Below are 60,948 nucleotides of genomic sequence, written 5' to 3'. Positions count from 1 at the left end.
TGCATTGGAATCCTTTTCTTGGGGTCTGATTCTGAGGGAACCCAAAAGAAGACACTCCCTGCCACGGTGTGCAATACATACTGAGCCTAACGTGGACGCCCATTCCGCTCCAACCTAGATCTGCCACGCTCATCAATCATCCCCGACACATCAAAACCAGCTGCTATCATTAAAAAACAGATAATAACAAGTGTTGGTGAAGATGCAGGGAAATAGGAACCCTCATAGCCCATCAGTGGGATTGTAAAGTGGTGCAGCTGGTATGGAAACCAACCTGGCGGGTCCTGAGAAGGTTAACACAGAGTCATCACGTGACTCCACCACTCTACTGCATGGTAGATACCCAAGAGAACATATGTTCACACAAAAACTTCCAGACATCTCTTCCTAGCAGCATTATTCATAACGGCCCCAAAGTGAAAACAACTAAAAGTCCATCAACAGATAAACAGATAAAACAGAGAGGACTTCCTTATTTTGCTGACTCAGGTTGACCCCAATCTGATGTTTTTTGGAACTCTGCTCCATCTCAAAGTTTGGTTTGATTAGGTGGAACTTAGCACAAGTGACTCTATCCTGGTTTGGTCTGGTCTACTGGGGGCTACCTAGTGTAGGAGGCAAGTCCAAAACAGTGGACTCCCATAAACTTTTTTTTTTTTTTTTGAGACAGAGTCTCACTTTGTTGATCAGGCTGGAGGGCAGTGGCATGATCTTGGTTCACTGCAACTTTAACCTCTTGGGGCTCAAGCAATCCTCCCACCTCAGCCTCCGGAGTAGCTGGGACTACAAGCACATGCCACCATGCCCAGCTAATTCTTGTATTTTTTATAGCAATGGGGTTTTACCATGTTGCCCAGGCTGGTCTTGAACTCCTGGCCTCAAGCGATCCTCCTGCCTTGGCCTGCCGAAGTACAGGGATTATAGGCGTGAGCCACTGCCCCCAGCCTTTATATACCATTTTAACGAAGGGAAATAGACTGTGGAGAGGCGACTCAACAAAGGAGAAAGGGAGGCAGGGTTTGGGCTTCTAGGGGTGGAAAATTGTGGAAAGGTGACTAGGAAACATATGGTGAATAAGGTTTGTTTTGCAGATAAAAACCATTTGGAGTTAGTCTCCTCATGGTATGAGAGACATCAGAAGAGGGGGATACTTTACAAATGGAATTTTATGTCACCTTTACAAAGGGAAATTTATGGCCTACTTGGAAACAGCAGAAGGAAAGAGAGTTCCTTTGGTGTCTGCTGTTTCTTAATTGCCCTCAACTCGAAATAATCTTATGCCACAGTGGCATATTTTGGAGGTGGCATATTCTGATCCCCTCCAAAAGACTGGAATGGAGCAACAAGAGGAGCTGAATCCACTTGCCAATCCACTTGCTAATCCATAGAAGCCAGGTAGTTCAATCAATTGAAAAAAAAACACACGATTCCAGATCGCTTTCTTTGTGCACTTAATTAGTAACCCTGCATGGTAAGCAAGGCACTGTCTGGCAAGGACAGTCACAGGCAAGATGCCCATCCACTGTCAACATGATGATGCCATGTTAGGACTAATATTTTCATGAGCTCAGAAATGGGTGAGGGTGAGGGGTCCCAAATTAGAGTGCATGGCCTTCTGGTGAGTCTCAAGAATTGGAGGTGTGAAAAGAATGTGTTTTTTTATTATTGAGCAGAGCGCTAGGGCTTGAAACTGGGAGCCAGTGGTGTGGCTCTGCTGGTCAGAGAGTTTTCCCTGAGCAGCCTGCTGGGAGTGAAATTGAGTAGGAGCCGCTGCACTGGTCAATTTGCCTCCCAGCAGGCCCAGGGCTGCAGACCTAAAGCCAGCCTGAGCCAGGGAGACTGAACCTGGACCAGGGCAGGAGGAGGAGCGTGGGCTGCGCTGCACGGCTGGGGCTTTCTTTGTTGCAAGATGCATTGATTCTTAGCAAACTGCTTCGCTTGTCTCTGGAGTCTGAAGCTTTTTTTCCAGAACCCAGAACCTTGATTTTTAGTGATCTCACAACAGGCCTGGGCCACAGCAGGATGGTTTCTGTATGATCTAAGTCTTGGAAGCAGGAAATAAAAAGGGAGAAAAATATTGCAGCACACACCTTCAGTGGTAGAAAAAAAAATGTGTATTCCGATGAAAAACTATGCATCATCTCTAACCCACTCTTATGCCTTGTCAGAGTAGGATTTTTTTCCTTCTGATTCTGAGTCATATTCTGAGCTATTTTACAACTCTGCAAACTACAGATAACAGAAAACAGCCATGTGAATTCTGTCCTGTCTGATAGAGGTCTGGCTGACTCCCCTCTCCAACCTGTTAAAAAGAAACAGTTTTTAGGCCGGGCGCAGTGGCTCACGCCTGTAATCCCAGCATTTTGGGAGGCGGAGACAGGCAGATCATGAGGTCAGGAGATCGAGACCATCCTGGCTAACAGGGTGAAACCCCTCTCTACTAAACATACAAAAAATTAGCCAGGCGTGGTGGCGGGTGCCTGTAGTCCCAGCTATTTGGGAGGCTGAGACAGGAGAACGGCGTGAACTTGGGAGGCAGAGCTTGCAGTGAGCCGAGATTGCACCACTGCACTCCAGCCTGGGCGACAGAGCGAGACTCCATCTCAAAAAAAAAACAAAACAAAAACAACAACAACAAAAAAACAGTTTTGCCTCGCTCACAATTCAACAGTTCCTTTACACCCATATTAACTTGTGCTTCTTGACTTCTTTTTTGAGCCCATTGTAAAATCTGCCTGAATTCCTCATCAAAGGAGCAAATAAAACACTTAACATGTGTGTGTTGTAATATATGAATGAGACTCTTGATTTTATCTTTTCCTGAAAATTATCTTTAAACAGCCCCACTCTGCTTCTTTCTATGTCTTTCTAAGATCATGAGGTCACATAGTCTGGGTAGGTCTCCAAAGGGGAAAGTGTGTATTTTGGGGGAGCAGGAATGAATGGGGACTCACATTGACTAGATACTTAACTGTCTACTGATGACTTTATAAACACAATTTAATTTTCTCTTTTCTTTCTTCTTTCTTTCTCTTCTTTTCTTTCTTTCCTTTCTTTCTGTATTAGTCCATTTTCATGCTGCTGATAAAGACATACCTGAGGCTGGGAAGAAAAAGAGGTTTAATTGGACTCACAGTTCCACATGGCTGGGGAGGCCTCACAATCACGGCAGGAGGCGAAAGGCACTTCTTACATGGCGGCAGCAAGAGAAAAATGAGAAAGATGCAAAAGTGGAAACCCCTGATAAACCCATCAGATCTCATGAGACTTATTCACTACCATGAGAACAGTATGGGGGAAACCACCCCCATGATTCAATTATCTCCCACCGGGAGATCCTTCTCACAATACGTGGGAATTAGGGAGTACAATTCAAGATGAGATTTGGATGGGTACATACAGCCAAGCCATATCACTTCCTCCCTTCCTCCCTTCCTCCCTCCCTCCCTCCCTCCCTGCCTCCTTCCCTCTCTCTCTCCCTCTCTTTCTTTCTTTTTCTTTTTTTTTTTTTTTTTAGAGATGAGGTCTTGCTTTGTCACCTAGGCTGAAGTACAACGGCACGATCATTGCTCACTGCAGCCTCGACCTCCTGGGCTCAAGCAATCCTCCCACCTCAGTCTCTCAAATAGCTGGGACTACAGGTGCATGCCACTATGCCCAGCTTGAATTTGATTTTTAAAACAACCACATGCAACAGCAATTGCTACACCATTTTATCGAGTAGGAAACTGATGTTCAGAGTTAATTTCAGAGACAAGTATTTTGTGGGGTAAGTATTATTTCAGTGACAAGCATTACGCAGAGATAATGTTCAGAAAGAAGTAATTTGCCCAATGCAGAGGCAGAAAAGGTATGATATCTTTCCTCAGCTATCATAAGGGCCATAGTTGAAACTCCTATAATGAAAGAGGGAGTTAACAAGGGAAAAGCTTAACAGATTAATTTAATCAAAATTTTATGTGATACAGGAGCTTTCAGAAACGAAGACCCAAAGACCCAAGGAAAACTGTTTTTATGCCTCTGTTCAATGAAGAATGGACAGCCATGTAAAAATGCGATTGGACAGAAGAGTGATCGAATTGTAATAGACTGACAGCAGAAACCCAGCAAGGCTTGTCTGTTCAGATGCTTCTTGGCCTCTCTGTAGCAGTCCTTCCTCCTGGGTATGGGGCAGCACCTCTGGAATGAGGGTCCTCCAGGGAGGAGGGAAGAGAGAGAAGGGAAAGCGTGGCCTCCTAGGCTTTATGGCTCGCTCTAGGAGAGAGGAGTTTGAATTTCTATGATCTGCCTTAGGGAAGAGGAATTCTGGTTTCCATGACTTGTTTCAGGGGAGAATGAGGGATAGGAGACAGGAAGATGGAAGAAGGTCTTAGAGCAACTTTGCTTCTGAGGCTTTCACAATCTCCTTTAGTTCAAGGTACTCAGCATGCCAAGGCACCAGATTTAGAAGCATCATTTTCTGAGCCCCAGTATTCCCCTGTCTGAAACTTCTTGGGAAAAGTCCAGAAATGGGGTTGGTGGATTGTCCCACAGGCCACTGAACCAGTCTCTCAGTTCCACAAATAGTTCAGTTCAGTTAAACACTTAACAGCTGTGTCTCATTTTAGGAGGTGGTTTTGCAGATGGGCTTCCACCTCTATGTGGTTACAGCAATCAAGCATTTAAGAAGAGGCATTTCTATGAAAACAAAGAAAAACAAAGATTTGTGATTAGAACAAACTATAAACTCAGTTTTTGAGTCCAGAGGGCAGCCAGTTAAGGGGATTTTTAGATGTTAGGCTCAAAGCATCTTCAGCTGGAGTAAGACCAGTCAGTGGGAATCTGACAGATTTTCCTGGTCTGCAGTTGGCATCAGGTGTCTTAGTGAACTTTCCGAGTAGTTCATACAGTAACACCGTGAGGCTGTCCATAAATAAGCTATTGAGGCGCTTTCCCTGAAGTTTACAACAAGTGGCCCAACTTCAGCTCACAGGGATCCAGAAACAGAGTGGTCTTAATTTCAGTAATTCCAAGCCAGGGGATGGGAGGAAAATTGGAACATTTGTTTGGAGAGTTGTAGTCAGATATTGGAGGAAACTAAAAAATTTAGGATTCAGTCTAGATTTTAGGTAGATGATGAACCCACAAAAACAATGAGGTAGAGTCTAATAATGAGTGCAGTATAGTCTCTTCCACAACAATTTTTCTCTCTAGAGTCACTCCCATTTCTACCAAAGATAATCAAAGGAAGACTGATTTGTTTGTAAAATAGGTTTAGTCTCATGAAAGTTGGCCTGATTATTTACATAGGTGCAGTGAGAATAGTGATGGGCCACGTAAAATTTGCTTTGCTGGAACTTTTCATAAGAAATCTAAAGCTGGACCTCCCAAGGTTAGGAAGCCAAAGTAAGGACTTACCAACAGACTATGTCTATAACACTTATAGATTTGGGTGAATTCTTCTCTTCTCGATGGCCCCAAAATATCGTGAGGTTCCTGAGCCATCCAAGAAGTGACAATCCTTACTCACCTGTAAGGCTGGGAACCCTCAGGCCATTTTTACCAAGGGCATCTTTATTAGCTCCGTAAAGTCAACCTTAGTTCCTTAAAGCTACCTGGTCATATCTGAAAATATGACATTCCAGTCAAAGCCTTGGTAATATAACCAGGGTTTCCAATTGTATCCTGTTACAAGGAGAACACAGTCTAATTGAAGTTAGGCAAATAACTATATTACCATACAAATAAGAATACTCACAAATAGCTACTACATTCTGGAGGGATGAGGTAGGGAGAAAAAGTAAATGCCTCCATTTTTGTTCATAAAAATATACTTCACCAAATTGATGTAAGCTATAGGTAGCTTAAAAGAAAAAAGTTTTTTTGGCCAGGAGTGGTGGCTCACACCTGTAATCCCAGCACTTTGAGAGGCCAAGGCGGGTGGATCACTTGAGGTCAGGAGTTCAAGACCAACCTGGACAACATGGGGAAAACCCGTCTCTACTAAAAATACAAAAATTATTTAGGCATGGTGGCGCTCGCCTGTAGTCCCAGCTACTTGGGAGGCTGAGGCAGGAGAATCATTTGAACCCGGGAGGCGGAGGTTGCAGCGAGCCGAGATCACGCCACTGCACTCCAGCCTGGATGACAGAGTGACTCCATCTCAAAAAAAAAAAAAAAAAAAAAAGAATCAGCAATGTTCCAAATAAAAAGTCATTAAAAAATTATCCTCATAGGTTCATTTAGTCTCACATAATTAATTCTTGTTCTGGTTGATGTTAGGATAGCAGTTTCATAAAGCTATCAGTTTCTTCATTAGAGTTCTAGAAATTCTTATCCAATCTCATGGTGTGATCTTAAAGAGATTCGAAACTTGTATTCAAGAGTACTCATTAGTCTTTTCTATGAATCTCCATGAAGAGACGCAATTTGACATGGTAGCTGATTGTAAATGCTTTTAGAGAAGAATCAAAACAATAACTAGATGACAAAGACTTGAAATAGCGATGGTTAGAATTCTGATGAAAGTTCTGATGAAGTTTCTGATGAAAGTTCAGAAATTAGCAAGGAAATGTGGTTATTTTTGTGGCATATAGCATTTAACATAGTAACTAAAATTATGACCGATAGCATTAGATTTCTAGGACTCGCATACAATTTTTGGAACACTCATGTGAATAACATACCCATACATATAACTTGAAGTTTTAGCAACACCTATTCTTTGACAATATTTCCCATATAATTCAACTCATCAAAAAAGCCTAGTCATTTCAGTATTTCTCTTTTACAAAGTAAGAGACCCCTTTGAACTTTTCAAGGACCCAGTTGGAAAATCCCAGAGTTAATTAGCGGTCATAAAGACTTAATTTAGACTTTGATTTTGGGAAATCTGCCAAAAATGCCAGAAGGTTTAAAACACTTGATTAAATGTGATCTTGGTTATCTATTTAATTAAAGTGACAATAAAAGATTTTAAAGACATACAGAAAGTTCCATAGTTGTGAACAAAAATTTAGCTCTTTTAATTGAGAAGACTAACTTAAAAATTTTTTTTAATTTTATTTTAATTAATTTATTTATTTTGAGACCAGGTTATGAGACTGACTAATTTTTGTATTTTTGGTAGAGATGGGATTTTGCCATATTGCCCAGGCTGGTCTCGAACTTCTGGCCTCAAGTGATCCACCCACCTTGGCCTCCCAAAATGCTGGGAATACAAGCATGAGCCACTGTGCCTGGCCTCACTTTTTTAAGTAATCAAAGACCTAATAAAAGACAGCATAAGCACAAGAAATTATCTTTATAAAGCACAAAATCTGTTTCCTAGGCCAATTACTTTAAAAGGAAAAAAAAACCCCTTCATACATTCTCAGATCAATACCTCAAAAAAACTTTATCATGTCAACAGAGAAGAGTAAATTCCACTTTCTTTTCTTTTTTTTTTTTTTGAGATGGAGTCTTGCACTGTTGCCCAGGCTGGAGTGCAGTGGTGAGATCTCTGCTCACTGCAACCTCCACCTCCCAGGTTCAAGCGATTCTCCTGCCTCAGCCTCCCAAGTAGCTGGGATTACAGGCACCTGCCACCAGTCCTGGCTAATTTTTTGTAATTTTAGTAGAGACGGGTTTTCACTATGTTGGCCAGGCTGGTCTTGAACTCCTGACCTCGTGATCCTACCGCCTAGGCCTCCCAAAGTGCTGGGATTACAGGCGTGAGCCACCGCGCCCGGCCTTTTGAAACTATTTTGAAGTAGACATATATTATTATGAGACATATATTATAGGCTGGGCATGGTGGCTTATGCCTATAATCCCAGCACTCTGGGGAGCTGAGACAGGAGGATTGCTTGAGCCCAGGTTTGAGACTAGCTTGGGCAACATAGTGAGACCCTGTCTCTACAAAAAACTTAAAAATTAGCCAGGCATGGTGGTGCCTGCCTTTAGTCCCAGCTACTCAGGAGGCTGACGCAGGAGGATTACTTGAGCCCAGGAGCTCAAAGCTTGCAGTGAGCTATAGCTATGATCAGGCTACTGCCCTCCAGCCTGAGTGACAGTGTGAGAACCCTGTCTCAAAAAAAAAAAAAAAAAAAAAAAGAAGACGTATATTATAATTATTATTGAAAAATTCTTGTACAAACTTTTATCTCACATCTTATTCAATTCACTTATTAACAATTATTCTTGAACAGTTCATGAATATTTTAGGAGATATTAAACAAAGCTAGTCACTATCTTAAGTATTTTTCTTGTTGACATATCAGGCAAGCATCCAAAATATCACAAAAGCAAAAAAACTAAAAACTAAACATGGTTCTTCCCTCTCCTTTTTTTTTCCTGATGACAACCATCTCCCTGAAGTTTGTATTTTCAAAAGATAACTACTAAATTCTAGAGAAGACGGGTGGGAAATTTATGTCTCAAGGGCACAGGGAAAGCCTCTTAACCAGAGGTCAATCTCACGGAGGCTGTGGACCAGATTTTAGGCTGGTGACTGAGCAGACATCTAAGGGCTGTCTGAATGTTTCCAAAGACCCATGTGAATGAACAAGACATTCATTTCTGAGAAAACTTACATTTCCCTCTAATTTGGTCTTAAGGCTCTCTGGAGAGTGGCTATAAACTCGACTTCACTACAGAATTTTGCAAGGAAGTCCGCAAAGAAGCCCGGGAGAAGGTTCTGAATCTTAACTAAAGTTTAGCCGTAGAGACCAGAATCCTTCTTACCTTTTTACCTCCGATGTTTCCTTTCAGCAATTTTCTATCCACTGACCACCAGGTGGAGGTGGGGGCTCAAAGTGGAACGTATTTAAAGGTACAAGGGAGCTGCATAGAAGCTCAAAGTGGACAAAGGGAGGAAGAGCGGAAGCAAAGGAAAGAAGAGGTCTTCCAGGAGCCAATTTGGGGCGATCTCACATTTCCCGAAAAGACTAATGAAGTTCTATATTATCCTTAGGAAAAATCACACCAAGAAGAAAGGAAGCGGCTGAGGGCCCGAGATGTAATTATCAGTGGTTCGAAAAGAGATTCTCAGTCAACTGAGAAGTTCCCATGGGAGAAGCAGGATCCCAAAGAGAGAACAAGAGCAGAGAGGCCTGAAAAAAAGCACAGCGTCAATATCATCTTCCAGTCAAGCCGACTTCTGACCATAGAGCACTTAAAAAAAACAAACAAAAAAAAAAAACAAAAAAAACCTAGCCGGGTGCAGTGGCTGACTCCTATAATCCCAGCACTTTGGGAGGCTGAGGTGGGTGGATCACTTGAGGTCAGGAGTTCGAGACCAGCCTGGCCAACATGGTGAAACCCTGTCTGTACTAAAAATAGCCAGGTGTGGTGGCGCACACCTGTAATCCATCCTACTAGGGAGACTGAGGCAGGAGAATTGCTTGAACCTGGGAGGCAGAGGTTGCAGTGAGCTGCAATCTCACCATTGCACTCCAGCCTGGGCAAAAAGAGTGAAACTCCGTCTCCAAAAAAAAAAAAAAAAAATCCTTTGAAATATTGCACTATCAGATTTTAGCCAGGACAAACAGCAAATATTCCTGGCAGTATTGTACTTTTCCGCCTTTTTAAAAAAGAAAGAAAACCAAAGGTATCTACCAAGTGACTTGGAATCGAAACCAATAAGCCTTTTATGACTTAACCAAGGATGCGTGGAGTCTCTCTAAAGAAGCGCAAAGACACAGCCCTCCCAAAGACAGCCAGAAGAAGAGGGACAGGTAACTCCCAGAGCCGGCAGCAGCTGGCACGCTAGCTGCATACGGGGTCCCACCCGCGTTTCTGTTAGGCTCTCTTCTTGGTGTTTCTGTAAAACAAAGACCATCTCTGAGAGGGAAGGGATCATAAAACAAGAGTTCTCATGCCAAGAAAAAATCACCAGAGTCACAATCCCCAAAAACTAGTTCATACAAATAATTTTCTCCTGCTAATCTGAATTTGCGAAGGAAGGAATAAAGAGAAAATTTTACCTTCCATTCTCAACCGGGCACTGCAAGCAGAGATCTGGGAGAGCTGGCCTTGGTTAAAAAAACTTTTAAAGAGTCTTAGATTTTCCTTGCCGGCATTCTGTCAATTGTCCCAGCATGGCGTCTGCAGGCTCTGCGGTGGAGTCAGGTGTCTCAGGCACCCCAGGGTTGGTGGCAGAAACGGTAGGGATGGAAAAGTGTGATCCCTTTTTCCCCATCATAAGGATCACAGACAACACGGCTCTAACAAGGCAGGTTACCCAGAGAAAAGCATAACAACTTCATTATGCACGTATTTATTTTTTTAATTTATTATTATTATTATTATTATTATTATTATTTGAGACGGAGTCTTGCTCTGTCTCCCAGGCTGGAGTGCAGTGGCACGATCTCGGCTCACTGCAAGCTCCGCCTCCCGGGTTCACGCCATTCTCCTGCCTCAGCCTCCCGAGTAGCTGGGACTACAGGCGCCCGCCACCACGCCTGGCTAGTTTTTTTGTATTTTTAGTAGAGACGGGGTTTCACCGTGTTAGCCAGGATGGTCTCGATTTCCTGACCCTGTGATCCTCCCGCCTAGGCCTCCCAAAGTGCTGGGATTACAGGCGTGAGCCACTGCGCCCGGCCTGTATTTATTGTTTAAAAAAGTAGAGATGGTGTTTCGCCCATGTTGCCCAGGCTGGTCTTGAACTCCTGGGCTCAAGCGATCCACCTGCCTTGGCCTCCCAAAGTGCTGGGATTACAGGTGTGAGCCACTGTGCCCGGCCACAAGTTTATGTAATCAAAGTTTTACGTGACACAGAGCCTTCAGCAAGGAAGTTCTAAGACCAGGGAATACTGTTTTGATGCTTAAATTCAATGAAGAGTGAACAGCCATGCAGAAATGGGAGTGGACGAAAGGGTGTGATCTAACGGCGAGAGACTGCGTGCGGAACCCAGCAGGGTCTGTCTTCCAGATACTTCTCGGCCTCTCTGTGCAACATTCCTTCCTCCTGGGTGTGGGCAGAACCTCTCTGGAATGAGGGTCTTCCAGAGAGAAGGGAGAGCGATCTTTCTAGCTTCCACGGCTTGCTTTTTATTTTTAGGAGAGGAGCTCTAGTTTCTATGGCTGCCTTGGGGAAGAGGAACTCTGGTTTCTAGGGCTTGTCTGGGGGTGATGGGGGCGGGTGGCAGGTCAGGAAGGCAGGAGAAGGTCAGAGAGACGTTGCTTCTGAGGCTTCTTCTGAGGCCTTCCAATCTGCTTTAGCTCACGGTTCTCGGCCTGCCAAAGCGCCATACTTTGGCGCATCGTTTTCTGAGCCCCAACACCAATATCATTTAGGATTTACATTAGGATTTGAAGTCGTATCCATTAAAACCAAAATTATGCCATCCAGTTCGGTGAGGAGGGAGCCCTGCTCTATGTAGAGTTTCGGGGTTTGGGGACGATTTCTCCCCTATATCCTGACCGCAGGGATAGCCGGGGGCTGGGACGCACTTCTGCGATGCTTAGGAAACTTTGCTGTTAATTCAGAGGCCTCGCCCAGCATGCTGAATGCCAGAATTAGGTGGGGCTCCCCCTAGGAGTGCCTGGTCCTCCTTCTCCAATCTTGTTCTTCCAGACAGAAAGCTGCGAATTTGCTGTCTCTGGAGGGCCGTGGGTTCTGGGATAGATGATGGGAGAAAGAGAAGGGGAAAAAAATGTCCTGCCTTCGAACTGGCCTCCAGGTCAAAATCGCTGCATACCATAAGCAGGTGAATAGCTCAGCAAGTCAGTTCTTTGGGATAACTGAGCAAATATCAAAGCCATCAGACTCTCAGAAAACGCTATTTGAAAGGTTTTGTTTTGTTTTTTTTTGTTTTAAAAGAAAAAAAGGGCTGCAGTACATTGCATACACTAAGGGCGTCTCTGGAGAATGTTCTATTTGGGCTCGACAGGAACCTAGAAGGTCCTTCTCTCCTGCAGGGCACCCACACTGCCATCATCACTATGGATGCACACTAGTGCGTATTTTGTGTACATCTGTAACATGCTCAGGCTATTCTTTTATTATTATTATTATTTTATTTATTTATTTATTTTTTGAGACAGAGTTTCACTCTTGTCGCCCAGACTGGAGTGCAATGGCGCCATCTTGGCTCACTGCAACCTCTGCCTCCCAGGTTCAAGCGATTCTCCCGTCTCAGCCTCCCAAGTAGCTGGGATTACAGGCGCCCGCCAGCATGACCGACTAATTTTTGTATTTTTAGTAGAGACGGGGTTTCACCATATTGGCCAGGCTGGTCTCCGACTCCTGACCTCAAATGATCCATCCGCCTTGGCCTCCCAAAGTGCTGGGATTACAAGCGTGAGCCACCGCGACCGGTCTATTCTTTATTTTAATTTCCATTTTATGCTCGTTTCGTATTTTCATTAAGACGTGGGAATTACAAAGTAGTTCCAGCTATGGGCTACAGTTTAAAAATAACTTCAACACCAACTGTTCATGTCAGCATTTTTTAATGGTATGAAAAAAGATATAAATGTATTTATTACCACTGAATTGCACACTTAAAAGTGGTAAAGACGGTAAATTATGTATGTATATTTTACCTCGATAAAAAAAAAATAAGGAAAAAATGGTATGGAAAATTTAAGTTAACAAACAAATAGGAAGGCAGGCCTGAAAGTATTTCCATATTCTGATCACATAATATTCTAAAGACAATATGAATTTAAAGCACATTTCTGTATCTGCAATATAGGGAAATACAGTAAAATGATCAGTGTTAATTTCTGGGAAACTTTGCCTAGGTGCTCTAGTGCCCTCTTCTGGATATGTTGGAGTACTGCATCTCAGGCCGAACTTAATGGAACCCCTTTGGCATTCTGGTGAAGCCTGCAGACCTCCTCCCGGAATTATGCTTTAAAATGCATAAGATAAAGAGAATCATAAGGAAAATCATTATATTGAATAAAGTTATGAAAATATCAAAATATTTAAAAACAAATTTATAAGTTATTTATTACCCAATTAAGTTAAAATATTTCGCTTTGGGTCTAATAACCACTATAATTTCAAAGTAGTGATGAGCTTAAACAACATTTGCAGATATCTGCAGCAACCATAATCTTGCATGAAAACATCCGTGATTTCTATTGGTGATAAACTTATACTCAGTGTGTCTGTGGGTTCCCTAGGGTTGCCTAAAAAGTTCCACAAACTAGGTGGCTTAACATAATAGAAGTGTATGGTCTGACCGTTCTGGAGGCTGGAAGTCTAAGTACAACATGTCAGCAGGACCATGCTTCCTCTGCAGCCTGCAGAAGAGGAGGCTTTCTTGCCTCTTCCAGCTTGCGGCGGCCCCAGGCATTCCTTGGCTTGTGGCGGCAACCCTCCAATCTCTGCCTCCGTCTTTCTATGGCCGTCTTCACTCTGTGTCTCTCTCTTCTTATGAGGACACCAGCAGTAATAGCATATAAATTAATATCACAAAAATGTAATATAATAATATAATTCAGGACACCCTGAATTGTATCCCTGGAGCATAGATTAAGATCCTCTAGAAGTTATTTTAAGTTAATAAGTATTTCTCATGTTCATACTCTGTCCCCAGGAGAATCTCAAGGAATGTGAAGACATGAAAGATGCGCTTCCTTTCTTGGTAGAAGTTTTCTGTCAAAGTAGGATGAGATTTATACATGCAAAACAACCAAGAACACTACCCAGCAGTGTGAGACTTTGTGGCATGAATTTCAGTGTTTCATCCCTCCAGAGGCCCAGAGAAGGGAGAGACTGTGTGGATGGGAGCAGTGGGGCACGTTTTAGGAAGGCCGGGGGGCTTGGTTTGGGTTTAGGATGCTGGGAGGATGGGTCCCATCAGGACATATGTCAGGTGGTGGAAACAGCATGAGCCAAAATATTAATAAAATCTCAGAGAACGCAAGTTAAGCACCACAAAAAGATTTAACTCATGCAAAAATGAAACTTGGGAAAGTGTACCACATTTAAAATCAATGGATTGATCTAATCTCCAGAAATAAATAAGAAAACGACCTTGCATAATCAATTATGCTATTACAATTAACTATACACAAAATGAGAGAAGAAACATTTTAAATGCTTAAACATTGTGTAATTTCTACTTCATTCTACAAATATTCCAGCAAAGGCTTAATTTCCCTAGTAGATAAGGAGCTCTAGATACAAACCAATAAGAAAAAAAGAACAACAACAAAATGGTCAAAGGAAATGACCTACCTACTCACAGATACAAGGTACAAAAGGGTCTTAAACATATAAAGAGATGTGCAATCTTACTCATAAGAAAAGTACAAATTAAAATTATACTCATGTCATTTTTATCTATTAGATTGGCAAAGATTAAAACATTTGATAATATACTCTGTTGGCAACTCTTATTTCTTGCAGGGGGAGGGTGTAAATTGGTATAACCTCTTTGGCAGTCATTCTGGCAATATTTATCAAAATTGCAAATACACATACCTTTTGAAACCTTTTGAAAATCCACTTCTTTTTGTTGCAGATACCCTTGCATGAATGAATATTATTTTGAAAAGGTAATTAATTGCTCTTTGGCTTGCAAAAGGCTGGAAACAAAATGTCCACATAGCACAGCTATACAGTGAAACAATAGGCAACTGTAAAAGAAAAAAAGAATAAAGGAATTCCTTTAAAACACTACTGTAGGTGGGGGAAAAATATGTTCCTTCTACCCTTCTAGGTTCTCAGCTGGGGCCCTTGTAACAAAAGACAGATGAACAAGAGAAAAGAATACAAATTTATTTAAATGTTACCTGACATGGGAGCCTTCATAAGGAAATAGGGACCTGAAGAAATGCTTAAACCTGAGTGTTTCTAGCCTTGATTTGATAGAATGCTGAGTCATAGAAAAATGTGGTAGGACAGAAAAGGTATGAGCTAAGAGTAGTAAACTGGGGGAAAGTTAGCAAGGTCTGTGCATTCAGATTGTTCCTGGGGTCCCCCTGTCTCCCTCTCACATGAGGGTCTCCTGACCTGCTTCAGGGGAAAGTCAGGGAACCCTTTCTCTACTTACCAGTTCTCAAATTCCTTCAGCTTAAAATATTCACTATGCCAAGGTACATGTTTTGGGGTAGCATCCTGAATGCCCCTCCCTCCTACGGAATGATTTCTAAGCTATCAAGAATGAAAAAAGCAGCGGTGCGTGCACGTTTTTGCTCATAGATGCAGAAGATATCCTGCGAGGATACACGTGATGCTGGTGACACTGGTTGCCACTACCAAGACCTGGGGGAGGGGCGTGCATCCTTCTGCACCTTCCGAATTTTGGACGACATCAATGCATAACCATATGCAGTAAGCTGATCACAATTTGGTAGTACTTTTGAATTACGAATGCTGTTACTAGCTTGTCTTTGATACATTTATCCATTCAGCCAGTGGTTACGTAGCCAGCACAGAACAGGGGTCGATCCAGCACCATCACGGAAGGGCTGCTCTGGTCCGAAGTCTTCAGAGCTTCCGGTGTCCCAGAGTGGAGAATCTCGCACCATAAACCCTCCTCTGTCTAATATTCACTGACTTTCAACAGCAGTGTGTTACGATGCTATGAAAGTCTGTCTTTCTGCCCCTCGTGTCTTCAAATCCCCACTTCCCATAAGCAGGGGACTAAGAAACTAAGGGGTTGCCAGTGTAAAGAAGCGCTACCCTGTAGCACTGTAGAAGGACGGTGGGCACTGGGAGCCACTGATGTCCCCGATACGATGGAGCACGGGCAGATTTGCCCTTTGGGGACAAGATTTGACGACCAGGCAGGCACCTGCTGCAATTATTCCAGTAACGTCAAAGGTGAGTGAAAAGCAAACCCGTGTAGAAGAAGCTGTAGCAGCTGTCAATCCCAGGTTATCTTAATTATGCCTCCCTGGACAGAACTGGTAAGTGGTAACTGGCTCTCTCCTGCAGAAATGAATCAAGCCAGTGCCACACTTGAGTAGGTGCACTTGAGTAGGAACATTTGCGCAGTCCTTCACATTGCAGAGACTTGCTTGCATGGTTATCATGCCAGTTCTGCTGTTTTGGCCAAAGGTGCACAGTTCTGTCCCACTTTGTCCTGTCAAAAGCCTCTTGTCCTCGTGCTGTCAGCCTCACCTCTGATTCCAGCCCTGGGGAGGGTGAACAGCTCCAACAAGTCTCAGCTCAAGCGAGCGCAGCTTGTCTGTTGCGTCCCACACGTGGTAGGCTGAAAAATGGCTCCCCAAAGGTAAGTCCACATCATAGTCCATGGATCCTGTAAATGTGGCCTTATTTCGGGAAAAGGTCTTTGCAGATGTGACTAAGGACCTTTGGATGAGGAGAGCGTCCCGTCTTATTGCCAGATAAGCCCTGGATGTCATCACAAGAGTTGTTTTAAGAGAGAGGCAGAGGAAGATGTGAGGACACACAGAGGAGAAGGTGATGTGAAGATGAGGTAGAGGTCAGAGTGACAAGCCCACGTGGCCACAAGCTTAGCTGGAGGAGGTCAGGAAGGATCCTCCCCTAGAGCCCTTGGAAGAGGGCAACAAGTATCTGCAATAAATATGGGAATGCAGGTATCTTTTCAAGATACTGATTTTGTTGTCCTTGGATATATACCTAGTAGTGAGATTGCCAGATCATATCCATTCTATTTTTCATTTTTTGGGAACCTCCATACTGCTTTCCATTATGGCTGTACAAATTTACGTTTCCACCAAGAGTGTGCAAGGGTTCCCTTTTTGTCCACATCCTCACCAACACATCTTTCATCTCTTTGGTAATAGCCTTTCTAACAGGTGTGAGGTGGTGCTCCCTGTGGCTTTAATTTGCATTGCTCTAATGATTAGTGATGTTGAACAATTTTTCATAGACCTGTTGGCCATTTGTATGCTTTCTTTTGATAAATGTTTATTCAGGTCCTTGGCCCATTTTTCAAATCATATTATTTCTTTTCTTACTATTGAGTTGTTTGGGTTCCGAATATATTTTGGATGTTAACCCCTTATCAGATGCATGGGTTTACAATATTTTTTCCTATTCTGTAGGCTATCTCTTCTCTCTGTTGTTTCCTTTCCTCCACAGAAGCCTTTTAATTGGATGCAGTTTTGTTTATCTATTTCCACTGTTGTTTCCTGTGCTTTTGGGGTTATATCCAAGAAATCATTGCCCAGACTAACATCATAAAGATTTCCCCCTATATTTTCTTCTAGTACTTTTACAGCTTCCAGGTCTTATGTTTCAGTCTTTAATCCATTTTGAGTTGATTTTTGTATATGGTGTGAGATAAGAGGCATTTCATTCTTCTGCATGTGGATATTAAGGGAATTTTTATAAATGGAAGATTAAAGGACTAGCCAACCAGAAGTGTGATTATGATCACTATTAACTGGACAAAGTGACACCTATGACTTTATTCTTTTCCCATATTCTAGACTAGGGTTTATTACACCAAGGCCCATTAAAAATGCTTGGCAGAGTGGAGGGAGGAAGGTGGTGCCTTGTCACATGTCCTTCGGGAATTAAATTTGGTGATGTTTTCAAGTCCATGATAATCTTAAAAAATGAGTAGGTCTTTTTTTGGACCAACTGGATGGTGCGTTCTAGGGAAGCACGATGCTTGCAGGGTCAGGCCCGTGTTGTGTTGATGGTGGGATGTGCCTGCCGATCTCCTGCCCTTGCAGGGTTTTATTTTTAATGCAGTTTCTCAAACTGAAGTCTCCTTTTATTTTTTTATTTTTATTTTTTTTAATTCACAAGAAAGTATTTTCTTTCAAAGGGGCCTGCATGGATCTTGCGTTTAAGACAGGCCACTCTAACCATACCTGGTGGTACTCGTGCAGAGGGTAAGTGGCTCAGAGAGTGGGCCTGGCCTGGGGTTAAGTCCTATACCCATTTCCTCTGTGCTGCGTGACTCTGGACCGGCAACTCAACCTCTCTGAGCTGTGGCTCTCTGCTCTTTACATGGCAATGCTAACAATAGTTACACAATAGCGTTGTCATAAATATTTCATGAGATGGGGTTTGGAAAGGGCTTCCTTAGCACAGCGCCCGCTATATAGCTAATGTTATATTATGCTCATGAATACCAGTCAGCCAGCAGAAAGCGTGGGGGTAACCACATCTGCGGCGGGGGCTGACATCACAGCAAGGAAACTGTCAGCGCCCGGGCCAGTCACCGCGTCATGCTCCCTTCCCACCACAAGGAGGCGCAGGCACGAGTTTGATTTATTTTATGAGCAAGAACCCAGAGCGTCCGCTGGGGGGCGCAGGTTTTGCGTCCGCAGCAGGCGGCGCTCCTAGGCGTCTTGGGGTCCGCCTTCCTGGAGCCCCAGGAACAGGGTTCTAAAGTCCAGACTGTCATCGGAAGCATCAATAATAAAAATAGCTGTAATTTATTGCATATCTGCTGGGCTCTGAGTGAAGCTCTGTGTGTGTGTGCGTGTGTCTGTGGGTCTGTGTGTGTGTGTGTGTGTGTCTATGTGTGTATCTATGTGTGTGCGTGTGACTGTGTGTCTGTGTGTTTGTGTGTCTGTGCGTGGCTCTGTGTGTGTTTGTGTGTGTCTGTGTGTGAGTGTGCATGTTTGTGTGTGTCTGTGTGTGTGTGCACACATGTGTGCATGCAAGCACCTGTGGGTACATACATGCATATATACAGACACACATCATATGTACATATGCCCATATAATATATTCTAGGTATTTAGTATATTTCAGAGTGGAGTGCACAGCATAAACACGATGAAGAAAAATTGCACAGAGAAGCAGATATTCTCAGGACCAAAATACTTTATTTACTTATTTATTTATTGAGACAGTCTCATTCTGTCGCCCAGGCTGGAGTGCAGTGGCGTGATCACAGCTCACTGCAGCCTCAACCTCCTGGGCCCAAGCAATCTTTCCACCGCAGCCTCCTGAGTAGCAGGGACTACAGTCACATGCCACTAAGCCTGGCTAATTTATTTATTTAGTAGAGACAAGGTCTAGTTTTGTAGCCCAGACTGGTCTTGAATTCCTGGGCTCCAGTGATCCTCCTGCCTCAGCCTCCCAAAGTGTGGGATTACAGGTGTGAGTCACCGCACCCAGCCTTGAGAAATTCTTTTCTCTGAATTATCAACCTGGGTTAAAAGGTACTCATTGTCAGCTGAGAGGCCGAAGTATCCAGGCAGCTTTCACAATAGTGTTTCTGGTGCAGGAGGAGATTTTTATTGTTCACAGGGCAGAAGTGTGAGACAGGACCTGGTATATACAGGTACTTCATCTGTTGTAAGATAAAAAGCTATTAAATGTAGCTCTGCTATAAAGAAATTCTTTTTCTTGGAGCCTTGAGAAGCCAAGCGGTTACTCTAAAATGCTCTGGGACAATTATCATGGAGAGCTCAAGGCAGTTGAGGAACACAGACTCTGTGGTCTTGACTATATTTATTTTCTTCTTTGTGTTTGCAAACATGTGCCATGCTTTCTACAAGAGCATGAATTATTATAGTTTAAAGATTCACATTCATCAAAGCCAGTCCCAGCTGAGGCAGATACAGGTGAGTGATACACGATGGGGTGCATGCTGAGGTCAGGGAATCCATTCATCAGCACGTTTGTATTCAGATCTCAGTGTGTGCATAGCACTGCGCTTGGTGAGGAGGGGAGACAGGAGGCGGAGCCACAGTCCTGCCATCAAGGGGGAGGAAAGGGATGGAAGGGAAGGGACCTTTAGCATTTATTGTACCCCAGACACAGTTTATACACATGTGACTCCCTTAATATTCACAAAGGACCTCTGAGGAGCTGTTATTATGATCCTCATCCTGCAGAGGAGCAAACTGAAGCCCAGAATGGGAAGCTACTCTGCCAGGTAAGAGCAAAACCTGCACCTCCGGAATCCCTACCTGCCCTGCTCTGCCAGGCTTAGGCCCACGAAGGATTCATTAACAATGTCAGGCAGGCAGTGTGGACCATGGTAGGGGAAATGCCCCAATGGGAAGGATAAAGGAGTTTTGGCCGTCAGTGACTCTTATTTGGGAAACCAAGAAATTGCCTGGACTTTCCCAAAGGTACAGGGAGGTTTGGACGTGTTAAACTGGAGCCCACATGGTGGCGCGCACCTGTTGTCCCAGTGACTGAGCTGGGCTTGAGCCCAGGAGGTTGAGGCTGCAGTGAACCATGGTCCTGCCACTGCACTCCAGCCTGGGCAACAGATTGAGACCCTGTCTCAAAATAAAAATAAAAATAAAAATAAAAAAAGTGGAGCCCAGCTGGAGGCAGAGACAGGCCCAGCAATGAAGAAACAGTGAGCTGAGAGGGGTGGAGAGAATGGGGTCCCTGCATGCTTGCCAGAGTTCCCCAAGGCATTTCCAGTTAATAAGTAAAATGTATTTAAAATGTGAAGACTGGCTGCCAATCCCTCACGGAACTCCCAGACTGGACTTACTTTCATCATCCTCTTGGTGCTGTTGAGCCAGGTGCGTTTCTAACAGCCCTGCTGAAAGACAGCCAATGGCGTAAGACTTTTCTTTTTTCACATAAAAACCCACTAAGCTTCCCGCAGACATCAGGCCTTTCACCTGACTCAGGGCCCGCGGTTATACCTGTGTAGACCTACGTTAGCAAACAGCGGCTTATCGGAACTCGGGCCCTCTGACATCAGCCAGGAAGGAGCAGGCTATGCTGCTGGGAAGTGCAGGCCTGAAAGGCTGTTTTTCTTACTGAGTGAGCAGTAAGGTCACCCAGATAACCCACTCCTGAGTCACGAGGCCTTTCTGACCTATGACTCTGGAGGGCAGCTCTGTTTATTTCTTCTTTGTGGTGACAATGTGGGTGTCACCTTGAGGAGCCCATTGAAGAAGTTCATTGAGTGAGAAGACTCGGCCGGGTCTCCGGGGCCGCTGTAACAGACTCAGGGCTGCAGTAACAGACTCAGGCCACCGTAGCAGACTTGGGGCCTCTGACGACAGAAATGTATTTCCTCGCCGTCTGGAAGCTGGGAGGACCTGGTTCAAGGTGCGGGCAGGGCTGCTTTCCCCTGAGCCTCTCCACAGTGTCTTCCACCAGGGGCTTCACGTGGTCTTCCCTCTGTGTGCGTCTGTGTTCTAATCACCTCTTCTTGTAGGGACACGAGTCATGGGACCTTTTTTAATCATAATCACCTCTTTAAAGATCCTGTCTCCAAATACAGTCCCATTCTGAGGTACTGGAGGTTAGGACTTCAACCTACAAATATGTGGGGGTGCAGTATGCCCCTGACTTCGCTGGAAGTGATGGAGGTGAAGTTGGTCAATGGTTTCCAATGCTCTGCTCTCCCTACACTGATCGGGGACTGGCCTCTGTCAGGCCTTGTGAGGTGCCTGTGCCCACCCACTGTGAGCCAAAGATGGAGGCTCCCAGAGAAGATAGTCCCAGCCCTCCCCCACTAGCCTGGAACCCATCCTTCCAGCTCAGATCACACTCTGAGGAAAGAGATCCCTAATCCAGGCAGCTCAGACACCTGCTAGGATTCTCCAGACCCCCGCGAGAGCGCACCCTGTGGTCCCGGGAGAGGGCAGAGTAAGCCATACCTCAACAGCACTCCACCTGCTCAATGGCATGAAACAGTTCCACATCTGCTGGACCTGGAGGAGGTGTCTTCCTAGGTCACCTACATGCAGGGCACCATGGCGATTTGGAGATACAAGTGCCACACACAGAGACAGAGCCACGGCCTGCCTTATCCAGCTGCCCCCAGCATTTTTTAAAAAATTAGACAGGGTCTCACTCTATTGCCCAGGCTAGAGTGCAGTGGTGCAATCACTGCTCACTACAGCCTTGCGCTTCTGGGCTCAGGTGATCCTCCTACTTCAGCCTCCAGAGTAGCTGGGACTACAGATGTGCATCACCATGCCCAGCTAATTAAAAACAATTTCTTTGTCAAGACAGGGTCTCAATACAATGTCCAGGCTGGTCTCAAACTCCTGGCCTCAAGCAGTCCTCCTGCCTCGGCCTCCCAAAGTCCTGGGATTACAGGTATGAGACACTGTGCTGGGCCCCTGTCAATTTTGGAAGGATCCAGTTGTGTTTCTTCATTCATTTAACACATATTTGTAGAAAGCAAATCCGTGCCAGGCATAGATGCTTGAGATTCATTAGCCAACGAAACAGAAAACAACCTGTGACCTCATGGAGCCTCCATCCCTAGCGGGACGGGTACAGCAGGGGCTTCACCCAGAGAGGCTTCCTGTGAAAACGCCCACTGGGTCCTGGGGAACTGGGAATCCCCGGCCGCTTCTGCACAGGGCTCCTGGGTGGTTTCCTGTTTCGGCTCCACAGCCGGGGGAAGTTTCTGCTGTTTGCTCCTCTGCACTCTAAGCGGAGATGTGCACACTCGCGAGCAGGGATTTTTCTGGTTCAGGAAAGTCCTGCGTCCTTGGGCGCACTTTCACAAGTGTGAGAAAGCCAGTTCAAATGTGACTTCCCGTGAGAAACCCTGCCTGGCCTCCCGCCCTCCCCGGCACTCTCAGCATGAATCATGCTGCGTTGTCACTATTGTCTTGCTCATCTGTGCCTGTCGCATTCCCTGAGTTCCTCCTGGCGGGGTCTCGGCCTTGTTCATCTTTGGACCTGGTGGCCAGCACAGAGAATGTGCTCAATGAATGTTTGCTGGATTGAATGACACACCCTCAGGTCCAAGTGGGCCATGCCCCTCTGCCTGCAGCCTGGTGGCCGTCAGGGTCAGGGCTCCCATGCTTTCTGATACCCGGGAGGATGGGTCTCTGACCATGGGATTTTGAAATAGCAATGAGCCTGAATAACATTTTGAGATACTGGCAACAACGAAAGTGTGGAATGAAACTTCCCGTTATTTCTGCTGGCTAACACTAAGTGGTTGCCACCTATGTTCATAATACAAGGAACTGCTCAGTTTCAACCAGAGGTGAGTGAAAACAGATGTCATTGTTTTCCCATGTCAGTTCATGAGCCCTCTGGGTTGTATTCTCAGGTCGCTCGAGGGTCCACTTGTGCTCCATTTAGAACCTCCGGACTCTACCGCTCATCCCCCAAGTTAGCCTGTCACCTTTCAACTCCCAGGGGCTCAGGTGTCAGGGCCTTCGCGTTGCACCTTAGCCTTGGTGTAAGTCACGTGCCCTCAGCTCCTGCCCCTCTCCCTGAGTGACGTCCTCTCTACAGACAGAACTGGGCACTTTCTCCTGCTCCCCAGTGGACCCGAGGCACGAAAGCCTCAGCAAGCAGGGAGTGACAGGCACAGACCACAGCAACCACCCGCAGCCGGAGCAGAGTTCGCGCTCTCCCAGGGGCCCTCCTTGGTGGCTTTGGGGGGGCCTCAATGCCAGGGTTTGCATCTTTTCTTTTCTTTCTTTTTTTTTTTTTTTTTTTTGAGACGGAGTCTCGCTCTGTCGCCCAGGCTGGAGTGCAGTGGTGCGATCTCAGCTCACTGCAAGCTCCGCCTCCCAGGTTCACACCATTCTCCTGCCTCCGCCTCCTGAGTAGCTGGGACTACAGGCGCCCGCCACTACGCCCGGCTAATTTTTTGTATTTTTAGTAGAGACAGGGTTTCACCGTGTTAGCCAGGATGGTCTCGATCTCCTGACCTTGTGATCCGCCCGCCTCGGCCTCCCAAAGTGCTGGGATTACAGGCGTGAGCCACCGCGCCCGGCCGCATCTTTTCTTTTTCTCCTTTTTCCCAACTACTGCTGTGCTTTCTGGCTTTGTGCCTTCCTTCTTTGCTTCCTCTCCCATCACTCCACAGACAAGGAGGCTCTGTCCAAGCTCCTGTCCTGGCTCGCTCAGCCCAGCCTTCAGGTTCTCAGCCCAACACGAGGGTCTCCTTGGGTAGTCAGCTCAATCATTTCAAGCTATTAATCAACGGACTTCTCCTGAATGCATCCAGACCTCTCCTCAAGGTTAGTTTTGATGAATACAATTTTCTCCATCTTGTTACAACAGGGTCAACGGTTCTTTGAAGAATCTTGCTCCTTTGGGACTTTTTTCCCACGGATGTGCCCTCTTTGGGGGCAAAGACATGATCCATATCTATCACCATCTCCTCTTTTTCTGCAATCACTGGACACCTGTTCATTTGGGGCAACCTAGGGCAGCCCAGAGTCCCTGTGGAGTCCTTATCTCATCGGGACGCTGGGTGGGACACGAGTAGTTTATGACAAACAGGTTTTTCTGACAAACGCAAGCAGGAGGAATCATTAGGGAATTGATAATGTAATTCACTGCACTGAGTCGTACAGGCATCTCAATAGACACCCCAAAAAGCATTTGGCGAATGTGAATATTGTTGATGAAACTCCTAGCAATCCAGGCTCAGAACACCTCATTCCTAACTTGGTAAGGGTGGCTACAGAGACTCTCAGAGATTAAGACATATAACAGCGAAATCTAAGAGAACAGGGGTGCCTGCCATCACTGCTTCTCTCCAACCTTGTAATGTGGGTCATTGTCAATGTAGTAAAGTCAGAAAAACGGGCACGAATACTAAAGTGAACAAAACCAAAATTGTCACCATTCCAGATGATGTGACAATATGCCTAGAAAATCCAAGACATCAAATGAAAACCTAATCTGAGAGCTTGGTGACATGGTTGGATACAAGATTGCCATACAAAAATCAATGGCTCTCACATCCGTTAGGATGGCTATTGTCAAAACAAAATCACAAGTGTTGGTGAGGAGGGGCAGAAATCAGAACCCCTGTGCGCTGTTCGTGCGAATGTAAAACAGTGCGGCCTCTATGGAAAACACTATGGTGGCTCCTCAGAAAATTAAGTCTAGAATCACCTTAGGACCTGGCAATTCCACTTCTGGGTATGTATCTAAAAGAATTGAAAGCAGGGACTTGAAGAGAGATTTACACAATCATGTTCACGGCAGCATTATTCACCTTAGCTGAAAGGTGGACGCAACCCAAGTGTTCATCAACAGATGGATGGATAAAGAAAACGTGATATATGCTTACATCAGAATATGATTCGGCCTTCAAAAAGAGGGAAATCCTGACATATTCTACAACAGGATGACCCTTGAGGATGTTATGCCAAGTGAAATAAGCCAATCATGAAAGGATAAACACTATATGAATCCTCTTGTATGAGGTCCCTAGAGTCATCAAATTCTTAGAAAGTAGAATGGGGGGTGCCAGGGGCTGGGGGAGGGGAAATGGGGAGTCAGTGTTTCGTGGGTACAGAGTTTCTGTTTGGGAGGAAGATAAAGTTCTGGAGATGGATGGTGGTGATGGTTACACAACAATGTGAATGTATTTAATGCTATGTAATCATGTTTAAATGGTAAATTTTACATTATATGTATTTTACCACAATACAAACATCAATGATTTTTCAAAAACCATTTTTGTTTTGAGACAGGCTCTTGCTCCGTCGCCCAGGCTGAAGTGCAGTGGAGCGATCACGATCACGGTTCGCTGCAGCTTCAAACTCCTGAGCTCAAACGATCCTCCCCGCTCAGCCTCCCAAGTAGCTGGGACTACTGGCACATGCCACCACCCCTGGCTGAAAATCACTCATTTTTAATGAGAAAATGAAGCGGGAAAGGAAGCTACTCACAACAGCAACAAGATCCGTACTATAACCAAGAATGAAACCAGAATATAGAGTTTTTGTGATTAGAACGGGCAAATAAAAGAACAAAGCTGAGTGGAGAGTCCAGAATTCTCAGCCACTCCACTCCTAAGAATCTGCCGTTTTTAAAAAGTGGACATGTGCACAAAGGTATACGTACAAAGAGGCTCAGAAATAACATTTGCAAGGGCAAAAACATTGAGGCCAATGCGAGTTTTTATCAACAGGAGAATGGTTAAATGAATAATGTTATATCACATTTGCAGTGTTTTATTTAGAAAGGAAGCATTGCTGTGAGTTCTGACATGGAATGATCTCGGTGGTATATTGAAAAGCAAGTTCTAATATAATTCCTCAAGCATAAAAAAAACTATATGTTGATATATTTATGGATAGAGGTAATTGCATAGAAAAATGCCTGGAAAGATACATGTCAAACCATTATTGTGGTTAGTTCTGGGGGCCATTTCCTTTAGAAATTTTCTATGAGAATGGCCGGGTGCGGTGGCTCATGCCTGTAATCCTAGCACTTTGGGAGGCCGAGGCGGGTGGATCACAAGGTCAGGAGATCGAGCCCATCCTGGCTAATACGGTGAAACCCCATCTCTACTAAAAATACAACAAATTAGCCGGGCGTGGTGGCGGGCGCCTGTGGTCCCAGCTACTCGGGAGGCTGAAGCAGGAGAATGGCGTGAACCTGGGAGGCGGAGCTTGCAGTGAGCTGAGATTGCGCCACTGCACTCCAGCCTGGGCGACAGAGCCAGACTCCGTCTCAAAAAAAAAAGAAATTTTCTATGACAATGTATTCATGTAGTACTTGTCAATTATTTTCTTTTTAAATAAAATAGTAAGACCCAGGCTTCTTAGTGCTGTGACAAGCTGGCCTTGTCTCTGTCTCCAGCAGGGTGGCTAAGGGTTTCAGATGGCACCGCACCATGGTGTTTGCTCCAGCCCATCTCCTTGGGATCAGTGTTAGTGTGGAGGATGTGAGGGACCATAGCTGTGACCTCCCGGGTGGGCTTCCAGAAGAGGAGGTCTGGTGAGACCGCTTGGGGCAGGACCAGATATTCCACTCCCTGGAAAGGAAGGCATGGGATTCTGCCTCGTGGCACAAGCCAGTCAGTTACTTTAGGTGCCTAATAACCATTTAGCACGGTCGTCCTTGACTTTGATGTTGGCTGCACATTGGAATCACCTGGGAGGGTTAAACACTACTGATGCCTGGCCTGCACATGGAGATTCTCATTTATTTGCTCCAAGAGTGGCCCTGGCATTGGGATTCTTAAAAGTTCTCTGGGCGATGCTCTAAGGACCGCTCTCCTGAACCCCCAGAGTGCTATCCGGTGTGTCGATTGCAACTTTTGCAATTGATATTTGAAACCAAATAGGAGAATTGTAAAGAATATTTGACCCAACTGGTTTCTGCTCATCATTCTCTCCCACTGGGATCTTTCTGATCTGATCCGTTTTGCCATCCAGTGCATTCGGGCTAGGACAGCCATGCTTCTGTAGGGACGTCTTTCCGAGGTCTATATCCATAAGGAGATGCATCTCTGGGTTTCCTAGACATGGAAGCCTCACCCGAGCCAATCTTCCTTTTAGTTGTGTCCTTGTAGGAAGAAATGGCTTCTATATGACTAAAAATATCTTCCCCCCATTGATAAAAAACCAAGTCCTGGGAATACCATTCAGCAAAATAAAAAGAAACAAACTACTCATAGGAGCATGCTCCAATGTAAACCGTGAAAACATCGTGCTCAGCGAAAGAAGCCAGACACCAGAGACCACGTATTGTATGAGTCCATAATAGGAGGTGTCCAGAAAAGGCAAATCCATAGAGAGAGAAAGTGGATCAGAGGTTGATTGGGGCTAGGGTGGAACCGAGAATAACTGCAAAAGGACACAGGGCTCTTTTTCAGTGACTGGAAAGTTCTAGAACTGGATTGTGGTAATGCTGCACAACTCGGAATTAACTAGAAATTATTGAATCACACTGGAAAAGGTGAGTCCTGTGGTACATAGGACTCACTCTTTTCACCTTCACTTGAAAAGGATGAGTCCTATGGGCTCCTGGCCTCCCCAGGGCTGTGCAATGCCCAGGGATGGCAGATGCAAAACCTGTGACGCTTGTTCTCCAGAGGGAGGCTGAGGCACACCACTTGCTGGCTCCGGCTGCTTCCTGGCGGTTTCCAAGAAGAAAGAGTGTGCCCTGAGAGGAAGTGGGGCTCCATGCTGAAACAGCCCCATGATTGGCTAGCACAGGGGAAAACTCTCAAACTATTTTTCATGGAGTGACCAGAAGGGAGAGAGCTGTTCAATTCCTGCTGAAAACTGACTCCCTGCCCTCGCTCCTCCCTTTCATCCTCCCCTCCATCCTCCCTTCCATCCTCTTCTCCCTCCTCTTCTCTATCTTCCCCCCTTCACCCTCCCCTCCGTCCTCCCTTCCATTGTCTTCTCCCTCCTCTTCTCTATCCTCCCCCCCACCCTCCCCTCCATCCTCCCTTCCATCTCTTCTCCCTCCTCTTCTCTATCCTCCCCTCCCTCCTCCCTTTCACCCTCTCCTCCATCCTGCCCTCTCTCCTCCCTCCCACCCTGCCCTCCCTCCCACCCTACCCTCCGTCCTCCCTTCCACCCTCCTCCCTTCACCCTACTCCCCCCTTCCACCCTCTCCTCCCTCCTCCCCTCCACCCTCCCCTCTCCTCCCTTCCACCCTCCCCTCTCTCCTCCCTCCTCCCCTTCATTCTCCCCTCCCTCGTCCCTTCCACCCTCTCCTCCCTCCTCTCTTCCATCCTCTCCTCCACCGTCTCCCCTCTCCCCTGCATCCTCTCTTCTCTCCTCCCTTCTCTCTTCCCCTCCCACCTTCCCCTCATCTCTCCTGCATCCTCCCCTCCCTTCCCCTCCCTTCCCCTCCCTGCTGGCTGGAGGAATGTGCTGGGCATGACTCCTGCTGGACCTTGTGCTGGAAGGTGGTAGAAGCAGGGAGCAAAACCAACTTGGCCTCGCCTTCAGAGCTCGCAGCTCGCTGAGGGAGAGACAGATTAACCTCATGATGACACACATCCAAGCCTGAGTTGAACACATATGGTGTCTGAAGGACGAGCCTGCCATGTAACCCGGGGTGTAATTTACAGCGAGGTCCTTGAAATGCTCTTGGCCAAGGGGATACTGAGGTGGAGACTTGCAAGGCAAGAGGGGCCCCCAGGTGAGGAGAGAAGAGGAGAGCGGGCAGCATGGCAGCAGAAAGGCCATAGGCCACCCAGTGGCAGGAGAGGGGTGCAGGGCTGGGTGTGGAGAGGGCAGGGGAGAAGGGAGTGGAGGAATGAGGGGGGAGTCTGGCCCCTCCCCAAGCAATCTGCATGGCCTTTTCCTCTCCCACCAAAGGCAGCCCCCAGAGAAACACACTCCAAGTAAAAACAGTAGCTGCTGCAGGGACAGCCTCAAGAGAGCCCGTTCCCCATCCCGCCTGCGGGTCAGAGATGACCAATCTGCCGTTGGTGGGTCTTGTCCTCAGACACGGGAAGGCGTTGCTGAGGTGTGGACTGGGGTCTGCCCTGACCTCATTTAGGTCAACTATGGGCTGGGAGCAGCTCGTGACTCTGAGCTGAGTGACCAGGGACCTTAGATCCAGAGGGGCAAGGTCACCCCTCCCAGGGCTCTGGGGTGGACTTGGGGTTGTGGCTGCATTTGGGGTGTAGGGATCCAGGCCAGAGGGCTAAGCCCTGGTTTCGATGAGCTGGAGAAGAGCCTGGAAAAGTTTCTGGCCGGGGGATTGGGTAGGGGCCTGCTTGGGAACTGCCCCCTGAAAAACCCCACTGGGCCTTGATTTTGAGACAAGCAGGTGTTCTGAGAACTTCTTCCTCCCGCGGCCGCCCCTCCTCCAGGCCCTCTATTTATAGCGCTTCCTCTCTTGAGCTCCGCGAGAAAAGTGCTCTTGAAACACACAGAAGAGAAAAATTCTGAAAAATGTCAAACCACAGGTCCTTTCCCCTCTCTTCCGTTAAGATCTAGGTTTGTACTATTCCTGGTTGACCCCAGAGTAGACAAGGTCAAATGGGGCATCCTTGGGTTATCACAGTGGCGTTCAGAAGGTGCTGGCTGAGTCCTGGCTCCTCTCTGCAGCCTGTCTGGGACTAACTCAAGGGGCAGGGAACAGGAGACCCTTTTCCACCAAGAAAATATGGGGCCATGAAGGTCTAGCCTGATCTAGCACGTGAGTTTGGAGAGATCAACAGCAAAGATGGTGAGATGGGAGTTGGAAAATATCAGACTCTGAATTGGAAGCCTGATGCCATGTTCTAGTTCAAGCTCTGTTTGGGATATCACTTCTGTCTCTGAGTATATTTCCCTCTCTGTAAATTAAAAGAGTTGGACTAGACCCGTGTTTTACAAACTTTTAAAACACAGAGCACACACAACGGAAACAGAAGTCTTATGAAACAGTATTTGTCCTTATTACGATGTATTTTCTTTTCTGTTCTGTTTCCTTTTCTCTTCTATCTCATTTTTAAAAAGTTCTGATCATGGCCCACTAAAATGATCTCGAAACCCACAATAAATTATTAAAGTAGTAAATTTTATGTATATTTTATCACAATTAAAACAATTTTTTTTTCTTGAGACAGGGTCCTGCTCTGTCTGTCACCCAGGCTGGAGTGCAGTGGCAGTCATGGCTCACTGCAGCCTCCATCTCCCAGGCTCAAGCAATCTTCCAGCCTCAGCCTCCTGAGTAGCTAGGACTACAGGCATGCACCACCACACTCAGCCAATTTTTAAATTATTTGTAGAGATGGGGTCTCACTGTGTTGCCCAGGCTGGTCTCAAACTCCTGAGCTCAAGGGATCCTCCTGCTTTGGCCTCCCAAAGTACTGGGATTACAGGCATGAGCCACCTTGCCTGGCCCAAAACAGTTTTTTTTTTTAAACCAACTAATTGTGGATTTTAACCCAATGGTTGAAAAATACCAGACTACACATATTTAAGTTCTCCTCCAATTATTTTTAAAAACCTAATTGTTCAATCACAGAGGAAAAGTGCCGCTTTGACAAAACATTGATCATTTTAAATTTTATTTTCAGTTTTTAAAAAAATCAAGTTTTAAAATGTTTTCTTTTTAAAAAATCAACCAAGGATAGTTTCAACTGAAGCTAAACCAAAATACCCTGTGGCCCAGCATTCCCCAATCTGGGTACATCCTAAAGAAAATGAGTATGTAAGTTCACCAAATGATGTGTACAGAAATGTTCACAGCAGCACTGTTTGTAATAGCCCCGCATGAAATACAACTCATGTTTATCAAAAGGAGAATAACTGTAATCCCAACACTTTGGGAGGCTGAAGCTGGCAGATTGCCTGAGCTCAGAAGTTTGAGACCTGCCTGGCCAACATGGCGTAACGCTGTCTCTACCAAAAAATACAAAATTTTCCAGGCATAGTGGCATGCACCTCTGGTCCCAGCTACTTGAGGGGCTGAGGTGAGAGAATCACTTGAGCCTTCGAGGTCAAGGCTGCAGTGAGCCATGTTCATGCCACTGTGCTCCAGCCTGGGTGACGGAGTGAGCCTGTCTCAAAAAAAAAAAAAGAAAGAAAGAAAGAAAAAAGAAAAAGAAAAAATAAAAGAGCATGAATGTGTAAGTGTTGGTACAGCCAAACAAATGAATAGTATATAACAATGAGAGTGAATGAACTACAACTGTTACCAATGTAGATGAGTTCCACCTGTTGGGCTCAGTGCCTGATACCCCAAAACATGGCACCTTGGCAACTGATAAAACAAAGAAACGAGATGATCATGAGACCCTTCCCCCACCCTTCTATGTGACAGCTGGCCATAAAGGAATCCTCTGACCTACTTCACCAGAAAACAGATCATAAGATCCTCCTTCCAGGACCAGGCATGGTGGCTCACGCCTATGATCCTGTAAGCGCTTTGGGAGGCCAAGGTGGGAGGACTTGAGGTCAGGAGTTCGAGACCAGCCTGGCCAACATGGTGAAAACCCGTCTCTACTAAAAATACAAAAATTAGCTGGTCATGGTGGTGCACACCTGTCATCCCAGCTACTCAGGAGGCTGAGGCAAGAGAATTGCTTGAGCCCAGGAGGCAGAGGTTGCAGTGAGCTGAGATTGTGCCACTGCACTCCAGCCTGGGCAACAGAGTGAGACTCCATCTCAGAAAGAAAAAATGAAAAAGGAAATTGAAGAAACCTAAAGAAACAGAGAGACCTGTGACTTTTCCATGCTTAGGTTAGATGAAGAGTGGATGATTTTGGAGAAATAAGATTGGAGGAAGACAAGGGTGTGATCGAATGGGGAACCCCTGGGGGACTTAGCAAGGCTTGTTTGTTCAGGCTCCTCCCTGTGACCCTGGTGCCTTCAGAGGTAAGGATGTTCCTTTCTTCTGGGTGTGTGGAGGGGAACTTTCAAACGAGGGTCTATAAGCTGCTTCGGGGGTGGGGAGGGGCATGGTGGGGGTAGGAGTGACCTTCTTGCTCCTCCTGTTTTCTTAAATGCCAAGATGCCATGTTTTGGGATAGCGTGGCCTGAACCCCATCATACTCCATGGGCCCTGACCCCTGCCATGGGAACTGTAGAAAGAAGAGTGTCTGCGTTCACCCAGTGCACACACTGGGTGCTGGCAACTGAGTCAGGCACTGGGGAAGGACGGCACCTCCATCTTGCTCGAAGAGCTTGGCCCTAACGAAGTCTGACCGGGTGAAGAGACTCTCATTTAATGTTACCGACTCTGCGCCTTTCAGGCTCTGAAGCTGTCCGCACAGTAGGATCACAGGTCGGGGATGGTCAGGACAGGGGATTGTGTTGAATCCAGGGATCTCCCCAGAAGTTGCTTTTCTGACTAAATAGCTCCTTGGGGCATTTTCTTGTAAAATTTTTGCCAACTGCTTGAACCACTCCTTCGGCATTTCCCTCCCGATCTTGGTTCGCTGATGTAAGGGACATGTGTCTTGTCCCCAAGCTCTGAAGTGAGGGTGGTTTTGTTTCTCTTGGATTATCACCTGGTGGCCAGCAGGGTGGCTTAAACATAAAAGGTGCTTAAATCACAATTTTTGACTAAAGGAGAGAAAGAAGAAATAATTCAATTAAATTGCAACTTCCTCTTGAAGGAAGAGTGCAGGGAGAAAAACACCGCTGGTTTGAGATATTTGAGGGTTGTCTTACGTCACAGCATGTTGCATAGAAGTGGAAGGTGCCCACGTCTGCTTTTTCCTAAAGAGCATTTGCTGTGGAGGTCTGAGGCTGGTCTGGGTTGCAGTGACGTTGGTGGCTACCTGAGTGACCGCAGTGACTCAGCCCACCTCTCTGGGTCTCAGCATCCTCATCTGCAACCTGGTCGGATTAGACAGGAGCCTCTATCAGGTTCCTCTATGTGGTGACTCTATGAGGCCAAGGGAAGACATAAGGGTGGTGTCTCATCCCCAGCTGTCGTCCCCACGTTGAGTGCCATGTGGTTCCCAGTGACTTTTGGGTTTCTCAACTTTCCCCTCAACATTTAAGCTCCTTGCAGGCCATGGGTGTGCCTTCACACCCCCTCCCCAGTGGCCAGCACAGGGAGCTAAGCAGATGCTTGATGTGTCCTGTGGGAAGAAGTCTCTGGATGATGTGGGAAGACAGGCTGTGGAGGGCAGGTTTGGAACAGTAACTACCACTGGCCCTGCATTCAGCAATCATTCAGCACGCACCCACCAGGCTGACCCCTGTGGAGGCCCTAGGAGTTGATGATTGAGACTTTGTCACTTCCCTAAACAGCTCCCAGTCTGACAGACACTAGTCATTTATGGTGTACACTAATATAGAGACATTTGGGGACTAGAAGGGGAGCACCAAAATGAGATGCAGGGTGTGGGGCAGCCAAGGAAGACTGCCTGGAGGAGGGCTGAGTCTTGTGTGAGAAGGAGTTAAGCAGAGTTGATGAGGGTTCATGGGGAGGGAAAATGCATTCTGGACAGAGAGAACAGCATATCCCAGGTCATGGAAATCGAATCCTGTCCTAAAGACCCTCAAAGGATTTTAGGTAGCGAATAACACAATCAGTTGTGCCTTTAGCAAACTCATTCTGCAATCCTCAGTGGGATGTAGAATATAAACTGGATTGGAGAATTAAGATCGGAGACCAGGAAGCAAGAAGCTGTGGCTGTCCTGGAGAGAGACAGTGAGGACTGGGCTGAGGCCACAGCCACGAGAATGCAGCAGAGGTGATGAATGAGGACCGAAAACTGGGGTGACGGCGGGGGCGGGCATGGCACATGAGGAAGAGCAAGGTGGGGCGGGCAGGATGGCCGTGGGTAGGTGCTCTGTGGGGATGGGCGAATCCACATGAGTTTGGGGCTGGAGAGGACACATTTGTAGTGTGGTCCACACTGCTTGTGCTGCTCCCAGCACACGGCAGGATTCCACCTTTTTTTTTTTTTTTTTTTTTTTTGAGATGGAGTCTTGCTTTGTCACCCAGGCTGGAGTGCAGTGGCACCATCTCAGCTCACTGCAACCTCCGCCTCCCAGGTTCAAGCGATTCTCCTGCCTCAGCCTCCTGAGTAGCTGGGAGTACAGGCATGCACTACCAAGCCCGACTAATTTTTGTATTTTTAGTAGAGACGGGGTTTCACCATGTTGGCCAGTCTGGTCTCGAACTCCTGACCTCAGGTGATCCACCTGCCTCGGCCTCCCAAGGTGCTGGGATTATAGGCGTGAGCCACTGTGCCCCACCAGGATTCCACCTCTTGAAGTTAGGTGTGGCCACGTGACTTGTGTTGTTCAAGGAAATATGAGAGAAAGTGACAAGAAACCTCTGGGTGGGAGAGTAACGGTCCGGCACACCATTCCCTGTGCTCTCCCTCCCTCTGTGTCAGCAGCTGGAGGGGTTGGGCAGATTGTCTCATCCTCAAGCTTGACCTCTGGGAAACCTCCTCGGCCACCTGGGACCAGGAAGAGCCTCCTCCTGTGTGTTCCTTGGCACCCTGAAGTTGCTATCTCTGCGGCGTGCCTGTCACCCCATAGAGCTCTCACCTGTCTACCTGTCTACTTTGCTAGAAGGGAGGGTCTGTCAGTGCCGAAGACCTAGGTGGTTCTGGGAGGTCAGCATAGTGTAGACACTTGGTGAGCACTACATGGGTGAGTGAGTGTGTTACTCCAGCGTCAGCAGTCCTGTCAATGATTAAATGTAAAAAAAGAGGAACAAGTACATCTGTGCCCACCCCACACTCCTTTTCCTCTTCATCATTAAAAAAGAAAGAAAAAGCAAAAACGGCAGCACCTGGACAGCTCAACCACACTGCTGCTCTGCCCACGTGTGGGGCTGAAGCAGCTCTGGGAACACAGACGTGCAAACCACAGAGATGCGATAGCGGTGCCAGCTCCGCTTTCCCGGGGCAGGCACAGAGCGAGGCAGAAATCAGTACCTTGTGAAGCCACTTCAAGGGTAGCAGCCGGTAGGTGGGCTCAGCCACAGTTGCACTGTCCGCAGCCCCTGCTCTACCTGTCCTCAGGAACACTGGCCCAAAGTCTCTGCATCCTTCAGATCTGGGAGAGCCTATATTCGGCCACCTCCCCACTCCAGCCCCAGCTTCGACTGCCTTGTAACTGAACCCACCTGGAGGACCCGTATCTCCATGCAGTTGGCCTTGAACAAATCACTTAACTCCTCTAAGCCTCATTTTATTCATCTGTGAAATGGGGATAATGATGCCTCTTTGCGGATAAAGTGAGGTGTAAATAAGTAAAGCTAGGAGTGTCTGACACAGAGGAGGTCCTCAATCATGGGTGCCATCGTTGTCACTTTTCTTGCCATTGGTTTCCTGACCTGAGTGAACAGGAAACCACTGTGCTCTATTGACCCTTGTCCAGGGCCAGGTGGAAGAGGACAGATGGACTAAGATGAAGGGGGCTGATGAAGCACCTGGAGGAGGAACCAGGGTAGTCAGTGGGTCAGGAAGTCACATGTCGGGCTCAGGGTGTGGAGTGCAGGGATGGAAGGCCACTGCATCTGAAGCGGAGGGGGTTTCAGGCAGCTGAGGCTCTAATCAAGTCTGATGGATAAGCTGGGAGGCTTTGGAAACATCCCATGCCTCAGTGTCCCCACTTAGAAGGCAAAATGGTTAGACTAGATCGAGGGTCCTTCACCTTTTCTTGAGCCACAACCCTTTTGGCTGAAGCCTGTGGACCCCTTCCCAGAGTCCTGGTTTTTAAATGTATAAAGTAAAACACCTAAGATGAAAAGAAACCTTTCATATTAAAATATAGTGATCAAAATGTTTAAAAGTACTTTTTTTTTTGAGATGGGGGGTCTCTCCCTGTCACCCAGGCTGGAATGCAGTGGTACAGTCACAGCTCACTGCAGCCTTGACCTCCCAAGCTCAAGTGATCCTCCCACCTCAGCCTCCAGAGTAGCTGGGACTACAGGCATGCACCACCATACCTGTCTAATTTTTTAATTTTTGTAGACAAACTCTCGCTATGTTGCCCAGGCTAGTTTCGAACTCCTGGATTCAAGCAATCCTTCTGCCTCAGCCTCCCAAAGTGTTGGGATTACAGGCATGAGCTACCACGCCTGGCCAAAGAAAAGCAGATTTTTAATATAATGTCCTACACACTTCTTTATTCACTACTGACATGTCTAATAGTGACTGTAATTTCAAGGTAGTGACGAGCATAAATAATGCCTTAAGGTACCTGGATCACCTGCACTGGGCGATGAAAAGACTTGCTGTGGTTTCTAACAAACAGCACCCAAGTCTCAGGCACTCTCCCGCCACTGTGGCTGGCCACTCGTGTCCACAACTGAAACATCACATTTCAGCTGGGGCCTAATGGAAACAAAGATGGCATCATTTTCCCATCCAGCCTCACAGCCCCCCTGAATTCTGGCCCCCACCACGGGCTGGATAATCTCTTCCACCCCAGCAGATGATTTATATAAGAGCCTGCTGCCGTTTCTACCCCATGGAACTCAGCTGGCTGAAATGAAATGTCTCTGCCCAGGAAACAATTAGACAATAACCCAAGACAATGTGACATTCAGTGCGTGGCCTCAGCGATAAACACAGAAGGAAGGACCCGCAAGAGTGGTGGGGGGATCCACAGAACTTGGGGCAGGGTCTGGTTCTGTCAGGTTCGCTGGGCCTGTGGGGGCTGCAGCTCCCGCTTAGACAAGGTCCCTGATGGGCAACAGAGATGATAACTTGGCACGGGGCGGGGCAGACCCCAGGCCCTCCTGTGTGTGGGTTGCAGCCCTCCATCACTTGTACACAGTCAACTTAGAGCCCGTGGCTGCGCCCAGCTGTGCCTCAGTAAATGCTTATTGAGTGAATCAGGAATAAACCCCGTGTGGGTGGTATTCTATAATTTCTTGCCCTTTTGTGGGGGCCTTCTAGGTCTCTTTTTTTTTTTTTTAACATTTAATCCTAAATGTTGTGAGGACGCCCAGGACGTTTCTCCTGGGGCTTGTGGTCTGTGGACAAGTCAGGCACCTTTGGAAACTGCCTCAGCTCTTCCTTCTGGGGGTGGCAGGAGGGGAAGTTTATGGTAAAGGTGTATGATAAGATAGGACCTTTTCATCTAAGTTATCTCCAACAGGCCTGGAGTTTTGGGGGCATATTTGAAGGCCCGATTTACATATGGGGAAAATTGGGTCCCATAGCCTCTGTCAATGGGAGGCCAGGTAGGGGAGTGTGTTGACCACATTCTAGACTAGGGGAAGCCGGGACACAGTGGACTGGGGGCAGCTGTTCCCCTAGGCTGGACAGCTGGCTGCTGACTGGGGTGGGCTTCACGCTGGGTTCACAGGCAGCCTCAGAAAGAACAGGCACACTTACCGTGTCAATGATGACAATGACGTAGTGAGGGCCGCATAGTCTTAATCAAAGGAGCTGCTCGATGCCTCATTTATTAGCCAGTGATGTGGCAGGGAAAACCATTCTTGCCCTTTGAAATGAGAGGAGAAAAAGAGCGGTGGCCCGGTGGCCTCAGCCCGCAGCCTTTCCCTGCTGGGGAGGGGTGGGTTTAACCTGCAGTCCCGCTGCCCAGCCCCCGCTAACTGCTGCTCTTGGAGCGCTGCCTGCCTGGGCTGCAAATGCACCTTTCAGGCCCCATTAAGGCACCTTGCCTGGGTCACAAAACCCAGGAAATCCAGAGCCAGGGCGGTCTCCCCTCCACCTTCACACACGGAGCTGAGAGTGTCTGGGTCCCCAGGGGGCGTTTCTTGCTTTCCCTTGCTCGCTGCCCCAGTGCGGGGAGAATGGTGGCTGCTTTTGAATTTCCTGACTCTGGTGGCTTCACTGTCACATCTATGGTCTGAATCCCAGCCTGAGGGGTGTGCAGGGAAATGGAGCTGAAAGGAAATTGGCCTCCTGGGGTGACTTTCCTCCTCCTCTCTTCTCTAGGGGATGGTGGGGGCTGTGCGCAGGCATCCTGTGGCGGGGAGATCACCTTGACTGGCACCCTGGGTGTTTTTTCTCTCTCTCTCTCTCTTTTTTTTTTTCCAGCAGGGGTGTAAAGGGAGGAAGAGTGTCGAGTTTTGTGCCATGAACAGATTCCGTTTCTGCAGAGGACAGCGTGCAGGGGACACCCTTCGAGGCTTTGGAGCCACCTAGGAAGCAGGCTGGCTGCTGCACAGGCCTCTGCTGGCCTCCTTGCACATGTCCTTGGTGGGTGAGGTAAGCGGGCCAGGGGGTCTTCCCAGGGCATGGGAAAGGTGCTTGGGCTCCAAGAAAACGGCTCAGATTGCAGCTGCTCTGCCCCCATGGCCTGGTGAGCTGCAGCTCACTCTGCTTCCACCCGTCATCGGTGTAGAGCACGCCCTAGCCTACGCGGGGTGTAGAGCACGCCCTAACCTGCGTGGACGCTCCAGGATCCCGGCCACTGCTGTCAGGCCAGAAGGAGCAGAGGCCAGCGTCAGCCTCCAGCCACCGATAGGACCAGGCTACCTTTGCTGTGTCACCCCCGGGGGAGAATTTTAGAACACTTCTGGAAGCGCTTTTGGTAATTCTCCCCCTTCATGACTGCACTGATTGATCATCTCTGAGCGGAGGCACGCCTGGCACGCTGCAATCAGCACTGTGAGCCTCAGAAGGCAAAGGACCTTGTAACAGGGTAACTTCAGATAAAGGCACAAATGACTGATGTTAGGTCCTTTCCTGAGAGCAGATGGGATGGGGGAAGGGTGGGGTGCTTGTGCTTGTGGGGAGAGACCCCATGGGGTGGAGACGCAGAACACGGGGTGCAGAGGAGCTCACCTTTGGGCAGGTGTGGGGCCACAGCCCGCGCAGCACAGTCCGGGAGCTGTCAGTGCCCTGCGTCCTCATGTCTACCGACATCAATGAGCAAAGGAATGGGATGGACCAGCAGGAGGACAGGTAGCTAGGATTAAGGTGTGAGGCTTAGCGGCTTGGCCTCTCTCGATGGCTCCTGCTTTGGGTCTATGTGGCTGTCCAACCCTGCTGACCTCCCCAGACTCACAGCAGTGGTGACAGCACCTGCCACCCCCTCCTTGGGGTATGGATGTGACTTTTTTGTGGCTTCCAGCAGGGCCCAGCATCCTGGGCACTTGTTTTGTGCCAAATACCAAGAAAAGGAAGAAGACGAGGCCAGCCCCTCAAGGGCTAAGGGTTTGCTGAGCGTGCAGAGGCGTGAAAGAGGCCTGTGAGTCACTGCGGAGGCTCAGTCCCCACCAAGTACCAAGCAAGCGCCAAGGGTGGAGGGGCTCACAAATGCTGCTGAGCCGGGGAGGCTTCAGAGAGGAGGTAGCCCTTAGCTGGGCCTCGAGGCTAGTGCGGTGTCCTGGCAGCAAAGGGGGCACGAGGCACCCCGGCTGAGGCAGGGAGCCACAGCACGCGGTGAACCCTGAGGCTGGAATTCCTGAGGGCCAGGCAGAGCTGAGGCTGGGGGAGATGTGCCCTGGGGAAGAGGCCCCTGAAAAATCAGGAAGGGGGGCCCATTGCCAAGGGTTGGGGGTGCGTCAGGAGCCAGTCCCATCTCTTTGCCCTGTGAGGCCTGAACAAATTAAAAAATGAACACACAACTTTCCAAAGGCACCAGATAGCGGCTCTGTGCCTGGTCAAGTCGGTTCTAGAAGGTGAGGGGACCTGTGGTTCGCACCACCTGAGCTACCCTAGGTCGGCTCAGGCCTCAGGCCCCTTCCCCACAGCCTCCCACCTTGCTCGGCCAGCAAGTTGTTCAGGAAAGAAGGGGAGGAGGAAGAGGAACCTTCTCTCGTGGTTGGGAGCTGGTGAAACTCACGAGAGGGCCTTGGAGTCTGTGTGCTCTTCCAAAGAGCGGTCACTTCAGTGCGGGCTGGTTGGCCTGCCCCACCCCTGGGGCTCCCGGGTCACTTCTCCACAGAGTGAGTTTGAGTGTGTGAGCAAGTGTGTGAGAAGCGTCAGTGTGTGTGAGTGAATATGCGTGAGTGGGTGTGCAAGTGTGTGCACGTTTGAATGTGTGTTGGTGTGTAAAGTGGGTGTGAGTGTGCATGTATGTGAGTGAATGAGTGTGTGTGTGAATGGGTGTGTGTGGGTGGAGTGCATGTGCATGGGTGTGAGTGGGTGTGTGTATAGTGTGTATATATGTGTGCATGTTTGTGAATAAGTGTGTGTCATGTGTGCATATGTGGGGTGTGTATGGAGTGTGTGTGTCTGTGTGAGTGTGCGAATATATAGTGTGTGCACACACCTGTGAGGATGGGTGTGTGTAGTGTGTGTGCACGTGTGAGTGGGTATGTGTGAATGAGTGGATGTGTGTGTGCATGAGCATGTGTGTGAGTGTAAGCGAGTGGAAATGTTATGTATGCAAGTGCAGGTGTGTGTTAGTATACACGTGTGAGTATATGAGTGGGTGTGCAAGCATGTGAGTGGAGTGTGAGTAGGTGTGTGCACATGTCTGCATGGTGAGTACAAGTGTGTGAATGGGTATGTGTGCACATGTGTGAATGTGTGCATATGTGTATGGGTGGGGAAGTGTGTGCATGTGTGAGTGGGTGTGTGTGCACATCTGTGGGTGTGTTTTCACACGTGTGAATGGGTGTGTGAGTGCATTGTGTGAGTGGGTGTGTAGGGTGAATGTGTGCATGTGAGTGGGTGTGTAGGGTGTGTGCATGTGAGTGGGTATGTAGGGTGTATGCATGTGTGTGAGTGGGTGTGTAGGGTGTGTGCATGTGTGTGTGGTTGTGCATGTGTGTAGAGTGGGTGTGTGAGTGTGCATGTGTTTGGGTATGTAGGGTGAGTGGGTGTGCATGTGCACGTATGTGTGTAAATGGGTGTGTGCACGTGTGTGAGTGGGTGTGGGTGTTATTAAAGAAAACTGGAGCCGACAGCAGTTGGAGCGGTGGACGCAGATCTTGCTCAGGAACTCTTGCAATTGGAGAAAAGTCCTCAGGACAGAGCGGGGCTCCATTCCCAAAAGGACGAGGAAAATGGGGCTCATCCCCAAGGAGCAGAGTTGGGGGATGGGAAATTACTGAAAGGAAACATGAGGGTTCTTGTTAAGATGACCTAAGCCGATTCCTGCTGAAAGCCAGGGTGATCTGATGTCGAGGGCGGGGGTGAGGAATTTGACCAGATAAGAGAGGTGACCAGAGATCAAGGCTGGGTGGTTCCGTATGGACGCCCAAAGTTGGGAAAGCCCAAAGAAGAAGGCTTAGGGAAGCCTTACTAAAGTTTGGTCAAAAAGAATGGTGTGTGTGTGTGTGTGTGTGTGTGTGTGTGTGTGTGTAGGCAGTGCAGTTTGGGGTTTGGGGCTGGCCCAGACAGAGGAGATGGCAGGCCTGTGCCCAGCGTCCCTCACCGGCCCCTCCCCTGTAAGCTGGGCTGCTTTGGTCCTGGGAAATCGCTTCCCCTGGCTGCTTTCCCAGGGCAGGCAGGAGCCACCTGGGGGCTGTCCTTGACTCTTGAGCTAGGCCAAGTGCTCCGAGATCTTGCCATTCCTTCGGTTTGTTCTCTGCACTCTCCTTCCCTGGGAGCAGCTCATGAACTGAAGGTGGGACAGGGCAGAGGTGGCTTCTCTCACCAACTCCAGGACATGTCTGTTTACTTAGTTAAGGGGTTAGAATGCTAGAAAAAAAACTCTTGCTTGAGTGTAATCTGTAAAAGAAAGAACAATATAAAACAAAGTAGCAAAAGGATCATTGCGTGGGTTTTTACATATTTCTTACTGTGTTGCCATTTTATCAGGGCCAAACTCAGAAGAAAGCAAAACCTCAACAGCTCTAGCCGCAGCTTTGCTTTAGCGATGTTTCCCCTGCACGTCTTCTCTTCTCAAACAGGTCCTAACACTCTACCGCAGGCAGTAGGAGACCATGCTTTTGCATCTTCCAAATGCAACCAGTAGCTGGCACAGCACTTGGGGAATTCTTGATAAAGTTAAAAATATGTATAAATTCAATTTTCAGAGTGCATGACTAGCTCTACCTCTGTCGATATATCATCTCTATCTTCACCTATCTTTATCTATCCACCCACCCATCTATCTCTCTATTCGTCTATCCATTATCTAATCTATCACCTCTATATCCATCTGACATTATCTATCTATCTATCTATCTAATCTATGGATTCATTCATCCTCTATCCCTCTATTCATCTATCCATTATGTAATCTATCATCTCTATATCTCTCTATCATCTATCTACTTATCATCTATCTATCCAATCTATCTCTCTATCTATCCATCCATCCTCTGTCCCTCTATTCATCTATTATCTCTATATCCATCTATCTATCAGCCACCTGGCATCTCTAGCATCCCTATCATCTCTATATCTAAGTAATCTGTCATATCTGTCCACCTGCCTATCTAATCTAGCATCTCTGTCTCTATCTATTCATCCATCTATGCATCCATCCATCCACCCATCCTGAGGTTCAAAGGGCTTTCTGGTGCTCCTCTCTCTGCCTTTCAGCCTTGCTTCCCTTCCTTTCCATTTGAATAGAAGCTCCTTCTCTATTTGCAGAGATGAGACAGAGATGTCTATACCTGGGTTGACATGAGGCACAATCTACAGCAGGATCCCCACCAGCCAGCCTCAAATTGTTCAGGAGGGGACAGCTATGTCCTGAATCGAGGGAGGTTTAGGGGATCATGGACCTGGTGCCCTTCAAGTCAGCATCTGACTGCAGAAGTAAGCCATTCAGAACCTGGATCTCAGTGCTGGCTGCATGAGCTACAGTGGTCCTTGGGCGAGCTGTACACCCTCTGTACACTTTGGTGCCTATGTGTGCACCACGTAGACCATCACGTGACCCCAACCTGCTGTGCACAGAGCACTGCATAGACCCACTCCCACTCTTCTTTTTGTCACAGTTTGGAAATTAAGGCTTAAAGGATGATCAGAATGCAGCTGAGAGAAATGGAGGTGGGTAAAAAGAAGGCAAGGCTAGGTTACTTAGCAGACTGGGAAAAGTGCATTTGAAATAGGAAAATATGTACACGTTTTCAACAAACAACCCAATAGAAAAAGGGGCATACAATTTGTACAGGCATACAGAAAGATTACCACATGGCCAATAAACATGTGAAAAGGTGACCAGCATCAGTAGTGATCAGGGAACTGCTGTTAAAACCACAACCCACCAAAACAGCTAACCTGAAAAAGACTGACAACACCAAGTGGTGGTGAGGAAGAGGAGCCACGGGAGTGCCCCCACACTGCTGGAACGATTAAGAACAGCTACTTTGACCAACTGTTTGCCAGGACCTACTAAAAGTAGAAACATGCAGAGCCTGTGACCCAGCAGTTCCACTCCCAGCTGTATGCTCAGCAACATGTAGACAAGTTTCACCAAACACATAAAGTACATAAAGAGCAGGACTGTGTGTAATTATCCCAACTGGCAGCAACTGCACCACGCAGCAACAGTAGAACGGATAAATAAATGGTGGTGCTCTGTGCTCTTCTAGTTACCATGGCTGTGTAAAACATGTCTTTGTCAGTAAGCTTTTTGTTGAAGTCCAACATACTGTTCTAGTTACTGTGGCTGTGTAACAAATTACCCCAAAACGGCAACTGGAAACATAGTTTTATCATGTTTGTGGATTCTGTGGGTCAGGATATTGAAGAGGGCACAGTGGGAATGATTTTTCTCTGCTCCCTGACCTTGGAAGTCTCCGCTGAGAAGGATCAACAGCTGGGGGTAACTCTGAGGCACGGGTTGGGGCCTCCTGGAAGTGACTTTGCTCCCGTGTGTGGCTGTTGAAGCTGACTGCTGGCTGGAACCTCGGCTGGGGCTGTCCACGGGAGCATCTGCCTATGGCTTCTCCCAGCATGCCAGCCTCAGGGTAATCAGACTTCTGATACGACAGCTTGAGGCGCTGAAAAAGAGTGTCCCAGCAAACAGGACAGAAGCTGCATGTGTTAACCACGTCTTTTATTTTCTGTATTCTGATGCTTTAACATTTGGGGACCTTGCTGACTGTGGAGGGACTGCCCCTTCCCGGGTTAGCCAATTCCTAGAGACAGTAAACAACTCACCCATGAACACGCTATTCAGTTCTTCAAATGCAAATACAATGGAATACCATTCAGCAATGAGAATGAGCAAACTACAACTACACCCAACAATGCAGGTGATGCTCACAAACTAACATTGAACCCAAGAAGCGACACACATAAGATCGTATAGCATGGTTTCATTTATTTAAGGGTCAAAAGCATGCAAAACTGAGTTGTGATTTTAGAAGTTAGGAGAGGGGCCACGCTTGAGTGAAGGTGGAGGTTGGGAGGGCAGAGGAGAGTTTCTGGGAGGCTGTGAGGTTGTGCTTCCTAATCTGGGTGCCGATCACATGGGTGAGTTCACTTTGTGAAAATCGACAAGCTGTGCTTTTATGATCTGCACCCATTTTTCTATGTATGTGTTATGGTTTAAAAAATGGCTGTAGGCCAGGTGCGGTGACTCATGCCTGTGATCCCAGCAATTTAGCAGGCTGAAGTGGGCAGATCACCTAAGGTCAGGAGTTCAAGACCAGCATGACCAACATGGGGAAACCCTGTCTCCACTAAAAATACAAAAATTAGCCAGGAATGGTGGTGCGTGCCTGTAATCCCAGCTACCCGGGAGGCTGAGGCAGGAGAATCACTTGAACCCAGGAGGAGGTGGAGGCTGCAGTGAGCCAAGATCTCACCACTGCACTCCAGCCTGGGTGACAGAGTGAAACTCCATCTCAAAAGCAAAAAAAAAAAAAAAAAAAAAAAGGCTCCAAATTCTTCTACTTTTCTCCCATGGAGAAGTGGAGGCTATTCTCCCCCCATGCCCCTGTACTATCTTGATTCTAGATGAGCTTGTGACTTGCTTGTAAGTGATAGAAGGCACTGGAAGTGATGATATGACACTTCAGGACTAGGTTAGAAAAGGTGAGGCAGTGTTTTAGAATAGAGTGTATTAATAGAAAATCTGGGGTCCGGTACTGTGGCTCACGCCTATAATCCCAGGACTTTGGGAGGCCGAGGCAGGCGAATCACTTGAGGTCAGGAGTCATGGTGAAACCCCATCTCTACTACTTAGGAGGCTGAGGCATGAGAATTGCTTGAACCGAGGAGGTGGAGGTTACAGTGAGCCAGGATCACTCCACTGCACTCCAGCCTGGGCGACAGAGCAAGACTTTGTCTCAAAAAAAGAAAAAGAAAAGCCGAGGTTCAAGAAGGCCAACAGGTCAGCAGATAACTGCCATTGAAGGACAGTTTGCTACTCACAGATCCCAAGAGGAGGGCACGCCCCATCACGCAGGGCCACCGGGGAGACATAGGGTTGGTCAGGAGGTGAAGGGAGCAGGGGAAAATGTGGGCAAGAGTGGTTTTAGGGTACACAGGCTTAAGATTGGGTGGTTTGAATCATTTCAGCAAGCTCTGAGACATGAGGACTGTCCCCATTTGTGTGGTACCTGGCCCTGGGGTGTTTAGGGCAGGTGGATAGTGTCCTGGTGTGTGAGAGCTGTAAATGGAGCCCGTGGAAGCTAAGGACTCTGGATTGGTAGGTTTGCATTTGAAGAACTGAAGAGCGTGTTCATGGGTGAGTTGTTTACTGTCTCTAGGAATTGGCTAACCCGGGAAGGGGCAGTCCCTCCACAGTCAGCAAGGTCCCCAAATGTTAAAGCATCAGAATACAGAAAATAAAAGACGTGGTTAACACATGCAGCTTCTGTCCTGTTTGCTGGGACACTCTCTTTCAGTGCCTCGAGCTGTCGTATCAGAAGTCTGATTACCCTGAGGCTGGCATGCTGGGAGAAGCCATAGGCAGATGCTCCCGTGGACAGCCCCAGCCGAGGTTCCAGCCAGCAGTCAGCTTCAACAGCCACACACGGGAGCAAAGTCGCTTCCAGGAGGCCCCAACCCGTGCCCCAGAGTAACCCCCAGCTGTTGATCCTTTTCAGCAGAGACCTCCAAGATTAGGGAGCAGAGAAAAATCATTCCCACTGTGCCCTCTTCAATATCCTGACCCACAGAATCCACAAACATGATAAAACTATGTTTCCAGTTGCCGTTTTGGGGTAATTTGTTACACAGCCATAGTAACCAGAACAGTATGTTGCACTTCAACAAAAAGCTTACTGAAAAAGACATGTTTTATTATACTTGTGCATGTTGCCTCAGCAAAACTATTCATTATTACAATTCCAGAGGCATAACCCCACAGATACAGTGTTTTTTTTTTCTTTTTTCCTCCCCAGGCAGCCACGTGAGATGGCTTCCGGCACTGCTGGCGTGAGTAGTCTTCCTGGCAATGCCAGCTCTTGCCGTCCTCACCTCCTGGCCCCAGTGGCCCGCATGACGCTCTCTGTTCTACACAGCCCTCCTGGTCTTCAGTGCCCTGGGAAACATCCTTGCCCTTTGCCTTACCTGTCAAAAGAGCAGGAAGATCAACTGCACAGGCATCTACCTGGTGCACCTGGCTGTGTCTGACCTGCTGTTCACCGTGGCCTTACCGGGAAGGGTGGTGTGTTATGTGCTGGGCTCCAGCTGGCCTTTCGGCAAGGGGCTCTGCAGGCTGACGGCGTTTGTGCTCTACACCGACACCTACGGGGGGTCTACCTCATGGCCTGTGTGAGCGTGGACCATTACCCAGCTGTGGTCTGTGCCCACTGGGGCCCGCGCCTCCGCACGGCTGGCCGCGCCAGGCTGGTCTGCGTGGCCATCTGGACCTTGGTGCTGCTGCAGACGATGCCCTTGCTCTTGATGCCCATGACCAAGCCGCTGGTGGGCAAGCTGGCCTGCATGGAGTACAGCAGCATGGAGTCAGTCCTCGGGCTGCCCCTCATGGTCCTGGTGGCCTTTGCCATTGGCTTCTGTGGGCCAGTGGGGATCATCCTGTCCTGCTATATGAAGATCACCTGGAAGCTGTGCAGCACAGCTGGGAGAACCCAGTGACCAGCGGGAAAGGACACCACCGGCGGGGCAGCCCAGGAGGACCCAGTGACCAACAGGAAAGGACGCCACCGGCGGGGCAGCCCAGGAGGACCCAGTGACCAGCGGGAAAGGACACCACCGGCAGGACAGCCCGAGAGGACCCAGTGACCAGCGGGAAAGGACGCCACCGGCGGGACAGCCCGGGAGGACCCAGTGACCAGCAGGAAAGGACGCCACTGGCGAGGCTGCCTGCTTACGCTGCTGATGCTGGTGGCCGTGGTGGTCTGCTTCAGCCCCTACCACCTCAACATCAAGCAGTTCATGGCGAGAGGGATGCTCCACCTGCCATCCTGTGCCGAGCGGAGGGCTTTCTTACTGTCCCTTCAGGCCACCGTGGCCCTCATGAACATGAACTGTGGCATTACCCCATCATTTACTTCTTTGCATCCACCCATTACAGGAAATGGCTCCTGGGCATTTTAAAGCTCAAAGGGTCTTCCTCCTCCTCCTCCTCCTCCTCCTCCACCCCAGGAAAAGCTTCTTCAGAAACACCAAGTATCACCCAGGCCAGAGGTTCTATGTTCTTAGCGGAGCACGTGGTCTAACGTGTCATTTGCTTTATGACTGTATCTAGGGAGGGGTCCAGCGTTGGGGTATTGAAGTTGATACAATTTGGGCAAAAGGTTTTTTAAGGAAAAGAATACAGAATAAGAAATACAAAATTAGGCCGGGCGCGGTGGCTCACGCCTGTAATCCCCGCACTTTGGGAGGCCAAGGTGGGCGGATCACCTGAGGTCAGGAGTTCGAGAGCAGCCTGGCCAACATGGTGAAACCCCATCTCTACTGAAGTACAAAAATTAGCCAGGTGTGATGGTGGGCACCTGTAATCCCAGCTACTCAGGAGGCTGAGGCAGCAGAATCACTTGAACTCGGGAGGCAGAGGATGCAGTAAGCCGAGATCGCACCACTGCACTCCAGCCTGGGCGACAAGAGCAAGACTCCGTCTCAAAACGAAAGAAAGAAAGAAAGAAATACAAAATTAGAGACAGGGTCTTTGAAGGGACAGTGTAAGGATGGAGCCCTGAAGTTTGGACTTCAGTATCCTGACAAACACAGCTCTAATATCTCTTAGTAAATGGTAGTGGAGTTCCTTCGCCCCTAAAGGGGTGTGGGGTGTTTTTTTCCAGGAAAAGTCTATTTTCATGGTAAATGCAGAAGAGCCTGAAAGAAGTGGCTGAGCACTAGATCAGCAATTTAGAGGATGCTTCCCGTTTGGGGGGTGAAATGCTGTAAAGAGCAAGAACACTTCCCCTTCTCTTACAGAGAAACTTCCCAATTCTTAGCCTTAACATTTACTAAAATGTCAAGGTTTTTCTGAAAAACTTGGAAAACACAGGGAGGATGCACAGCCAGGCGCTGAGCTGATGCCTCTGCAGAGGGTCGGGAGGGACTGTGCCAAGTGGGGAAGGGACTTCGTGTGCTTTTGTGTGGTGGTTTGGATCTTGTGCAATGTGAAAGCATTCACGGATGCACGTGTCATTGGGAAGAACAGGGGGAAAGGAAACAGTCAGAAAAGCAGGCCCTTTTTTTTTCATTTGTTTAGTGTCAGAAAGGCTGTATCCATTTAAATGCTGCTTACATTAGATCGAAACAAACCTTTGCAAGACCGAACTTTGAAAGAAGTTTCATTGCAACTTCTTCAGACTTACTGAGGCAATTTTTTTTCTTTTTTTTCTTTTTTTTTTTTTTAGACAGTCTCGCCCTGTCACCCAGGCTGGAGTGCAATGGCACAATCTCGCCTCACTGCAACCTCCACCTCCCCGGTTCAAGCGATTCTCCTGCCTCAGCCTCCAGAGTAGCTGGGATTATAGGCACATGCCACCATGCCCAGCTAATTTTTTCTATTTTTAGTAGAGATGTGGTTTCACCTTGTTGGCCAACCTTGTCTCGAACTCCTGACCTCCTGATATACCCGCCTCAGCCTCCCAAAGTGCTGGGATTACAGGCGTGAGCCACTGCGCCCGGCCAAGTCTGATGCCATTTATGGAGCATTTTGACGTGGGTGATTTTGTGTTTCGTAAAGCATTAGGTTGGTGCAAAACTGCTGTTCTGCCGTGACTTGTGCACCAACCTAATAGAATGTGTGCTTTCCTGCCAAGCGCATGTTCCTGACGACAGTCCCTGGCCTTTCCCTCTGCCCCCACCGTCCCCCCACACTCCGGCGGTTCAGACAGGAATAAGCGTGGAGTCCTGCCTCAAGCCCTCCCCAGTCGCTGTCCCCCAGAGACCCTCTTCTCTCCTGATGCTTCTTGCATCTTCCAATTTCCGGCTACGTTTTGGACATTTGACTCTCTTCAAGGCAGAACTTCACATACACTTTCTTGAGTGGGGAATGTCTCATCCTGTGACGTTGTGATAAAATAAGAAATACGTATTTGGTCTTTCCCCTAGTTCCTGGCATAGAGCTCCTAAAACCTTGGAATTTTCCAAGAGACAGGGGTGAGAGGGCATCTTTCGTTCTTCATCATGAGCCCTTTTCCATCACACTTGAGTTTATGCCAATGAGGCAACTCTTGCCTGGACCCAGAAGATAAGGTTGGTTGCTGGAGGAACCACCATATGGTTAGAGGGTTGGAACTTTCAGCCCCATCCCCTAGCTCCTGGGGAAAGGAGACAGGCCAAAGATTGAGTCCAATCACCAATGATTTAATCAATCACATCTCTGTAATGGACCCTCCATAAAACCCCGAAGTGATGCAGTTCTAGAAGCTTCTGGTGGTGAACTCCACATGCCTGGAGGATGGTACATGTCAAACTCCGTGGGAACAGAAGCCCCTGAAATCAGGCCCTTTCCCAACCTAGGCACCTCTTCATCGGGATGCTTGTCTATATCCTTTATGTATTATATCCTTTCGAATAAGCTGGTAATTAATAGTAAGTAAAGTGTCCCTTGAGTGCTGTGAGCTGTCATAGCAAATTATCCAACCTGAGGAGGGGAACCCTCGATTTGTAGCCAACTTGGACAGAAGCGTGGTAACCTGAGGGCCCACTACTTGAGACTGGCATCTGAAGTGGGGGGCAGTCTTGTGGGATGGGGCCCTAACCCTGGGGGGGCCTGCACTAACTCTGAGTAGCTAGTGTCAGGATCGAATTAAATTGTGGGACATCCAGTTGGTGTCCACAGAGAACTGGTTGTTGGTGTATAAAAAAGCACTTTTTTTCCACTTACATCCTGGCAACTGGACTGCAAGGTCCTGAAGGAAATGTCTGCTCTGGCACCCTTGCTTGATGCCCCGGACAGCTGGCACTACCCCAGGCAGGGAGCTAGCGCTCCAGATGCCCCCACTAGTTTGAATGGATGAGGATCATTTCTCTTATGAAGTCTGATTTGTCAAATCCTACGAAAAACCCTCAGGAGCTCATGTTGAGGTCCTGGGCACACTTCTTCTCCATGTCTGCTTCCAGCTTGGAGGCAGAGAGGCTCAAAGTCTCAAAGAACTTGGAACTCTGCTCTTGGGGCCCTGTGAATTCAGGAGTGAAGAACCTCAGCTGAAAGGTCCCCTCTGCATCCGCTGGTGGCTGCTCTGAGCAAATCCTGTAGGTGCCCAGTAGTTTGCTTCCACACCTGGCCGGGATTAAAAGCAAAGCTCACACCCCTGATGCATTTGCACTAACCGAGCACTTCTCACAGGGCATGAAGGTACGAGAGGGGCTGGCCAGCCAGTGGTGTGATGAGGAGGGGGGCCCAGGGGCTGCAGAGGGGCCTCCAGCAGGGACACCGAGGTCTGGCTGCCTCCGGACATTACAGATCCTCCTGGGCCACCTCTCAAGCGTTTCTCACACCTGACCCGGCCTGCACGCTGGGCTGCTCAGCTCCAAAGCTGCGTGGGGCCCCGCAGTTATGAGCATGAGGAAGCCGGAAGGAGACAGTCATACCAGAGGGCATTTGAGAACGAAACAGGAGCAGGAAAGAGGCCCGAGATCGCGAAGTCTGGCAAGAAGAGGTAGAACTGGGTGGGAAGAGAAAGCACAGCCGAGATGCCCGTCTGCTTGCTGTACTGGCCATGGATGGAGGCGGGTGTTCTTTTTAGGAATGCCCACGATGGGTTGGATTTACAGAGAGAGAGGTCTCAGTTCTGAATATGGTTTGGCTATTTGCATTGAAATGTGATCCCCAAGGTTGGGTCACGGGGCAGATCTCTCATCAACGGTTTGGTGCCCTGTCCATGGTGATGAGTGACTTCTTACTCAGATAGGTGAGATCTGGTTGTTTAAAGAGCCTGGCACCTCCTTCCTCTCTCTCTTGTTCCCACTCTCGCCGTGTGATCACCTGCTCCCGCTTCACCTTCCACCAGGAGTCAAAGTTCCCTGAGACCTCCCTGGAAGCCAAGCAGATGCAGGTGCCATGCTTGTACAGCCTGCAGAACCTGAGCCAGTTAAACTCTTCCTTATAAATTACCCAGCCTCAGACATTTCTTTATATCAAGGAAAACAGACTAACCCAGGGCGATGGGAGGAGGCACCTTGCCAAGGATCCGCACCCACACACACCCACACCTCACTTTCCTCATCTGTAAAAGGAAACTGTAATATCTGCACAAGGGACTATTGTATTTGTCACGTGGAATATTTGTGGGGTTTCCATGGAGCAACATGTGTGTCAATTACTTAACACTAAAGAACTCATTTAAAATGGAAACAGATTGTGGCCACTGATATTTGTAAGGGGTGCTAGACCACCTCACGTCACTGGGGATATCAGTGCATCTTTTCTTGTTACTGGGGTTAGGTGTGAACACCCAGGCCACTCCCTCAACCCAGGAGCAGTGGTTCTCAGACTGTGGTCTGGGGACCAGCAGCAGCAGCGACTCCAGACCCTGCCCAGACCTGCTGAGTCTGCCCCACTAGGGTGGGGCCTGCACTGTTTTACCAGCCTTGCGAGGGACCTTTGGAAAATCCTAGTGCCCAAGTCTGAGAACCACTGGCCAAGATGCGTTCAGTCAGCATCTCTAGGAGAGGGACTCAGGCACAGGTTATTTATTTATGTTTTTTTCATTTAATTCATTTTTTAAATTATACTTTAAGTTCTAGGGTACATGTGCACAACGTGCAGTTTTGTTACATATGTATACATGTGCCATGTTGGTGTGCTGCACCCATTAACTCATAATTGACATTAGATATTTCTCCTAATGCTATCCCCAGCCCTCCACCCCTTGACAGGCCCCATGGTGTGATGTTCCTCACCCTGTGTCCAAGTGTTGTATTGTTCAATTCCCACCTGTGAGTGAGAACATGCAGTGTTTGGTTTTCTGTCCTTGCGATAGTTTGCTCAGATTGATGGTTTCCAGCTTCATCCATGTCCTTACAAAGGACATGAACTCATCCTTTTTTATGGCTGCATAGTATTCCATGGTGTATATGTGCCACATTTTCTTAATCCAGTCTATCCTTGATGGACATTTGGGTTGGTTCCAAGTCTTTGCTATTGTGAATAGTGCCGCAATAAACATACATGTGCATGTGTCTTTATAGTGGCATGATTTATAATCTTTTGGGTATATACCCAGTAATGGGATGGCTGAGTCAAATGGTATTTCTAGTTCTAGATGCTTGAGGAATCACCACACTGTCTTCCACAATGGTTGAACTAGATTACACTCCCACCAACAGTGTAAAAGTGTTCCTATTTCTCCACATCCTCTCCAGCACCTGTTGTTTCTGACTTTTTAAAGATCGCCATTCTAACTGGTGTGAGATAGTATCTCATTGTGATTTTGATTTGCATTTCTCTGATAGCCAGTGATGATGAGCATTTTTTCATGCATCTGTTGCCTGCATGAATGTCTTCTTTTGAGAAGTATCTGTTCGTATCCTTTGCCCACTTTTTGATGGGGTTGTATGATTTTTTTCTTGTACATTTGTTTAAGCTCTTTGTAGATTCTCGATATTAGCCCTTTGTCAAATGGGTAGATCGTAAAAATTTTCTCCCATTCTGTAGGTTGCCTGTTCACTCTGATGGTAGTTTCTTTTGCTGTGCAGAAGCTCTTTAGTTTAATTAGATCCCTTTTGTCAATTTTGGCTTTTTTTGCCATTGCTTTTGTGTTTTAGTCATGAAGTCCTTGCCCATGCCTATGTCCTGAGTGGTATTGCCTAGGTTTTCTTCTAGGGTTTTTATGGTTTTAGGTCTAACATTTAAGTCTTTAATCAATCTTGAATCAATTTTTGTGTAAGGTGTAAGGAAGGGATCCAGTTTCAGCTTTCTACATATGGCTAGCCAGTTTTCCCAGCACCATTTATTAAATAGGGAATCCTTTCCCCATTTCTTATTTTTGTCAGGTTTGTCAAAGATCAGATGGTTGTAGATGTGTGGTATTATTTCTGAGGCCTCTGTTCTGTTCCATTGGTCTATATCTCTGTTTTGGTACCAGTTACCATGCTGTTTTGGTTACTATAGCCTTGTAGTATAGTCTGAAGTCAGGTAGCATGTTGCCTCCAGCTTTGTTCTTTTGGCTTAGGATTGTCTTGGCAATGCAGGCTCTTTTTTGGTTCCATATGAACTTTAAAGTAGTTTTTTCCAATTCTGTGATGAAAGTCATTGGTAGCTTGATGGGGACGGCATTGAATCTACAAAGTACCTTGGGCAATATGGCCATTTTCATGATATTGATTCTTCCTATCCATGAGCATGGAATGTTCTTCCATTTGTTTGTGTCCTCTTTTATTTCATTGAGCAGTGGTTTGTAGTTCTCCTTGAAGAGGTCCTTCACATCCCTTGTAAGTTGGATTCCTAGGTATTTTATTCTCTTTGAAGCAATTGTGAATGGGAGTTCACTCATGATTTGGCTGTCTATTATTGGTGTATAGGAATGCTTGTGATTTTTGCACATTGATTTTGTATCCTGAGACTTTGCTGAAGTTGTTAATCAGCTTAAGGAGATTTTGGGCTGAGACCATGGGGTTTTCTAAATATACAATCATGTCATCTGCAAACAGGGACAATTTGACTCCCTCTTTTCCTAATTGAACACCCTTTGTTTCTTTCTCCTGCCTGATTGCCCTGGCCAGAACTTCCAACACTATGTTGAATAGGAGTGGTGAGAGAGGGCATCCCTGTCTTGTGCCAGTTTTCAAAGGGAATGCTTCCAGTTTTTGCCCATTCAGTATAATATAATATTGGCTGTGGGTTTGTCATAAATAGCTCTTATTATTTTGAGATACATCCCATCAATACCTAGTTTATTGAGAGTTTTTAGCATGAAGGGCTGTTGAATTTTGTCGAAGGCCTTTTCTGCATCTATTGAGATAATCATGTGGTTTTTGTCATTGGTTCTGTTTATATGAAGGATTACGTTTATTGATTTGCGTATGTTGAACCAGCCTTGCATCCCAGGGATGAAGCCAAGTTGATCGTGGTGGATAAGCTTTTTGATGTGCTGCTGGATTCGGTTTGCCAGTATTTTATTGAGGATTGTAGCATCAATGTTCATCAGGGATATTGGTCTAAAATTCTCTTTTTTTGTCGTGTCTCTGCCAGGCTTTGGTGTCAGGATGATGCTGGCCTCATAAAATGAGTTGGGGAGGATTCTCTCTTTTTCTGTTGATTGGAATAGTTTCAGAGGGAATGGTACCAGCTCCTCTTTGTACCTCTGGTAGAATTCAGCTGTGAATCCGTCTGGTCCTGGACTTTTATTGATTGGTAGGCTATTAATTATTGCCTCAATTTCAGATCCTGTTATTGGTCTATTCAGGGATTCAACTTCTTCCTGGTTTAATCTTGGGAGGGTGTATGTGTCCAGAAATTTATCCATTTCTTCTAGATTTTCTAGTTTATTTGCATAGAGGTGTTTATAGTATTCTCTGATGGTAGTTTGTATTTCTGTGGGATCGGTGGTGACATTCCCTTTGTCATTTTTTGTTGCGTCTATTTGATTCTTCTCTCTTTTCTTCTTTATTAGTCTTGCTAGTGGTCTATCAATTTTGTTGATCTTTTCAAAAAACCAGCTCCTGGATTCATTGATTTTTTTGAAGGGTTTTTTCTGTCTCTATCTCCTTCAGTTCTGCTCTGATCTTAGTTATTTCTTGCCTTCTGCTAGCTTTTGAATGTGTTTGCTCTTGCTTTTCTAGTTCTTTTAATTGTGATGTTAGGGTGTCCATTTTAGATCTTTCCTGCTTTCTCTTGTGGGCATTTGGTGCTATAAATTTCCCTCTACACACTGCTTTAAATGTGTCCCAGAGGTTCTGGTATGTTGTGTCTTTGTTCTCATTGGTTTCAAAGAACGTCTTTATTTCTGCTTTCATTTCGTTATGTACCCAGTAGTCATTCAGGAGCAGGTTGTTCAGTTTCCATGTAGTTGAGTGGTTTTGAGTGAGTTTCTTAATCCTGAGTTCTAGTTTGATTGTACTGTGGTGTGAGAGACAGTTTGTTTTAATTTCTGTTCTTTTACATTTGCTGAGGAGAGGCACAGGTTATTTCGAAATCTTCTCGCAGGTTCCCAAGAGCAATGGAGGCTGAGAGCCAGTGCCTTGCTGACAAACAGTGAGGCGGCGGGAGGTAGTCCCAGATCAGTTCGGTAGGTCTTGAGATGTGCGGAGGCTGGGGCTGAGCTGAGCTTGGGGAGCTTGGGGCCTGGGCTGGAGCGCTGCTCTCTCTGCAGGCAGTGGGAGCAAGGCAGAGTTCCCAGGGGGCAGTAGGAGAGGGGAGGCAGCACCTTGGTGGGAGGCTGGAATCTAGGTGCTAGAAACGGTGAAGAGGTTTGTCAAAGGCACACTTTAGTTCACTCCTGAAGGAGGCGGCTGTGCCCCTTCCACTGTCACTCCTAAATCTTCCACTTAAGTCCACAGCCCTGGGGATGGACTCAGTGCCTGGCCTCATCAAAGAAGAGGGGCTGAGGCGGGTGCCTGGTGGGCATGGGTGGGGGACGGGATGGCCGCGAGCAGGGTGCCAGGCCTGTGCTGCGCTTGCTAATGGGGGCTGCCACTGCCGCTGAGGGGCTGGTGACAGCAGGAGAGTCTCCCAGTCACTTGGGGTGGATTTCAAGGATTATCTGAATAGATGGGGAAGGAAGGAAGAGCGGGACCGTAGTGAGGGTTTGTGTTTTCTGGACTTTGGACAGATCAGAGGGTGGGGTCAGGGGGTTTCTGCTTCAACTGTGGGAAGGAAAGGGGTTGAGACAGGAGAGAAGGTGAAGGCAGGTGGGAGGAGCAAGAAGTTGCAGAGAGGAGGCGGTCACAGACTCAGACCCAGACTCACCCCCAAATCCCACCAGGGCTCTGCTAGGCCAGCTGACAGTGGCTGGGAACACTCAGCACCCCAACCCTAACCGTCTGGCTGGTAAGGCAGGTACAGACCCTCCCACCTGAGTTCCCATCAGTTCTTCCAGCACAGATGTGGCTTCTGATCTTGATATCCTGCTGAGATTAGGAGATGAGATCAACTGTCCCTGTTCTAATGACCATCTTCTGCAGCCGCAGAAGATCTGAGTAGAAGATCTGAGGCTGGAACTCACCAAAGTAAAGCTGCAGCAGGCAATATTTTATACAGGCAGGGAAGACTTCACTCAAGGCTGCTGCAAGAGCAAAGAGGCCAAAGCTCAATCGGAACTCAATTCTGTGGAAATAAAGGGTGGAGGGTTTTTAAACGCTGTAGTGAGCCAGAAAAGTCCTGGGTATGTTAGGAGAGGTCCAAGGCCATCTGCGTTTGCTAAGTGGCTTTCTCCAAAGGTGAAATAAACTTCTCATAGCTTTTGATGGCGGACAGTTTTGCAGGGAGCAAGGGGCCCACCCTGCCAAAGGGAACAGGAGGCAGAGGCACTGTCTTCCTTGATGATGACATTTCAAAGAGATGGCTCCTGGGTCCTTGAGGAGGACAGTCCTGTTTCATACAACTGGTAAGAGGCTGGGAGAAGATTTCTGTCTCATAGAGGCAGAGAAAGAATTGACAATTGCAAGTTTTCTAAAGTAAATGCATCAGGGGCCTATAAAAGGGAGGTCAAAGGCCTAGAATGAGGAAAGAGCCTGCTGACAGCCGAGTCAAGGCGAGGAGAACCTCAGGGCCGTCTTGGTCACACCGAGCCCATCAGGCCCTCCTGGTGCAGCCAGTGTCTGCTGAGAACCTGCAGTGGGCTGGGGGGCTCGCGGTGGTTCTGACAGGGCTGCTGGGCCCGCTGTTGACAGCAGCTCTCCCATTTACCAAGGCTTTGATTTTTGCAGGCCCTGTGCTAAGCCATTCACAGAGACTATCTTGTTTTGCATTTCTCGTGATTATTTCATTTAGGCATCACTATTATTGGCACACAACAGATGAGGAAACGGGGCCATCAAAGTCACACGGGGGTGGACAGCAGAGCTGAGATTCAAAGCCACGCCTGATGGCAAAGCCCATGTGCAAATTCACGCTGGTCACAAAAGGGCTGTGAGAGCAGACCCCAAGCTCATGACAAGATCAGCGTGACCCATGGTCAGCCCCCCTGCACCCCTGGGTTTCCACAGAACTCATCTATGGCAGCCTGCCCTGGGACACTGATTGCTTTAGGTTCGTCCTAGACAAAGCTCTTCAAGCTTTCATGCTTTAATGTGGACACAGGCATCACCTGGGGTCTTGTTAAGATGCAGCTTCTTCTCCAGTCAGTCTGGGCTGGGGCCTGAGAGTCTGCATGTCTAAGCTCTCAGGGGACACTGATGCTGCTGGTCCAGGGGTTGTGTTTGAGCAGTGACGGCTCAGAAGACGCCACATTCAGAGGTGGCGGGACCTGTTTCCCTCCTGGCTTTCTTTCCTTATCAAACCGTTGGTCCTCAACTTTGGCTGCACATGAGAATCGTCGGGGGACATTTAAAAAATCCTGATGCCCACTTGGGTCCCATCCCCAGAGATGTGATGTAATTGCTGTGGGTGTGGCTGGTGTTAGGATTTTCCAAAGGTCTCCAGTGATTCTGATGTGTGGCCTATTCTGAGAACCAGAGCACTAAAGAAAAGAAGAGATTTAAGAGACATTTCAAAGGCGAAATCAAGAGAGGAGGCCCGCCTGTGGTTTTTTTTTTGGAAAAATAAAGTGAGTGATTATATATGAGAGGTCTCCAGAGAAACAGAAGCAATGTGACACACACACAACGCACACACAGACACACACAGGCACACGCACACATATGTGTGTGTGTGTTTGCACCATAGGAGTGGTACCTGGCAAATCTGAAATCCACAAGGGAGGCCAGGCAAGCCGGAGACTCGAGCAGAACTTCTATATTGTGGGATTGAGGTAGAATTGCTTCTTCTCCAGAAAACTCAGTCTTTGCTCTTAATGCCTTCAGCTGGTGGGGTGAGGCCCACCTTCCCCCTCTTATGGAGGGTAATCAGCTCTACCCAAAGTCTACTGATTTAAATGTTAACCTCATCTAAATAATACCTTCCCCACGACATTTACAGCAGTGTTTGACCAAACAGCTGGGCACCATAGCCTAGCCAAGGTGACACACAAAATGAACCATCACAGGTGACTTCAAGGTCAAATGTCTATGGGAATGTGAATAAAAATAGGAATGATTGGTGGGGAAGTGGGTTTGGGGACAATGTGAGTGAGTCTGATAGGCCAGGTCCAGGGCCCCTTTTTGAAGACCTTTGCCAATACCTGACTCCGGCCCACTGTGGTAGTTGGTTCGAGCTGCTGTAACAAAGTGCTGTGAACTGTGAGGCTGAAACACAATGGAAACTTCTTGTCCCACAGTTCTGGAGGCTGGAAGTCTGAGATACGGCCCTGGTGGGGCTGGTTCCTTCTGGGGGCTGTTAGGGAGAACTTACCATTCCTCCCCAGGCTGCTGGTTCTTGCTGGAGCTCTTTGACGTTTCCAACCTGGCAGATCCATCGCTCCAGCCTCTGCCGTCATCTTCCTGTGGCCTTCTCCCCCTCTGTCTCTGCCTTCACCTGGTGTTTCTCTCCTCGTATAAGGACACCAGTCACGTTGGGTTAGGCCCACCTTAATGACCTCATCTTGGCTTGATTACATCTACAAAGACCCTATTTAAGAACATACAGATGCCAGGGGTTAGGACTTCATCATATCTTTTGGGGGGACTCGATTCAGCCCACAACACCCACCCATTTCTGAACACCCCTCTTTCCAGACACTCTCCCTTTCTCTGAGTCCCATCTAATCTCCCACTTCAAGCCCCCACACACTGCCTCAGAGCCCGACTGCAAAGGTGAGGCTTGGAGAAGGAATGAGAGGGGTCTCTTTTAAACATTAGTTGCTTTAAAAAAAAAAAGTTTAACTTGTATGCTTTGTTTTTCAGACCCTATCAAAATAATCTCGTGTCAAAATGGAAGCATGAGAGGGACCACTTCTAAGGGTTTCCTCAGCCCACAGGATCAGGACAGAGGCAGGGCACAGGCCAGGAGAAGCCCTGTCAGCCAGGGCTCTACATTGCTCTACAGTAATGAGGCCTTGAACCCTGTTCCCTGGGGACGGACAGTGACCACCCAACCAGAATGTCCAAGGATTTCACCACTGGCTGGAGGATGGTGTAATGACACCTAAGAATTGTAATCACTTGACATTTTAAGGAGGAAGAACAGAAAGTTTCGTACATCATATTTGTAGATGCTCACATATTCCGATGGGCTTTTGGCTTTCTCCAAAAAGCACATTTCCACCGAGAGTCCCACTTCCTGGGCACTGCTGCACACCGCAGGTAACCACTGTCCAGCTTTCACTGCGGTTCTCACTTCGCCAAGTGACAGCATACGGGATGGCACAGAGACTAAGAAGTTCCCCTGGCCTGTGATGGTTGTGGGCAGCCAGGCTTGGGGCAGGCCGTGCCACCTGAGGGCACAGCAACCCTATAGCACATGGGTCAGACCACACCTCAGGCAACGCGAGTGCCTCATGGTATGGGCGCCCTGTTCCACTATAATTGTAGAAATCTGGGAAGTTACATTTTCTAATGCCAAAGGCCAACTTCACCTTCTGAGGCTTGGATCTGTGGATCCTAAGGAGTCTTGACACATGGTCTGCTGAGCTCTGTGATTAGCAGGACAGGCAGCGGGGGAGCTGGTCTCAGGGGGTGAGGAGCCCGTGTGTGTGTGTGTGTGTGTGTGTGTGTGTGCAGTAACACCTAATATAAGCCTCTTGGGTAGGTTGCAATAAGGTGTAAAATGCTATAAATTGACCAAGGTAGAACATTGCCAGAACTTCAGTCCCAGGCTGACTCAGCTCAATCCCCGCGTATAAAGGACTGCTCTCTGAGACATGGGAGAGGATGCGTGCACCAAGGGCAGGGCGGGGACCTTCTTCATCTCTAGTAATTTATGATTTTGTCTCTAGGCCAATACTCATCTTCCACATTCATTCCCACATTCACCACGTGTGGTTCTGGGTGTTGGGGACACAGTGGGTAGACGTGGTCTCCAGCCTCATGGCCCAGGTAGGCCAGCAGGGGACATACAGAATCAGACAATTACAACGTAACATGTGAAGTGTGTTAGGTGCTGGGTGGAGACTGACGTCGGAGAAGGGGTTAGGGAAACTCTGGGAGAGCTCCCGAGTTTGGGGTTGGGGGACTGGATTGAGGGTGCTGTCACTTCCTGAGATAGGGAGCGTGGGGTCAGATGAAGTTTGAGGGTGGAAGACGTGGGCTTAGGAGCCCTAGGACAGGCACATGGAGGTGTCCAGTATAAAGTGGGACATACGAGGTGTGCAGTCTGGAAGAGCGATTTAGGGTGAGGGTACGGGTTTGGGAGGGGTGAGGTGGACGACAGTCCCAGGGAGAGTTGAGGGGCTTCTCTAAACTGTAGGCTTTATTGTTTCTCAGGTATGATGAGGCCAACAGATCAGCGGCCGAGCACCATTGAAAAGACAGTTCGTTACTCACAGCTCCCAAGGAGAGGGGCACACTCTGCCACCCAGGCCAGCCAGGGGAGAACCAGGGCTGGTCAGCAGGCAGAGGGAGGGTCAGGAGAGCGTGGGCAAGACCTTGAATGTGGTTTCCACGAGAAGCATCAACGGGAGGGGGGCATGCAGGCTCTGGGGCAGAGGGGCTGTCCTTAGGGGCCTGGTACCTGGTACTGCTTGACAAGGGCAGGGGCATAGTGGCCTGGAGTGTGAGAGCCCCAGACAGGTGGTGGAGGTCGGGGGTGCAGGCA

At 47.8% G+C, this 60,948-nt stretch overlaps 1 long non-coding RNA gene and 1 pseudogene across 3 annotated transcripts, besides 14 other annotated features; both read left to right on the top strand.

The window, feature by feature from the left end:
• Positions 289-583: a silencer, noted in NCBI's record as "tiled region #5830; HepG2 Repressive non-DNase unmatched - State 22:ReprW". NCBI's record gives its function as "represses a minimal TATA promoter and a strong SV40 promoter by Sharpr-MPRA in HepG2 cells {active_cell/tissue: HepG2}" and the evidence as "EXISTENCE:reporter gene assay evidence [ECO:0000049][PMID:27701403]".
• Positions 1,330-1,829: an enhancer, noted in NCBI's record as "H3K4me1 hESC enhancer chr13:100105623-100106122 (GRCh37/hg19 assembly coordinates)". NCBI's record gives its function as "activates a minimal SCP1, AML or CMV promoter by ChIP-STARR-seq in naive H9 embryonic stem cells {active_cell/tissue: H9 hESC(naive)}" and the evidence as "EXISTENCE:reporter gene assay evidence [ECO:0000049][PMID:30033119]".
• Positions 18,096-18,245: an enhancer, noted in NCBI's record as "active region_7947". NCBI's record gives its function as "activates an Ori minimal core promoter by ATAC-STARR-seq in GM12878 lymphoblastoid cells {active_cell/tissue: GM12878}" and the evidence as "EXISTENCE:reporter gene assay evidence [ECO:0000049][PMID:35858748]".
• Positions 21,609-22,808: an enhancer, noted in NCBI's record as "P300/CBP strongly-dependent group 1 enhancer chr13:100084644-100085843 (GRCh37/hg19 assembly coordinates)". NCBI's record gives its function as "activates an origin of replication core promoter dependent on BRD2, BRD4, P300/CBP, MED14 and CDK7 cofactors, with strong dependence on P300/CBP, by STARR-seq in HCT116 cells {active_cell/tissue: HCT116}" and the evidence as "EXISTENCE:reporter gene assay evidence [ECO:0000049][PMID:35650434]".
• Positions 21,872-22,601: an enhancer, noted in NCBI's record as "active region_7946". NCBI's record gives its function as "activates an Ori minimal core promoter by ATAC-STARR-seq in GM12878 lymphoblastoid cells {active_cell/tissue: GM12878}" and the evidence as "EXISTENCE:reporter gene assay evidence [ECO:0000049][PMID:35858748]".
• Positions 22,448-26,340, top strand: LNCARGI (lncRNA antiviral response interferon signaling inducer). 3 transcript variants are annotated; one of them, NR_197584.1, is made up of 3 exons: positions 22,448-22,811; positions 23,646-23,799; positions 25,270-26,340. It is a non-coding gene; the product is annotated as a lncRNA antiviral response interferon signaling inducer (long non-coding RNA). The 3 variants fall into 3 exon arrangements; NR_197585.1 differs by lacking the exon at positions 23,646-23,799; NR_197586.1 differs by lacking the exon at positions 22,448-22,811 and having other exon boundaries at positions 23,095-23,799.
• Positions 23,052-23,131: an enhancer, noted in NCBI's record as "active region_7945". NCBI's record gives its function as "activates an Ori minimal core promoter by ATAC-STARR-seq in GM12878 lymphoblastoid cells {active_cell/tissue: GM12878}" and the evidence as "EXISTENCE:reporter gene assay evidence [ECO:0000049][PMID:35858748]".
• Positions 23,142-23,321: an enhancer, noted in NCBI's record as "active region_7944". NCBI's record gives its function as "activates an Ori minimal core promoter by ATAC-STARR-seq in GM12878 lymphoblastoid cells {active_cell/tissue: GM12878}" and the evidence as "EXISTENCE:reporter gene assay evidence [ECO:0000049][PMID:35858748]".
• Positions 28,625-28,784: an enhancer, noted in NCBI's record as "active region_7943". NCBI's record gives its function as "activates an Ori minimal core promoter by ATAC-STARR-seq in GM12878 lymphoblastoid cells {active_cell/tissue: GM12878}" and the evidence as "EXISTENCE:reporter gene assay evidence [ECO:0000049][PMID:35858748]".
• Positions 29,095-29,364: an enhancer, noted in NCBI's record as "active region_7942". NCBI's record gives its function as "activates an Ori minimal core promoter by ATAC-STARR-seq in GM12878 lymphoblastoid cells {active_cell/tissue: GM12878}" and the evidence as "EXISTENCE:reporter gene assay evidence [ECO:0000049][PMID:35858748]".
• Positions 34,703-34,812: an enhancer, noted in NCBI's record as "active region_7941". NCBI's record gives its function as "activates an Ori minimal core promoter by ATAC-STARR-seq in GM12878 lymphoblastoid cells {active_cell/tissue: GM12878}" and the evidence as "EXISTENCE:reporter gene assay evidence [ECO:0000049][PMID:35858748]".
• Positions 34,823-34,912: an enhancer, noted in NCBI's record as "active region_7940". NCBI's record gives its function as "activates an Ori minimal core promoter by ATAC-STARR-seq in GM12878 lymphoblastoid cells {active_cell/tissue: GM12878}" and the evidence as "EXISTENCE:reporter gene assay evidence [ECO:0000049][PMID:35858748]".
• Positions 34,963-35,102: an enhancer, noted in NCBI's record as "active region_7939". NCBI's record gives its function as "activates an Ori minimal core promoter by ATAC-STARR-seq in GM12878 lymphoblastoid cells {active_cell/tissue: GM12878}" and the evidence as "EXISTENCE:reporter gene assay evidence [ECO:0000049][PMID:35858748]".
• Positions 37,088-38,007: an enhancer, noted in NCBI's record as "H3K4me1 hESC enhancer chr13:100069445-100070364 (GRCh37/hg19 assembly coordinates)". NCBI's record gives its function as "activates a minimal SCP1, AML or CMV promoter by ChIP-STARR-seq in naive H9 embryonic stem cells {active_cell/tissue: H9 hESC(naive)}" and the evidence as "EXISTENCE:reporter gene assay evidence [ECO:0000049][PMID:30033119]".
• Positions 43,938-43,987: an enhancer, noted in NCBI's record as "active region_7938". NCBI's record gives its function as "activates an Ori minimal core promoter by ATAC-STARR-seq in GM12878 lymphoblastoid cells {active_cell/tissue: GM12878}" and the evidence as "EXISTENCE:reporter gene assay evidence [ECO:0000049][PMID:35858748]".
• Positions 46,230-47,272, top strand: CCR12P (C-C motif chemokine receptor 12, pseudogene; annotated as a pseudogene).

This window comes from Homo sapiens, chromosome 13 (genome assembly GCF_000001405.40).
Source record: "Homo sapiens chromosome 13, GRCh38.p14 Primary Assembly".
Classification (NCBI taxonomy): domain Eukaryota; kingdom Metazoa; phylum Chordata; class Mammalia; order Primates; family Hominidae; genus Homo; species Homo sapiens.
The sequence above is the reverse complement of the archived record's forward strand: the minus strand, read 5'-3'. Positions and strand labels throughout refer to the sequence as shown.